Below are 72,089 nucleotides of genomic sequence, written 5' to 3'. Positions count from 1 at the left end.
CATACCTCTCTTGACGAGCACTTTGATGGTATCTTTCCATCAAGTATTGGTGCATCTCATAGGGGTAGAAATCTTCATAGGATTTTTGGAGATCCGCGGTCATAGTGGCCATCATGATGCATGCCACTTTGGTGGCATCCCTTTCATGTGCCCTAAACTCAGCGATCTCTTGAGGAGTATCAACTGTCTCATCAATCTCCTTAAGCTCCTTATCGAGGACATATTCCTTGTCCTCGTAGCGAGTAATCATTCTGATGTTTCTGATCCATTCATTAAAGTTGGATCCATCAAAAGTGACTTTCCCATACAAGTTCATAAGAGAAAAGGAGCCACTAGGATTAGAGCCAGAAGCAGCGTTGTTTGCAGACATCTGATAAGAGAAAAAAGAAGGATTAGTTTACATATAGAGATAGTCCTTAATAAAACACCCAAATGTAGTATTAAGGCTAGGACCCAATCACAATATATTATACTAAGAAGATGTATGCCGTAATCTAAGTAATAACATATTTGAAAGGTAGGTGAATGACGATTCACCAATTTCCACCAAAATTGAAATATTAAAAAATATTTAATTTGTTTTTTTTAGAAACTCCTAGATTCTTTTGAGATTCAATGAACTTTTCAAAGGCATGTTTCAATCTCGAGTGTGCCCTCCAAGTTTTGTGACTGGGATGCCGAGGATCACAAAATGAGGTGTGAAGTAACCATGCAAATTACTTGGTACCCTTAATAAATTACCCCTCAATCGATGTGCCGATTAACCACACACACTACATCGATACTATGATAAATATTAAGTCACCCTTTACCTACCTTGTTAAGTCCAAGTTAGTGTGCCGGTTAACCACACACGTTCCACTAACGACTTAGACAAAGTGTAAAGTGTAATTTCATGGATTAGCACCTTATTCACATTTTTCCTAAAGTAACTAAGATTGGGAATTTAATAAAACATTTAGTTACTTTATAATATTCATCATACTTTTAATGAGAATTTATAAGTCCTTGTCTTACCCTTTCGGCTAACGACCCTCCACCAGTCAAGCAAGCGGTGGGTGAGAGTGGACACCCATTAAGTTGCCATTTTATAGGCAACAACCTTATACCCACCTTATAGACCGGCTTCGTGAATGAGGCGTACTAGCGGTAAGACGACTTTAATCTTATACATATATATATATATATATATATATATATATATATATATATATATATATATATATTATTAACTTATAATATTACAAGTATAAGGGTTGAATTTTAACTTTTAAAATTCTAAGAGTTGGAACTAAAGTTTTTAATATAACTTTGCTTGTTCCAAAACTTGAGGGCAAGTTTTGTAAACTTTCAAAACTTTTCATTTCTTGTAACTTATGAGTTTGATAGGGTAATAAAAATGAAGACTCCATTAAAACACATAATGATCATGAATTAATCTACCACATATGTTACAAATAATTCCTATGATCATCTAAACATCATACGATCAAGAACATGAATATGAACACTTTCATGAATCAAAAATTACACATAAAACTTTGTAATTTTGATAACAAGTTGTTGTAAGTGGATTAGCAAAGACATTACACCATCTAAAACAAGTTTTCAAATACCAAAACAGTTTAGGGTAATGTTTCTAGTCCATTTCCAGCAACTAAAGTCGAAAATTTGCACTATGTGGCTCCTACTCGCCGAGTGCACGAACCTACTTGCCGAGTAGGATGAAGATACACATGAACTCGGCGAGTACCCCCATGGACTCGGCGAGTTCATCAGGCAGACAGCAAGTTTTTCGACTTTTTCCAATATTTTGCATCAAGTATCAAACAAACAAGCCTAGGCTCTGATACCACTTCCTAAGTGTACATGCAACCCTAATAAACCTTGGATCTATGTTTGTCTAAGATACATGCAAATAATTGTTTTTCCAAGGTTCATATCCTAACTAGCATGGCATGGGGAACATGAAACAAATAAAGCTAGTAGAAATACTTACCTTGTAGTTGTAGTTGATTCCTTGGAGTTTTAGATCCTAGCACCAATAGTGTGGATGCCTCAAATGGAAATCACAAATCACCACAAACTTGGAACTTTGAGAGAATAGTCACTACTATCTTGAAATCGTCCCTCTTGCTTTACTTACCTCAACTAGTGTCCACTAGCTTGATTTCAAGAACCAAAGCCTCCTTTATATAGGGTGGTGGATTAGGGTTACATCCATGTAAACCCTAATACCCATGTCTCTTCATTTCCATGAGATCCATGGGTTAACGCCCCATAGAGTATCCATGGACTTTCCATGCAAGCCTAGTCCATTCCAAATAAGCATTAGCCCACACTGTATAAATATAGAAGCCAATATTTAATTAGTAATATCCTTGATCTCTAAATTAATCCTAGATTAACTATAGATCAATACTAATTAAATAATATGATCTTATATTAATATATTAGAACTTATAATATATTAATAAATCATAACTTGTACTAGAAGGACTTCTGGAGTAGAAAGTTAAGATTAAAGAGCAAAAAATAACCTTCTAAGAACCCTTGGAAGGCACAAGAAGATTGGAGATCAAGAGATTAATAGATTGGAGCAAGATTTCACTTCATTCATTTAGTTTGCTTAGATTTAATAATGTCTACCTTAGTTTCGTATGTGATTATCTATTTTTCTTCTGCAATCATGAGCTAAATCAGTAGAATTTTGTTTAGTAATGATGAACCCTAATACTATGTGTTAGTTTCTCTTTTTATGGATTAATTGAAGTTGGTTTAGCTTGTTTTTGATATATCAATGCCTTGTATGTTAAAAGTTTCAAACTTTGTTGCTTAGATTCCAAGTTTGTGTAGTGTAATGAGCAATTTCATTACATTAACTTGAATTCCTAGTTGTTTATGAATCTTAAATTGCTAGAGCTAGTGATTGGTCAAATCCTATACTAGGTAATACCTATAGTTGATTTATTTGTGCTAGAGAGCATTAATTAGATCACAATTTTTTTGGTTATTTGTCTAGATCATAGATAATTAATCTTAGAACTATCATATATAGCCCAATAAACTTCATAATCTATGTAGTGTCCACTTTTGTAAGACCATTGCCTAGTAGTTCATAAAATTGGTGAAAACATTAGAAGATCGGACAAAAATTTCTAATAATATTTATTTTGGTAACTAATTGAAGATAATCCATGTCTTGAAACTAACCATAGGAAAAAGGGTGATTCAAAGCAAAACGGAAGTAATATAGTTATCTCGATTTACAATCATCTTTAGTTATTTGCTTGCTTAAGTTTTAGTTGTTTGAGTAATTAAGTTGATATTGTTGGATTAGGTGTCTAAGCCCATAACTATAATTGGTATGTACTTGACCCGATAGTAGCATGGTTCTTTTGGGTTGCCTTCACCAAAGCAACTTGACTAGATAAATAATGGAGAAAGAGGATAAATGTGATTTATTAATATATTATGAGAATAATATATTAAAAGACAAATCATATTATTTAATTAATATTGGTCAAGAATTAATTTAGAATTAATTTTGTGGTCAAAAGAGGTTATTTGAATTAAGGGGACTGATATTGTAATTATAATATAATTCCAAAATGGGTTGAGGATCTCTTGGATAAGAGGTGGACGAAATCTTATGGAAGCCCATAAGGATTTTCTCCAAGGCTAGGTATTCTAGAAGATTCCTTTGGGCTGCTTATGGCCTAAACAACCGGATTAGGTATTTGGCTGACATCCTAATTCCTCACCTATATAAGGACCCCCTTGGCAACTGATTTTCGGCTACACTAAACCCTAAGGATCTCTAGAGCCAAAATTAGTCTTCCTCCTCTCTCTAATATTCTCCAATTGCTTTTGGTGTTTGTGATCTATTAAGGGCATCACATTTGAGGTGCTAAGTTCTCAAAGGTTCAAGGTTATCAAGCTACAATTGAAAGGTATGTTTCTAACTTGTTTTAGTCATAATATTCGATTTTGTATGCTAGATTTAGGGTTTACAAGCTTTAGATGATTATTGCATGTACAATTAGAAAAACCTAGATCCAAAACTTTATGGTTTGCATGTGCACCATAGGATTGTTTTTTTTTTTGCTCAAAACCCATAAAATATGAACTTGCAAAATCAGATTAAACACCCTAAATTTAGTTGTTTTTCTTAGTTTAACTTTAGTAGTTATTTTATTAATTAAAATACCATTCCCTATGATCGACACCCACCTTACTTTACTATTCTATAATTCGACTAGGTATACTACCTAAGTGCATTAAGTTAGTTAGGTTTAGTTAGTTATATAAATTTAAAACGAGTAGGTATAACCATGCACATTTGGCTTCCATTCCCACCTTGGCTTCCCCCAATCTTCATCACACTTATCTCCACTTAAATACCAAACTTGATGTGACAACACGATATTTCGAGACAATGAAATGTAACACCAGTCAATTATAAGTAAAAATTTAACTTTCCTAAAATCTTATTTGGGTTAAATAAAGTGGTAGGAATCGTATCAAGCTTTTCGTGCATAGAAAGAGCACTAAAATCCGAGTTATAACAAAGAAGTTATGACCAATCTAAGATTCGCAGCAAAAATCGGCAACACTGATAGACGTAAAACGCGAAGTTTCAATACAATAATTTTTAGCCTTAGGTATCTAAATGAAAGTTTTAGATATCCCAAAACCGTAAGCATACATAAAAATAATGCCCAAATCTGACTTCATATGAGGAAGTTATATTTTTCGAAGTTTCAGACATAGCAGTAGACAGCTAAAAACTCGAAATCGAGATCGAGCGGCTTTTTGCCAACATGACCTAAACGAGAATCGAAGATCTCATCAATGGTATTACAACGGAAAAAAGTCTGGCGAAAACAGACATCGGATAAAGGAGTTATGGAATTTTAACAGACTTTTCATGCCCCGGCCTATTAAAAATATAATATTAAAAATAAATTCAAAATTAGCCGACTGAGTCTAAACGAAAGTTGTGGATCGTAGTCTCACCTACTTGTGGATATAAAGAATGTAAAAAACGGAGTTTGTATGAGGAAGATATGAATTTTTGAAGTTTATTAAATAATTAAAATATTTAATTTAATTATAAGTACCGATATTATCCGTAGGAGGAGGAGTCACCGGTCTGATCCGGATTACGCCCAGCGTAATCCGAGGATTCAGACCCTATATAAAGGGTGCGAGGGTTCTGGGATTATTTGCTCATTTCTTCTCTTTCTCGTGCCGAAGCTCTGCGTTTAAACCCTCGGAGCCATCCCGAAGTCCCGGTTGTCATATCCAAGTTTAGAAGGAAGTTTTACACTCCTGAGATTCCCGAGAATCCCGAGAAATCCGCTTTCTCAAGTAGAAGTTATGCTCGGTTTTCGTCTCGCTTTCTTCAATCTATCAAGTGAGTTCATACCCCTACAATTATATTTTTCAAATACGTTATAAATGGTTTTATACACTTTTAGGGGGGGGGGGGGGGAATACAAGTAAACATACGATTAACCTCGTACGAAAAACATCAATCTTTTGCTATACTTGCTGTTAATTAATCAATCATATGGGATTTATAACTAGTATACAAATGGATTTACTACACGTTTAGCAGTTTTACCAAACATATTACTTCAAATGACTTTCTTAAACATTTTTACATGTTTAAAACTCTTTATCAAACTGTCTTACACACTGTAAGTTCCTTTCAAACTCTGTTACAAAGGTGTTTTCAAACAAAGGTTTTCCTTATACTTAAACGGTCTTATCAAACAAAATGCTTTCAATCGATTTATAAACTGACATCAAGTCGATCTTTTCTTAGATATTAATATTTTTCAAAGGTTTACAAAACTTCTTTTATGCTTTTATATTATCAAATGCATGCCCATATATGTATAGTTATATAAGTAATGTTTAAAGGACTTAGGGAGGCTAACTCACTCTATTTCCTTTTCCTCATTGGGATGTGGCTATGGGATATCGGTTATCCGTCCGAATGTCGTCTAAATATTAGTTATATATCATGTGTACATATGTAGACATAAAAGTTTTCCTCAATGAATTCAGTACCTTTGGGTAGCAAAGGCATACTTCAGGTTATACACGTACATTACTAGTAACTATAATAGGTATAGTTAGGAGATACTATTTACCATTCCAAGTACAAGGAATCACACAAGAGTCAGTTCATTCATGAGTCTATACAATACGTTACATGCTACATGAATACGTTTACATAGATGCACTTACATGAATATGTTTACATAGATACGCTTACATGAATCCTCTTATAAGGATACTTTTACCTAGATACTATATGATGAGATACTATTACATATTATACATGTAGATTAGATCTATCTATCCTAGTACAAACGGATACTTTGCAGGGCTAACCATTCCTATAACCTCTGTTAGCTACAGAGGTAAATGCACATCTACGGATGTCTACGGTTGATACCATTATAGGTATACTTTAAGGGGCTAACTATTCCTACACCCAGCTGTTAGCAACAGAGGTAAATGTACATCTTTGGATGACTACAGTTAATATCATTCGGTAATTCCTATGCCGTGTTTATCCGAGTACCAAAGGATAATATTTAAGTTATTAGTTCATTTCCTTTACTTTGTGATACATTCGCACAAACGACAAGGTAGACTAATACTTATATAATTATATTACTACCATTATTTTGTGACACATTTACATAATCAATGAGGTAGACTATAGTTTTATAACACTAGTTAAACAGGGAAAAACCGTCACATTTACAGTGATGCGTACTTTCAAAATAGTTAGGCCTTGGTAGAAGACTACTCTTTATACTAATAGAAATCATAGGGATTTGCTAGGGTGTTCAAACGTTTTCAACTACTTTCTATTAGTTCTTACTTATACATACTTTTTCCTAATGTTTACAAGTTTTTATATTCTAGTTTTACAAATCAAAGACAAATTAATACTTATGAATTCACCAACTTTATTGCTGATACTCGCTTTCAAAATACTTGTATTCTCAGGTTACAAAATAGACAGGTACGACGACCAAGTTTTGTGAAGACGGAGAAATCAAGACTCCTCTTTTATTTTGATTGTTCATTATGTTGTCTTATACTATGAAAGAACACACTTGTAATTAAAATTATACTATTAATGCAATGGATGTTGTTGTTGCTTGTTTACTACTTTGCATTGTTGTGATACATTACATGACGTCCTCAGCCCCAGAACATTTCCGCCGTTCTCGGTTTTGGGGTGTGACAGATTGGTATCAGAGCATTGTTTATAGAGAATTAAGTATATCAACCCATAAAAGATATACTGACTATAAATACAATGGGATTAAAAATACTCTGACCAAGAGTTTATACTTTTAAATAATAAAATACTTGATTGAGTATACGTGCCTGCATTCATACTAAAATCCGTGTCACAATGACAAGAACAAAAGTATTACGATTGTTGAATATCACAGGTAAGCTCGGGGATGTATGGTCATTCCTGGGAATGGCATAGCCTGATCCACTATGCTGGTCCGATGAGTGATTAGCACATGCCCAGGAATGGTTGTGATGTGTCAACAAGTCTAAAAACTTACCAACACTACCACAATGAGAACATTATAACAGAACCTAAGTCTAAAATGCCATAGGAGTATTTTGTGTTACTATAATTAATTAATTGAGAACTAAAAAGGATCTTCATTACTAAGTTGATAGTTGCTAAGTGGATATACTAAGGTTATATGTAACTAGGATGTCATAGACTTAGAATCTGTGAAATTCTGCTTTACCCCGGTTCCTTGTGAATTTGGAGTTGAGGTCACTTATTCGAAGGCCTATCCTGTTTTGATTTCATATAACTGGTATACACTTTACAAATAATGATGTAACTAATGAAGATTATCTAATAATTATCTAGATAGTTCGTCTAATAATTATTTTCTTACCCCAATTCTCGCGTAGATAACATGGCTGGACTCCATCCCCACGGCAACCCATACCTTCCGAACGAAGACAATGCTGGATGATTTGGAGAAGAACCCGAGAATGATCATCCAATCCCTTTGAATGATCACCATGCTGAAGACCTTTTGGATGATGATAACTCCGAACCGGAGGTTAAGAACCTACCCCCGGTAACTCCCATTCTAAATCCTAACCCTCGTCCCAACTTTTCATGGCCCGACGCCTCCTTGGGCAGACTGCATGGAAACATGGAGCAAAGAGCAAGATCAACCTATGCTATTTAATGGAGACCGAAGCTTCTACAACGTAAACGAAGGGAGCTCAACAGACAGAGTTCTATCAATCCTAGTCCGTAAAGTTCCCCGAAACAAAATTCAAGGCAGGACGACTCTCCATAGTATCGAAGAGGTTAATGCCAATGCTAGAATGCATACCATCCGCAACAATCATCTTGAAAACACTCGTGAGAGATCTGAGAGAGACCACGAGACCCTGCTGCAAGCATTAGCTGAAACACGAGCTGAAGTCATAGAGCTACGAGTACGTCAGAGAGTGTACGAAAGACACCTACTTGATAATGGAACGTCAATTGGCTGAACTGAGAGTTCACCAGAGGGATGACCGCCGCCAGTAAGAAATGCTTTATTTTTCCTTCCTTGTTTAAGGAAATCGTTTTCCTGTATATGTCCTATGTAGCATTTTTCTATGTAACTACCTTGTACTGTAAGTACTGTTAGTTAGGCCTTTTGCGGCCAAAACCTTTCTACTCCGGATGTGATGTAATACCTTCTTCAAAATCAATTTTCTCAAACTTATTACGTCATGAACGTCGATTTTTAAAAGTCGGCTAACTCCGGTGTCACTCTTTGTTCAAATACTTTCATCATACTTTCGTTAGGATCTATCTGAAACCCACTCTAGTCAAGTTATTGAACTAGGGCAATTTAGCTCAGGGATCATTCCCAAATCTCTCTCAAAGGTTGGATCATGTTATTTACCAACCGATGGTATTCTGGTTTGAAAATCAAACGTCTTGAGACCATTCTACAAACTTACTTGTACTCTGTACCAGGACTGCATCATAGGGATGTTGGTCAAACCCCTGAGAACATATTTCTACTCTTTACATGAACCATCGAAATACATCTAGGTTCAACCATAATATCTCACGAACTCCTTTTCTTTCTTGTTACAGAATCATTACGCCGAAGAAAAGTAATCAACCCATCAGCCAAACACCAACTCTTCAGATTGATGCAGCTACCTTTCAAGCTGCAGTCTCAGCTATCGTGACAGCTGTTCTGACTCACCTTAATGCTAACAACGCAAATGTTAGCGGGATGGTTTTCAATAATTCCAATCCAAGTAACAACCAAGTACACCCACGAGTAACAAAATACCACGACACCCCGAATCTCAAGCCCAAGAATAACAAACGAAAGTTCTGGGATAAATTTAAAGGAAAATCACCCCAAGGGGCGAACAAAAGATAACAACCTGTGGCAACCTTCGCAGCCACGACATATGTACCTCTTACTACCATCCCTTCCGGTATCCCAATTTCCCATAACCCAGCCAGACAGTATGCTGGAAACCTACCAAAGTGCAATAAGTGTAGCTTCCATCACCTAGGTAGTTGTCGTCTGTTACACTGCAAGACCTACAACAAGAACTGACACACTACCTGCTTGTGCAGGACTCGGATCCAACAAATTACTTCAACCACCAATGTCGAAATTTCTCAGATATGTCATCTATGTGGCGTAATGGGACACTTCAAGAGGGACTGACCAACAAAGAAGAATGACAATGGAACAGGAGGAGTTTGACCTCAGAATGGAAAAAGGGCAATGAGGTACCCGATTATAATAGGGGTTCACTTCTAATCGTCAGTATTAAGTATGATGTTAAACATGTTTAAAACTAGTGCAACTCGAGTCTTATCTTTTGTGAGATCCTGTCAGTATAGGGGATCCTCGTGCTGCATATACTTGCCTTTTGTAGTATACCTTGTTCGCAGCAATAGTCTTGTAGTAAAACTAAAGTACTGTAACTCTGTTAAAAGTTGCACTGTTGTGTTTTGTCTGTAACAACCTTATGATCAAATCTAATACCTTTATTTCCAAGTAAGTCCGATATCATCATACAACTTGACTCAATTCGATCCTCACAATACTAGTTTCGTGCGCACATCTCTTTCTCCGAAATCGCCTTTCTAAGTGAAGCCGTCATTACAGAACTCCGAGGTACTCATGCATAGAGTCCCTCATGCTTCTTATCCTTTCCAAAGAAAACTCAGCAAACCTCCCGGAAGTACCACTCGTACAGTACATCAAGTTCAAACCAAGGACCCTTACGGTTGATCTATCGCTGAAGAATGTATACACAAGGGTGGTATATGATCAAGGTGCTACAGGTTTAGATTTGATGATTCCACTTTAACTTCTTTTCCTCGTTTGGATGTGAGCTTAAAGAAGAATCATTTATTCGACTACCTTTTCAATCTTAATCATATACAACTTGTATACACGAGACTGTGATTGACGAACCATGTATGACTTCTAATATGAACTTCAGGACGGAGACTACCTAAGACTACGAGTCATCATTCTTCCTTGAGAATAAACTTAGAAGAACCTATATTTTCTTCCTTAATTAATAAGTAATCATACTTTCTTTTAGATCTTCACGACATCTAACCCACCCTAAGAATTTTGATGTCATAAATAGTATGAGTTGGTTAAGTCTATGTTGAACCGACATCATGTGCTTTGATAGAGCAGCTCGTCCTAACCTCCCTAAACAACGAAGCTCTAGTTATTTGCTGCAACGAATCAAGTACGAACCTTCTCATCATTTCGTGTATGCAAGCTCAGAAGTGCTTGCGAAAGTAATGGCATACATTCCTTTTACACATCGTCAATACGAGCCAGGAGGTGAAAAACATTCAGAACATTCCAGAAGTACGCAACTCTTCCACCACAGCGACAACTCGAGTTTCGGAATCGACTTAGTTTCAACGACTACCCCGGTAGCCAAATCGCCTTATCGTCTACCTCTAGCGGTGATGCATAGCTTTTTCTAGTCAGCTTAACGAACTTTTCAAGAAGGGATTCATTAGGCCAAGCTTCTTACCATGGGAAGCATCGGTCTAGTTTGTGAAGAGGAAAGACGGATCATCAATGACATCCTTATCTACTCCCAAAGTAAGGAAGAGCAGAGTCAACACCTCCAAGGAGTACAATATTCACAGGCACGAGAACATGCAACGCGCATCTGACCAGGAAGAGTTATCACCCTAGTGAAGGCAAACGAAAGAAACAAAGCCATTCCCCGATAGTGAAAGGTTCGCTGGAAGGCCATGCGAGGATCTGAATTCACTTGGGAACACGAGGATCAAATAAAACTTCTATCCGTAGCATAGTATCAATTCTGGTTAAACACTAATTTCGGGACGAAATTCCCTCTAACGGGGGGATGATGTGACAACCCGATATTTCGAGACAATGAAATGTAACACCTGTCAAAAAAAAGTAAAAATTTAACTTTCTTAAAATATTATTTTGGTTAAATAAAGCGGTAGGAATCGTATCAAGGTTTTCATGCATATAAAGAGCACTAAAATCCGAGTTATAGCGAAGAAGTTATGACCAATCTAAGATTCGCAGCAAAAATCGGCAACACTGATAGACGTAAAACGCGAAGTTTCAATACAATAATTTTTAGCCTTAGGTATCTAAATGAAAGTTTTAGATATCCCAAAACCGTAAGCATACATAAAAATAATGCCCAAATCTGACTTCATATGAGGAAGTTATGATTTTTCGAAATTTCAGACATAGTAGTAGACAGCTAAAAACTCGAAATCGAGATCGAGCATCTTTTTGCCAACATGACCTAAACGAGAATCGAAGATCTCATCAATGGTATTACAACGGTAAAAAGTCTGGCGAAAACAGACATCGGATGAAGGAGTTATGGAATTTTAACGGACTTTTCATGCCCCGGCCTATTAAAAATATAATATTAAAAATAAATTCAAAATTAGCCGACGGAGTCTAAACAAAAGTTGTAGATCGTCCTCAGCCCTAGAATGTTTCCGCCGTTCTCGGTTTTGGGGTGTGACACTTGAGCCTTCTTGTATCTTTTTACATCCAAATCACAATCCTTTGTAAGATGTGGACCACTACAAGTATCACACCCAACTAGTATTGCATGAACTGACCTCCATCTCCATTTTATTTTCCCCTAGTAAAATCCTCTCTTGGGTTGTGGTATTCCCTTGAATGCTTGGCAAATTCTTCAATAAGAGTTTTGTTCGTCGCGGTATTCTTTTTTATCATAGGTCCTTGATAATTTAATAGTTTTATGGTGCTCACATTTATTCCATCAGAGAAAGTTGTAATTTCTAGTTGCATATTTAAGTCATGTTGAGGGAAAATTCATAACATTCCATTTTAGCACTCCCAAGCTTCACATAACGACTCCCCATCATGTTGTTGGAAATTAAAAATATTCTTCTTCAATTTGGCAATCTATGAAGGTGGACTAAATTGTTGAATAAAATCGTTCCTGAAATTTGCCCATGTAATGATAGACCCAGGTGCAAGTGATTCCAACCAATCTTTTGTTGCTCCTTTAAACGCAACTAGAAGCATCTTTAGCAACACTTCATCACGTGTAACATTGGGTACATTGAAGTAGTTTGCAATTTCCAATACCTCGTCAATGTGCTTGTATGAATCCTCATGGTCCTTTTCAAAGAATGTGATGTCCTTTAGCATATTAAGTATCTGTCCCTTAATCTCAAAATTAGTTGCAGCTAGAATTTCGGGTGGTACAACACCCGACCAGTTATCGTCTCTCATTCACCGATTGTACCTTTCCACTGTCATGGTTGTTATTGATGGATTTATGGTGTTACAAGTTCAATTCCATAAGCGGAAAATAATCAAAAACAATTTCAATTAATTAGGGCACATGCAACCTAGTTTGATCTATGTCTTTCAAGTAAAGCAACATACTATGAACCCTGGACTACAAAAATTTTCCTATGAACTAACAAACTCATAAGAACAAGAAATACCAACCTTGAAGATTGTTGTAGTAAACAACCTTGATTTCTTCTTCCAAGCGTTTGGTAGCAAGCGCCACAAGTGTCGCGCCTCTATTGGTTCACACCCAGGGCAAGAAACTAACGATTATGGAGAGAGGAGAAGGGAATTTCGGTTAGATCTTTCTTAGGGTTAGTAGTGCCAAAAATGTGAAGGTCAAGGCTCCTTATATAAGTAAGGTAGCATAGATCCAAAGCTAGGGTTTAAGGGTGGAAACTCTAATCCATTTCCTTGGTGACAAAGCAGCCTACATGCCTCCATCCAAGAGCCTTTGGATGAAATTTCTAGGCCTTCCCTAGAAGATTTCATCTAACCTCTCTTAAGGAGGTTCTAGAGCATTTTCCTCAATTATCAATAAATTGTCAAACAACCCTTACATTATTTAACTAATCAAATTAATCCCAAAATTAATTATGATTAAATTCTGATCATTTATTAATCAAATATTATGATTAATTAATATATTAATCTCATAATATATTAACAAATCATTTATTCTAATTTATTAATCACATAATAAGTTAACCTTCTCTCCAGTATAATCATGCTTAATTTCTAGCTTTGAGGGCTACCCAAAAGGACAGTGCTACTATCAATTCAAGTTAATACCAATTATAGTTAATGGCTTAGACACCTAATCCAACAGTTATGTGCGTCATTGTGTTGTCGGGTTTGCTTTTTTCATCATCCCCTTTGGTATCACTCTCGTTTTCTGGTTCGTATCCTATTCATTTCTTGTTTGGCGTTCTCTCGAAAGTGGATACCTCGTCGGATTTGAAACCACTACTCGATTCGCCTTTCTTTTTGTCCTTTTTGTGGAATTCAGATTCTAGATCGTCAAAGGGTGGCAAAATTTTAAAAGATGGTCCCTGATGGGTTTTGAACACTATAAAAATCTTATGGTGCACATACAACCCTAATGCTTTGGATATAAGTTTTCTAAAGTTATACATGCAATTTTCATTTATCCAAAGCATCAACCCTAACTAGCATATAATTTAGAGATTTACAAAATAAAACAAGTTAGATGAATGCCTCTTGGTTGTAGCTTGTAGAACTTGGTCTTTCATGAGCTTAGTACCTCAAATGTGATACTTCAAATAAGTCACAAACACCAAGATCAGTGGAGGATTATGAGAGAGAGGTTAAGGAGGCACCAAAATTTGGCTAGGGTCTCTTCTTGGAAGTCTTGGCCGATTTTAGGAGTGTTAGGGGTTACATTTATAGTCTGGAATTCCTAGGGTTTCAACTTGTAAACCCTAATTCATTCACTTGGGCCTTTAATCCAATAACTCGTTTGATAGCCTTTTGGACTAACTCTTCATGGACTCTCACATAGATTTAGTCCATCCCCAATCAACATCGATCATTAACCTAAACTATATGTATCACTGATTTACTTAATCAGTCCCAATTAATTTAATCAATCTTTTTTATCACTAAACTAATTCCAAATTAATTCCTGATCAATACCAATTAAATAACATGATTTATCAATTAATATATTTTTCTTATAATATATTAATAAATCACAAATAACCTCTTTCTCAAAAATCCTTCCTATCAAATTGCTCCAGTGAAGGCAACCCAAAAGGACCATGCTACTATCGGGTCAAGTACATACCAATTATAGTTATGGGCTTAGACACCTAATCCAACAATCCCCTCGTCATGAACTACTAAAATAAAACAAATAAAAACTCTTAAAATGAACAAAAACGAATTAAAACAGAAAACTAAAATCGTTTGTTCCCATGTCATGGCAAATAGATCACCATGCCGTGGAATCTGAGAGAAAACTAAATAAAGCATAAAAGTAACTTTTTTTTTGCAGATTTTACCCCACAAAAAAGATCGATTAACTAAAAGCAATCAAATTCAACTAAAATAAATTGTTCCCCGGCAACGGCGCCAAAAACTTGATGTGGTTTATATAATCACTTAGAAGCTTTAATATTTATATCCTAACTATTCAGCTCGGCTAAAACACAATAGACAATGTATTTAGTTGCATGATAGTAAAGTAGACTAGGTAAAGAGTCGATCACAGGGAACTGTGTTCTAATTAAGAAAATAATGCTAATAATTAAACTAAAAGAAATTCTTAAATGGGGGTCTTGTTTGATTTTTCAAGTTCAGAAAAACTTAAATTAAATAACCAAATACTTTAAACATTAAGCAAACAACTAAGAACAATTTTCAATCAAGAGAAAGAGATACTTTTGTTTTGCTTTGAATCCCCCCTTTTTCTATGGTTAATTTCAAACAATGGATTAATTATGTTGGTTACCAAATTAGAGGTTACTAGTTATCTTGATCAGACTAACTAACATATGTCAATTTATGAACTTTAACCGCAATAATCATGCAAATTAAGAACACCAAATTGGTTTTAAGATATATTTGGACTATGAATGACTAGATCTAAGAATTATCTATCTATGATCAAGATAAACAATCAAACAAATATTATGATCAAATAATGCTCTCTAACACATTTAAGCAACTAATGTTAGTGTATATTGTATTCGTGTATATCTTAGCCCAATATTAGTTCTATTATAAACGGCCCAACAGCCCTGTACATAATCTATATATTTCTTGTATTGTACGTTTTCAAGAGGGGATGGGAATCAATTTGATTACCATCTCATAATATGGTATCAGAGATATTCTCCTAAAATTTCTCCTTTCTTCTTCTCTCCTTCCCAAAGCCGTAGTCTTCATCTTCAACCCTAAATCTTGCTTCTCCTTTTGTTATCATCATCATGTCTGAACCTGCAACACCAATACACAAAGTTTTTTGTGTTAACAACATCAAATCTCATATTCCTCTTAACTTTGATCTTGAAAGGCTGAATTATGATGCCTGGCGTGAACTATTCACAACTTACTGTGAAGCATACGATGCTCTCGACCATATTGATGACACGTATGATGATCCCACTCCAAAGCCCACTGATCCTAACTGGAAGAAAGTTGATTCGACTGTTAAAGGATGGATTTACTCAACCCTTTCCCAAAATACCCTTAATATGATTCTGAAACGAGCCACCTACGCTAGACAAGTTTGGCTTACCATCGAACGTCTCTTTCGCGACAATAAAGATTCGAGAGCAATCCAACTTGACACCGAGCTTCGAAATCTCTCCATGGGTGATCTTAGTGTCACTGCCTACTTCACAAAAATCAAGTCTATTGCCGACCTCCTGGAGAATCTCGACCCTCAAGCAAAGGTTCCTGATAAAAATCTTGTCATTTATGCCATTAATGGGTTATCTTCCCGCTTTGATAATGTCGTTGGCATCATCCGTCATCCTATCCCATTCCCATCCTTTGAAGATACCTGCTCAATTTTACTTTCTGAAGAACAACGGATTCTCCTTCATCGACCCCTTCAATCCTCCGCTCATAGTGAACACTCATCTTCCTCATCGCTATTGCACACTACCACCGACAGCAGCCGCCGTCAGGACCGCCACCAAGACCACCGGACCTCCCAAAACCGACGACGCCAACAAGGGTCTAACTCCAATGGACCCTCACGTCCACCACAGCAGTACGGTTGGGTTTACATCCCGCCGCCAGGTTCTTCTCAAATCCCTTGGACTCAACAGCATCGCCCCAGCAATACTCCTTATTGGGCTGCCAACTCACGGCAACAGGCTCCAGGCCTTCTTGGCCCACCTCCTTCATGGCCTCACCTACCTGTTGCACAAGCCCATCTAGCTGCCACTTCCTCTGCACCAGCCCAACACATAAATGCTCCAATAACACCACTGTGGGCCTGGTTTGGGACCGAACAACAGCCCACAGCCCTTCCACAATCATTTAGCTCCATGTCTCTTCAAGAGTCGATCGAATGGATTATGGACACGGGTGTAACGGACCACGTTCATGCCAACCAAGGTATACTCCAATCCTTTCTTGATAAGAATACTTTTCATAATATCCTAGTTGGTGACGGGACCAAAATACCTGTAGTTGCGACAGGCCATACCTTATTTCCTATACAAAACAACCATCGTCCTCTTTATCTAAACAATGTCCTCATTACACCTTCAATCATCAAAAATCTAATTTATGTACGCAGATTCACTCATCAAAATAAATGCTCTATTGAATTTGATGAATTTGGTTTTACTGTCAAGGATTACAGGACCCGTCTACCCCTAATCTGATGTGACAGTGATGGTCCGCTCTACCCGGTTCTACCTCAAACTCGTCAAGCTCTCGTTTCCACAAGCTCTTCCGTTTGGTACCAATGCCTTGGTCATCCTGGCAGCCATGTTTTACAATTTCTTTTATCCAATAAATTGATTCCATGTAACAAAAATGACTTTACTTCTTTGTGTCATGCTTGTCAAACTGGAAAACATGTCAAACTTCCATTTAGTTCTTCTAATTCTATTGTTTCTCATGCATTTGACATTATACACTCTGATGTTTGGACCTCTCCTATTACTAGTATAAGTGGTTTAAAATATTATGTTATCTTTCTTGACCACTACTCTCACTATCTTTGGGTGTACCCATTAAAACAAAAATCTGATGTTTACTCCAAATTTCTTGAATTTTTCACATATATCAAAAACCAATTCAACACCACCATCAAATCCTTCCAATGTGATAATGGGGGGGGGGGGAATACAACAATAAACAATTTCATGATTTCTTTGCCACACATGGAATCAACTTTCGTTTTTCATGCCCTCATACATCCCAACAAAACGGAAAATCTGAATGTATGCTTCGCTCAATCAATAACATCATTCATACTCTACTATTCCAAGCCCATCTACCACCCACCTATTGGGTCGAAGCACTCCACATGGCAACTCATCTCTTAAATATTCTACCTTCCACCTCCATTCAAAATGACACACCCACATACCGACTACTCCAAAAACATCCCACTTATAACCATCTCAAAACTTTTGGATGTCTTTGTTTCCCTCAGATCACCACCTCTCACAAACTATCCCCTAGATCCTTACCATGTGTGTTTCTTGGGTATCCATCTCACCATCGAGGTTTTTGATGTCTCGACCTCAACTCTCGCACCATCATTATATCTCGTCATGTCACCTTTGATGAAAATTTCTTTCCTTTCAAAGCAGTATCACCAAATGACTCTCCATCCTACTCTTTCCTTGACGACACCTCCGATCCTTCACCATACTTCCGCTCTAAATTATTCCCTCACCCAAACACCACTACACCCGACCCTACCCCAACAAACCCCCCCCCCCCCTCTGAACCTCCTCCCCTCTTTCCCTCTACTTCTCAAACCGAGCACCCTCCATCTCCTACTGAATCCTCAGATCATAACACCAATATACCTCCTCCTCGTACACATTCCATGACCACTCGATCCTGTAATGGTATCGCAAAACCCATCCAAAAGTTAAATCTCCACACCTCTTCTCTCTCCCCTGTCCCCTCGTCACATCTACAGGCTATTAAGGACCCTAACTGGCGTCAGACTATGCTTGATGACTACAATGCCCTTATCTCGAACAGGACTTGGACCCTTGTCCCCAGACCCCAAGGGGTTAATATTATCAGGTCTATGTGGCTTTTTCGCCACAAATTTAATGCAGATGGATCTCTCTCTCTCTCTCTCTCTCTCTCGCTACAAAGCAAGACTTGTAGCGAATGGTCGCAGTCAACAACAAGGCATCGACTGCAATGAGACATTCAGCCCGGTTGTCAAACCGGCCACCATACGCACAGTTCTCAGCATTGCTGTCTCAAGACACTGGCCGATTCATCAGCTTGATGTAAAGAATGCATTTCTTCACGGCCACTTACAGGAAACTGTATATATGTTCCAACCTCCGGGCTTCAAAGATACTAAATTTCCTGATCATGTATGTCGTCTTTAGAGATCCCTTTATGGTCTCAAGCAGGCTCCTAAGGCATGGTTCCACCATTTTGCCCATCATGCCACGTCCATTGGTTTTCACCACAGTTGCACTGACCCGTCATTATTCATTCTTCACTCAGCTGGTGCAACCGCATATTTATTACTGTATGTTGACGACATCATACTGACAGCTTCTTCTACATCTCTCTTGCAGCAAATTATTGCCAAACTTAGCAGTGAGTTTTCCATGACAGATCTTGGACCACTTAACTATTTTTTGGGCATCTCTGCTGTCCGATCTTCCACTGGTCTTTTCCTCTCTCAACAGAAGTATGCCTATGAGATTTTGGATCGAGCAAACATGCGAAATTGTAATCCATGTCGGACTCCAGCTGAACCACTCCACAAACTCGACGCGTCCGGCACACCCGTAGCTGACCCTACTTTATTTCGCAGTCTAGCAGGTACACTTCAGTATCTCACTTTCACTAGACCTGACATTACTTTCGCAGTTCAACAAATTTGCTTATACACGCATGATCCCCGCGAGCCCCATCTTCAAGCTCTAAAACAGATTCTTCGCTATGTGCGGGGTACTCTTGACCATGGGCTTCAACTATATGTCTCCCCCACTTCATCTCTCATTGCCTACTCTGACGCGGATTTGGGGGGATGCCCTACAACCAGACGCTCCACATCAGGATACTGTGTATTTCTTGGAGACAACCTTATTTCTTGGTCCTCCAAAAGACAAGGCACCATTTCTAGATCTAGCACGGAGGCCGAGTATCGTGGTGTTGCCAACACTGTTGCTGAAATCTCCTGGCTCCGGAATCTTCTTCTTGAACTTCGTTGTCCTACGCCACAAGCAACCATTGTATATTGTGACAACGTCAGTGCGGTCTACATGTCAACCAACCCAGTTCAACACCAACGAACGAAACACATCGAAATCGACATTCACTTTGCTCGCGACAAAGTAGCTCTCGGCCACATACGTGTTCTTCATGTTCCATCCGCCTCCCAGTATGCTGATATCTTCACCAAAGGTCTACCCACCAATTTATTCAAAGAGTTTCACTCCAGTTTAAACGTCAGTCATTTCCCTCCCGATCAAACTGCAGGGGGATGTTAGTGTATATTGTATTCATGTATATCTTAGCCCAATATTAGTTCTATTATAAACGGCCCAACAGCCCTATACATAATCTATATATTTCCTAGTATTGTATGTTTTCAAGAGGGGATGAGAATCAATTTGATTACCATCTCATAATAACTAACTTTATGTGACATCCCCATTTTCACGGCCAGAAAAGACCGATTTTGTTTATGCTTTATAAAAATCAGAGTACTTCTTTTCATAAAAATGTTGTGGAATTTGTTCCCAGAAAAATACGATAAATACGTTATCAAAACATTTTCGAAGAAACGTATTTTATTCATTTTAAAACGTTTGGGATGTCATTGTCAATACAGGAACATAAGCATAAACGGAACTTACATTTATTTACACTAGTGATCTACATCTCTTTAACCTCTCGGTGTAATGTCACTTCATATTGACACCTGTGATATAAATAAACTGAGTGGGTCAGGTTGGGAAACCTGGTGAGTACATAGGGTTTTCAACCCACAATAATATAATTATTATATTTAAACTATTAAACAATCAACCCAATTACCCATCCCCATTATCTTCTTTATTCTTAAGGATCTTCCCTAAGAATCAGCTATTCCTCGTTCATTTATTCCTAAGGAGTATCCTAAGGAATAGGTACAAATTCCATCGTTGTAAATGACGCATCTGTTAAGCACAACTGCTAGTTTTGTCACTAGGGCGTAGCTGCCAAAATTGTGACATTCTCTATGGGGCGCATCTGCCGAAATAGTCCTTTAGGCGTATCTGCCGGGTTTATGAGGTTCTCTATTAGGCACTTCTGCCGGTAGAGTCCTTTAGGCGCATCTGCCGGGGTTCATTGATAGTATCGTTTTCGAGAGTCCACTCGCAATACATACCAATGGGTTTTTTAGAGTACACTAGTGAACACGTCGTTCACAACACCTACAGATTGCGAGCCTGCTAGTGTTCCACTGGACTGTCTAGAATAGTTTGTGGTTGTCATCCATACTCTCCTGAATGACGGGGCCATCATTTGGGAAAAGGCTTCTCACATCGTCCACCTCTCACCCTCACCTCACGGTCTATTTCACCTCTCAACTCATCATCCAACTGATATTTCATCTATTACATCTACCCATGTCTTATCCCAACATTTTTGTAGATATAAAATACTTATACAGTTTAAATCATTTAAAACGTGTATAAGATCATTCATCCAGCATAGATAGCAAGTATTCAGATAATATGCACTCATAGCACATAATTTATATAAAATACTTTATATCTATGTGTAAGCTGAAAGGGACCATGCACTCACCTGAAAGGTGGTGACTCAGCACTCGGACAGCGCTTCGATACTCTCAAAACAACTTTCCTTCAATAAAACCTAGTACCAATACCACTAGGGTTTAGTCTAACGATAACCGTGACAAATTAATAGTCTGACTATTATTATTATTATTATTATTATTATTATTATTATTATTATTATTATATAAGCGTTAAATAACACTCAATATAACTCATAATAATAGCCCAAATAATTATTTTAAGGACCTAATAACATTACTATAATTATTTGAAAGCTATATTAAAAGTTGCGTAAGCGCAACTCACTTACAGCGGATTTTAAAAAAACCGGGCCTTGCTCGGAGCAGCGTTTCGAAACCGAAAGACACTTTTTCTCGGGACTCCGGGAGCCTCGGGGCTTCCTTTGGGTGCTAGGGGGTTTTCCTAGGGTTTAGGAGGGTTTAGGGGAGTTAGAGAGAGAAAGAAACTAGAGAGAGAATGATTTTTGTGTGAAAAATGAAGCTGCCTCGGCCCCCTTTTATAGCCTGCGAGGCCTCGGTTACGCTGGGCGTAATTCCGAGGTACGTTGGGCATACTCTCTCATCGTACAACACGTGTTGCGGCTTCGGTGGGGCGACGTGGCTTCTTCTGGACCGAGGGAATACAACTGTACGCGGGGCACAATTCTTTCCGACACGGGGCGTACTCCGGACGCTAGGCGTCTCTTTGCTACGCTGGGCCTAACCCTCGCACCAGGTGTCACCATCCGAAGCGAGTTCATCCGACGGCTGGGAGTTCGGCCACATCATCATTTCATGCATCAGCTTCACAAGTTCATGCTTCAACTTTAAAAATTCGTAACTTTCGCGTACGAGCTCCGTTTTTGACGTTCTTTATAACCACGCGATGGTGGGAACGTATTCTACAACTTTCGTTTAGACTCCGTCGGCTAATTTTGACTTTATTTTAAAAGTTTTATTATTAACAGGCCAGGACAGGATTGGTCCGTTAAATTCTCATAACTTCTTCATCCGACGTCCGTTTTCGCCCATCTTTTTCTTGTTACACTACACTTAACGAGATCTTCGATTCTCGTTTATGTCGTGTCGGCTAAAACCACTCGATCTAATATTCGAATTTCAGGTTGTACACTGTTAAGCTGAAACTTCGAAAAATCATAACTTCCTCATACGAAGTCAGATTTGGACGTTCTTTTATCGACGCTCTTAGTTTAACATATTCTACGACTTTTTTTTAGATTGCTAAGGCTAAATCTCGCTCTATCGTAAATTCACTATTTACGCTTCCCGGTGTTGTGCCGGTTCCGTTGCGAAACTTCTATGGGTCATAACTTCCTTGTAACATATAATACAACTTGGTTATGATTATTTGTTCTAAATAATATTTTGCCAAAAAGTCATTTTCGACCTTTATTGCCTCTAATTTGACTAGCCCGGATCTACGGGCGTTACAATTATCTCCCCCTTAGGATGATTACGTCCCGGAATCATCAACGAAACAGGGCTCGTATAATGACTCCGTACGTCATCTCTTCATCTTAGGTAATAACTGTAACTTCTATGTTGCTTCGAACGAGTATCTAACTCTTAGACTCCTTGACTGCAGGCGGTGCTCGGTCTTGCACCTGCTCGTTAGACTTTCAATCATGACCTTCATGTCACAACCTCATTCTTTATCAGAGACTCCTTCTTCTTCTTAAAAAATATAGGATAAGTTAATCTGATTACTACAATTGACCGATGGGTCATATTCTAATGACCTATCATCGTATGTAGCAACGCTTAGACTCAGGTCTCTTAGAGTCAAATTCTGGAATAGAATATGCCTTCCTTCATGGTCTAATGTGATATAATCACATTTTAACATGTAGCGTTTCTAGCTACCAACTTCTTTAACAATGAGCGCGATACTTCTATTGATCGCTTTAATTTCAATCGTTTGGTTTAAGTCGGACGCTACATCAAACTTGGTTCTCTGAAACACGTAACCAACTCATCGTAGTCGGACTCAATGTGATATGACCACTAGGGTCGGGATAACAAAAATATTCTTAGTCATTACCGAAACAATGGTAACGACATACTTGAATAAAACGAAATCAATTACTAGCTTCTTGGTAACCTTGTGACTTTCCCTGATCCAAGTGTGTGTCATGTGCTTCTGGTAGTATAGGCCTCTACTACCATTCACACCTACTCATACTCGTCCTAAGTATTGTCTCGCAGTTTTCCAAGTCATTATCACAAAAAAAAACAATTTTTAACACATATAAATGTGTCCAAACAATCATAAAAATTTCCCTAGACTCTACTAGGACTTCTTCCAGGCGTATGTTCAATCATTAATTGTACTTCAACTCGGTTGGCGGTGGAAACTCCATACGATGGGACAACTTCAGGAATTACACCAATCGTTCCATCATCCCACCGATCGAAGGTGTACTTTGGACGCACCGTACTCTTCTAAACACACTGTTATTTGACCATACATATTCTAAAGGAAAGATACCACTCTTACGATATCTTCTGGTAGATGTCATTTACTATCATAAGTCTTTTCATTTCCACCATTTACACAATTTGCTACCAGCCTTCACCATGACGTTACATTCACGGAAGCATGCGTTCAGTGCATCAAGACGAGAATATAGATCGAGAAGATTTAGACGTGTAATCCTCCTTATTACTCCGAAAAGTTACATGTCAGTTCTAATATCGTAATTAAACGTTTAGAAACCTGAGCACATAAAATTTCCAGATCCGGTCGGCAACAGACCATAGATCCGATTATACATTTAGCATCATAAATCATTTAGCACGTAAAAGCAATTTAGGCATCATTCCTAAAATAAGCTAGTGCTTGTGTCTATTCAGGTGTATTACCTAAATCTATTAGACACACTCCTCACAATCATTGCTTAGCATTCTAAGTTTAAGTCTAGAAATAAATTCCATATTCCTAGTTCGCTTAAACTAATGCTCTGATACCAACTGTGACATCCCCATTTTCACGCCCAGAAAAGACCGATTTTGTTTATGCTTTATAAAAATCAGAGTACTTCTTTTCATAAAAATGTTGCGGAATTTGTTCCCAGAAAAATACGATAAATACGTTATCAAAACATTTTCGAAGAAACGTATTTTATTCATTTTAAAACGTTTGGGATGTCATTGTCAATACAGGAACATAAGCATAAACGGAACTTACATTTATTTACACTAGTGATCTACATCTCTTTAACCTCTCAGTGTAATGTCATTTCATATCGACACCTGTGATATAAATAAACTGAGTGGGTCAGGTTGGGAAACCTGGTGAATACATAGGGTTTTCAACCCACAAAGATATAATTATTATATTTAAACAATTAAACAATCAACCCAATTACTCATCCCCATTATCTTCTTTATTCTTAAGGATCTTCCCTAAGAATCAGCTATTCCTCGTTCATTTATTCCTAAGGAGTATCCTAAGGAATAGGTACAAATTCCATCGTTGTAAATGACGCATCTGTTAAGCACAACTGCTAGTTTTGTCACTAGGGCGTAGCTGCCAAAATTGTGACATTCTCTATGGGGCGCATCTGCCGAAATAGTCCTTTAGGCGCATCTGCCGGGTTTATGAGGTTCTCTATTAGGCGCTTTTGCCGGTAGAGTCCTTTAGGCGCATCTGTCGGGGTTCATTGATAGTATCGTTTTCGAGAGTCCACTCGCAATACATACCAATGGGTTTTTTAGAGTACACCGGTGAACACGTCGTTCACAACACCTACAGGTTGCGAGCCTGCTAGTGTTCCACTGGACTGTCTAGAATAGTCTGTGGTTGTCATCCATACTCTGCTGAATGATGGGGCCATCATTTGGGAAAAGGCTTCTCACATCGTCCACCTCTCACCCTCACCTCACGGTCTATTTCACCTCTCAACTCATCATCCAACTCATATTTCATCTATTACATCTACCCATGTCTAATCCCAACATTTTTGTAGATATAAAATACTTATACAATTTAAATCATTTAAAACGTGTATAAATTCGTTCATCCAGCATAGATAGCAAGTATTCAGATAATATGCACACATAGCACGTAATTTATGTAAAATACTTCATATCTATGTGTAAGCTGAAAGAGACCATGCACTCACCTGAAAGGTGGTGACTCAGCACTCGGACAGCGCTTCGATACTCTCAAAACAACTTTCCTTCGATAAAACCTAGTACCAATACCACTAGGGTTTAGTCTAACGATAACCGCGACAAATTAATAGTCTGACTATTATTATTATTATATATGCGTTAAATAACACTCAATATAACTCATAATAATAGCCCAAATAATTATTTTATGGACCTAATAATATTACTACAATTATTTGAAAGCTATATTAAAAGATGCGTAAGCGCAACTTACTTACAACGGATTTTAAAGAAAACCGGGCTTTGCTCGGAGCAGCGTTTCGAAACCGAAAGACACTTTTGCTCGGGACTCCGGGAGCCTCGGGGCTTCCTTCGGGTGCTAGGGGGTTTTCCTAGGGTTTAGGGAGTTAGAGAGAGAAAGAAACTAGAGAGAGAATGATTTTTATGTGAAAAATGAAGCTGCCTCGGCCCCCTTTTATAGCCTGCGAGGCCTCGGTTACGCTGGGTGTAATTCCGAGGTACATTGGGCGTACTCTCACATCGTATAACACGTGTTGCGGCTTCGGTGGGGCGACGTGTCTTCTTCTGGACCGAGGGAATACAACTGTACGCGGGGCGCAATTCTTTCCGACGCGGGGCGTACTCTGGACACTAGGCCTCTCTTCGCTACACTAGGCGTAACCCTCGCACCAGGTGTCACCATCCGAAGCGAGTTCATCCGATGGCTGGGAGTTTGGCCACGTCATCATTTCATGCATCAGCTTCGCAAGTTCATGCATCAGCTTCGCAAGTTCATGCTTCAACTTTAAAAATTTGTAACTTTCGCGTACGAGCTCTGTTTTTGACATTCTTTATATCCACACGAAGGTGGGAACGTACTCTACAACTTTCGTTTAGACTCCGTCGGCTAATTTTGACTTTATTTTAAAAGTTTTATTATTAACAGGCCAGGACAGGATTGGTCCGTTAAATTCTCATAACTTCTTCATCCGACATCCGTTTTCGCCAATCTTTTTCTCGTTACACTACTATTAACGAGATCTTCGATTCTCGTTTAGGTCGTGTCGGCTAAAAACCGCACGATCTAATATTTGAATTTCAGGTTGTACAATGTTAAGCCGAAACTTCGAAAAATCATAACTTCCTCATACGAAGTCAGATTTGGGCGTTCTTTTATCGACGCTCTTAGTTTAACATATTCTACAACTTTCATTTAGATTGCTAAGGCTAAATCTTGCTCTATCGTAAATTCACTATTTACGCTGCCCGGTGTCGTGCCGGTTCCGTTGCGAAACTTCGACGGGTCATAACTTCTTTGTTATAACTCGGATTTCGGCGTTCTTTATGATGGGTTTTGGTCATAAGACATCCTATGTGCTCATACAAACCCTAATGCTCGGATCTAGGTTTCTCTATTGTACATGCTTTAAATCCAAGACTATAAACCCTAATTCTAGCATATGGAAATCAATATTAACATATAATTAGGTTTAATATATTACCTTGACTGTTATGTAGCAATAACAATCCCAATTCCTCCTTGAATTGACTTTGGAAGGCTTAGAGTCACAAGTGTCACTCCTCTAATGGCTCACAAACACCATAAGCAAGAGGATGAAGAGGATAGAGGTTAGAGGCTGCCCAAAAACATGTTCTAACCCTAGAAAAGAAGTTCCCCACGTTTTTTAGCCTTAAGGGTTCTATATATAGTGAGGCTATTAGGGTTATCTAACAAGGAAACCCTAATTTGGTTGCTTAAGCCCTAAGCAACCCATAGACTCCTTTAATCAAGCCCTTGGACGATTTCCTTATGGGCTTCCCATAAGAATTCATCCACCTATTGATTTAAGACAATACCTGGCCCAAATTGCAATTATCTTATAATTACAATTCCAGTCCTTTAAGTTTAATTAATTTCTTTTAGTCACAAAACTAATTACCAATTAATTATTGACTAATATTAATTAAACAATATGATTTCTCCTTTAATATATTATTCCCATAATATATTAATAAATCATATTTAATCCTTTCTCTCCATAATTCATCCTATCAAGTTGCTTTGGTGAAGGCAACCCAAAAGGATCATGCACCATCGGGTCAATTACATACCAAAATAGTTATGGACTTGGACACTAATCCAACAGTCTCCCACTTGGATAAGTCTAATAACTATTATGCGTATGACTTCAGATCCTGATCTGCAATCGTAGCTTTCCAAAGCCGCTGTCAACTCTGATCATATCAGATACGCGTGTCCTTAGATAAGGGATCATATATTCCTCCATTCTAGATATCGTATGAGACATGATTTCAAATCATTCTCTTTGTACTATATCTCGATTCCCGATTTATGATGACTGACTAATTGAACAAATCAAATTAGCCCTAGCCCGGCCGAGCATTTACGTTTGTCATCACTAAATCATTGAGGGGCCCAAAGATATCGCTTTTATCCTACTTTGGATAAAAGGAACGAATAAACTTTGATACAATGCTTGCTTGCACTTACTCACCGAATCACACACAACAATATGTTTTATAACACCAGGTTACTGGTGCGTTTACATATTATCAATGTGCAACCGATTTGCAAGATGCAACTCACACATCTCGGTTTCAAGAATATAAGATGTTATCGTCTCACCAATCAATTCATGGAGTGATCCAAGTGAGCATGGGTTTAATCCAATGCTCAAATCATATTCATAAGCACTCATGAACGTTGCAACAAACATTTGCTTATGTCTAATACTCTTTTAGACAATCCACACACCAATTCACGACAGTCTTTATTCATATCTACTTCCAACATATGAACGACTGTGGCCCGTTCGAATAATTCGATTATTCTTAATAAATTCAATTATTCTGGAAGTCAAAACATGCAAATGTGAAACACAAGAATAATACTAATCCCATATGGCCTCAAACCTGTGAGTATAAATTAAACTCCTTTTATTTATCACCATATCGATTACTCATTATTTGTCGTTTCGGGTAATCAACTTCTTACTTGAATTACTACACTTGTCCCATGCTCTTAGCATGCACACAATGTTTACCAATGGTTCTTACCTTTTGTGAAATAGATCAAATTGAACACATTTCCAATCATTCTCATTTCACAACTCCAAATCCTTTTTCATAAGTGTAAGAATATCAAATTCTTGCTAGTTATAGAATATGCTAGATTCTAACACTTTATGCATGATCCTTTCGTAATGTCACTGCACCAAAGTCACAAAGACAATTTCCAATGATATTACAAAGTCCTCTATCGGAGATTGTTACAAGACAATTCCTTAGATATGATGTCTCTCACTCAAAGTACATTCCTTTGAACATCCTTTTGCATAAAAGTTTCTAATCTAGTCATAGATTTTCAATATTCATTCCCAATATGGACACGCTTCCATATTTTCCATATGAAAACTCATTCTTAAAAGAATCTTATCTATTCATAATAAAGTCGATATGGTCCATCCAATATGGAAACTTTTCCATAATTTCCAATACTATACTTCCAACTACTCACAAGCGACCAATCCTCGTCGAACTTTGGATTGTCCTTTGATAGTTGTTTAATTATTTTAGTCAAAACCAATTCTAGTCCCTTTTCCCTCTAAATGCGCTCGACATTTGGAAAATTTTAGAATGGTCAAATATCAAAGCATTTGCAATCGATCCTATACCCGAAGCGTATGGGACACGACACATAATGTTTTATTTGCTATGTTCTCAAAATTCGAATTGTGAAGAGGAATGTCGTAATCATAATCGAAATTTTAAGAACACACTATGTACCTTTGACTAAATTTATTAACATTTCTCAACCTAATCCTTTAGATTTGAAATGAAGCATAATATTCTCTCCCTTAATTATAGCAAAACAACTTTATAACCCTTACTACTTTGCAAGGTATAACTCTTGTTTTCTATAATTAATATTGCCAACTTGCAATACGTGCCTTAATAATCATACAATCATAACATTTATTCTCCCACTTTCATGATGATTATTATAAAACATAACACTTATGCTCCCACTAGCTTCGACATGTCTTTAGAAACAGCTTAACTTTCAGAAAAACAATGCTTATTGAATTTCTTAAGTTCATGTTTCTAATACTTAGTGCTTTGATAATCTTTTATCAAAGCTTTTTGAACTTATACACCTTTGCCTTAGATAGTTCATATGTGTGTGTAAACAATTGCCAAACCTCACAATTCAAATTATGGAAAGGGATACCATAACCATAATCGAATTCGAGAATGCAATTTTACAATCACTATCTTCTTAAAATCTTTCTTAGTAAAAGCATTTCCTCACAATCGATTGGAACGGCACAGAAACAAAATAATGTCAACACGATAGGTTGTAAACCTCAACTCGTGTGCTAGTGATGATCGATTAAGGTTTATTTGATTTGTTCTTGAAACCTTTCAAGACCATTAAGACTCCCACTGACTCCTTGACATATAAGATTCTCTTGTCAATAACCATTTCTTGACAAACAAATATTCAAGAGTTAGTGTATCTTTTATTGAAACAAAACACTTCATAACTTTGGTCCTAGTTGGTCTTTGTCTTATCCAAGACATCACAACTTTCCACAATTGATGAATGTTATAAACCTTACTTTTTCACTCGATGTCACAATCTTAACTTTAAGACTTGTTATTGGAACGAAGTATGATTGACTTATTGATTTAACCATTTCTTCAATTCTTGATTCCTCTTCTTAGACATACAATTGTACTAAGACTCATTTAGAGGATCAATTGAGATATGGTTCTTAATCATTAAGACCTATCATAAAGCATAAAAGGTACTCTCCCTTCTTCTTAGAATGGAGAAACTTTTATCTTTCCGCCTACTTGATTCTTCTTATTCGTTCTGCTATTGATCTAAACCCTTTAATCAATTTAGAATTACACTTAATCTTGTAAGTATAATCATTTTTACTAAACCTTTAGTGAATCATGACAAATATCATAGTTACTTTTATGGTGGACTTGATCAACACGCAACTTTGTGTGCTCGATCTCCTAGTCCTTCACTTGACACTTTGTCAATGAATTAGTCTAATTTCCAAATATGAAATTTCTCATTCATCGTGCAACCAAGTTGCATGACTCCAAGTTTCTGTCCAATTGAAACTTGGGCGATGAGAAACTCTCCCTATTTGGTAAATTTTCGACATTTCCATAACTAAGAATCAAATCCATTATTGCTAATGATAGAAACATTTTAACATCAATTTTTCATACACGCCATTGCAAGGATAATATAAAAATCAAAATTTATTTTATTGCAGAAAAATTTGTCCTTACAATGCAATTCATTGAAAAACTTATGCTAATACATCTTTCTTAGCAATCTAACTCTAACTTTAAGTAGTAGCTTAAGAATCTAATCTTCGAGAAATGCGATCGAAATCCATTCCCTCATGGTTAGATTCTGCTCACTTCTTCCTTTAAGCTTCCTTTCTTTTCTTCGATCCTACAAAACATCAATTGTAATCTTATCACTTTATGTATTAAGAATCTAGAATAGAAGCTTAAAAGAGCTAGTTAATGGATTTTACCTATATTAGAGCCATACGTTTCGACTCTCCCATCTCTTAGATCTCTTAGGTTAATGGGGCAACTTCATCTCCAATGCCCTTTCTCTTGGCAATAAAAGCAAATCGACTCTTTTGGAACAACACATGGAACTACTTCAGACATTGACTTTCTCTTATGATCAAACCTTTTGATCAAAGCATGTCTTTCGTTGCCATTGTCTATATCCATAGAGGTCTTGAAGGCAGATTCACCAATCAACTTTGCTTTTCTATTGCGCCAAACCATTGCTGATTCAGCAGCAATAAGCATATAGGTGAGATCTATAAGGGTAATGTCACGGTTCATCATATAGTACTCTCTTACGAACTCACTATATGAGTTAGGAAGTGACTGAAGAACCCAATCAACAGCCATTTCCTCACAGACAACGGATCCCAACATTCTTAACCTATCAATGTGTGACTTCATCCCTAGGACGTGTGCACACACCGGCTTACCTTCTTTATGTTTACTTGCCAAAAGGGGTCGAGTGATCTTGAACTTTTCAAGCCTTTGAACTTGTGGGTTAGGGAGAATAATTGAAGGAGGAGGAGGAAGTGAAGTATGATCTCTTGTTCCTCGATCGAATTGTGGAATATCATCTTCATGTGGAATGCTTGTTCCACGGGATTTGAGAAGACCATAGTTGTCAAACTTTGACATCTACAAAACGGGAGAAAACGAATTCAAGTTAGTTGATTGATTGAGTCCTTAGTAAATCACCCAAATGAGATACTAAGGCTAGGACCCAACACAATATTCTACAACTCGGGAGAGGGATGCCGTAACCCAAATTGCAGAACATTTGAAGGTAAGTGAATGACGATTCACTAATTTCCACCATGAAAAACGAAAAAGAAATTTAAGTTTTAAATCTATGAAAACTCCTAGATCCTTTGAGATTCATTGAACATTTTAATGGCATGTTTAAATCTCGATATGCCCCTCTTGTTTGTGACTGGGATGCCGAGGATCACAAAGCAGGTGTGAATAACCATGCAAACTTACATGGTGCCCTCACATGTTACAGTCACCTATTCGATGTGCCGGTAAACCACACACGCTCCACCGAACTATGACAAACATTGAGTCACCCTTTGCTACCTTTGCTTAGAACCATTTAGTGTGCCGGTAAACCACACACGCTCTACTAACGTCTTCGCAAGGGCACAAAGTGTAATTTCATGGAATTGCATCAATTCACTTTTGCCTAAGTAACTAAGATTGGGAATTTTATAAAACATTTAGTTACTTTTGTAATTCATTATACTTATAATGGAAGGGTTCGTCCTATCCTACCCGTTCGGCTAACGACCCTCCACTAGTCAAGAGTGCGGTGGGTAAGAGTGGATACCCATTCAATCGTCATTTTATAGGCAATTTCCTTAAACACCCCTTATAGACTAGCTTCGTGAATGAGGCCTACTAACGGTAAGACTGACTTTTTACTCATACATATATATAATGTTAGACTTTTAATGTTATATATAGTATAGGGTGTATTTTACACTTTTAAAATATTAGGTGGTTAAATTTAACAATTATACTTTTAATTCAATTAAATTGTAAACCAAAACTTTTATGGATTTATTAAACTTCTTTTAATTATACACCTTAATTAATTAATAAAACCATAAGGGTGTGATTTGAACTTTTTCAAAACTGTACTAGAGTTTTAGAATTTAACATTCCTAATTAAACTTTTAATCAACTTTTAAATTCCAAAACTTGAGGGCAATTTTTGAAACATTTCAAACATTAGGGTTTAGAATTTAAATATACATCAAAATTAAACTATTTAATCAAAATTTAAATTCCAAAACTTGAGGGCAAGTTTTGAAACCTTTTTCAAAACATCTAGGGTTTTAACTATTTAAATTTCAAAACAACAAAACTTTTGGGTTCAAATTTAAACTATAAAACCTAAGGGGAAAATATGAAACTTTTCATAACAAGAAGGATCAAATAAAAAATAATCTAAATTAACAATTAGTCACATGATTATCCATATTTGATTTATTTAATGATTTCTTGCAAAACAATTTATCAATTTAGTCAAAATAATTAATCAATTATCACATAAGGAAACAATTATCTTATTAATTGATAAATATCTTCAATTAGATCAAGAATATAGTCAAATATATCATAAAATCGGATTTATATTGATCTAATATGATAAGGTAACTATCCCAAAGCAAAAACAGCAAGAAATCCCGAGATATACTCCATCTGACGAGTTGACTCGTCGAGTCAGGCTTGGACTCGTCGAGTCTGCATGGACTAGGCGAGTTCAGCTATGGACTCGGCGAGTCCAGCCTCCAGAACACCAAAAATCGAATTTTTCAGATATACAATGCATCAATACAATTGAAACCAGTCTAGGCTCTGATACCACTGATGGGTTTTGGTCATAAGACATCCTATGTGCTCATACAAACCCTAATTCTTGGATCTAGGTTTCTCTATTGTACATGCTTTGAATCCTAGACTATAAACCCTAATTCTAGCATATGGAAATCAATATTAACATATAATTGGGTTTAATATATTACCTTGATTGTTATGTAGCAATAACAATCCCAATTCCTCCTTGAATTGACTTTGGAAGGCTTAGAGTCACAAGTGTCACTCCTCTAATGGCTCACAAACACCATAAGCAAGAGGATGAAGAGGAGAGAGGTTAGAGGCTGCCCAAAAACATGTTCTAACCCTAGAAAAGAAGTTCCCCACGTTTTTTAGCCTTAAGGGTTCTATAAATAGTGAGGCTATTAGGGTTATCTAACAAGGAAACCCTAATTTGGTTGCTTAAGCCCTAAGCAACCCATAGACTCCTTTAATCAAGCCCTTGGACGATTTCCTTATGGGCTTCCCATAATAATTCGTCCACCTATTGATTTAAGACAATACCTGGCCCAAATTGCAATTATCTTATAATTACAATTCCAGTCCCTTAAGTTTAATTAATCTCTTTTAGTCACAAAACTAATTACCAATTAATTATTGACTAATATTAATTAAACAATATGATTTCTCCTTTAATATATTATTCCCATAATATATTAATAAATCATATTTAATCCTTTATCTCCATAATTCATCCTATCAAGTTGCTTTGGTGAAGGCAACCCAAAAGGACCATGCACCATCGGGTCAAGTACATACCAAAATAGTTATGGACTTAGACACTAATCCAACACTTTATATGTACGAAAACCTTGTAACATATACTACAACTTGGTTACGATTATTTGTTCTAAATAATATTTTGCCAACAAGTCATTTTCGACCCTTATTGCCTCTAATTTGACTAGCCCGGATCTACGGACGTTACACTTTACTACCTTTACTAGGATATGGTCAATCTCTAGCTCTATCAACTTAATGATCATAAACAACTATGTAAACAAGTTCATGCAATCAATGGTTGTTTAACTACACAAAACTCAAGGGAAATGCAATAAAGATTGAAAATTTAACATGCTAGGATTGATCTACCAAACACTTGTAAAAACCAACATCACTAATCCATAAAAGTAGAAATCAACACATAGTATTAGGGTTCATCTAATCTAAACGAAAGTAAAGGGTTATAGCCCATGATTACAACAGAAAACGACATAATCATATAGTAAACTGGGTTAAATATCATAAACTCTAGGTAAACCTAATGCTTAATGATGATTCTTCACTTCAATCTGTAGCGCCCACAGATTCAGACTAGTCAATTTAGAGACGATAAATGTCAAAAATGACTTATTTATAGAGTATTATTTAGAATGAATAATCTTAACTAAGTTTTATTATATGTCACAAGGTTTTCGTACATATAAAGAATGCCGAAATCCGAGTTATAACGAAGAAGTTATGACCTGTCGAAGTTTCGCGACAAAACCGGCACGACACTGGGGATCATAAAAAATGAGTTTAGGATAAAGTACTTTTTAGCCTTAGGGGTCTAAATGAAAGTTGTAGAGTACGTCTTCACCTATGCGTAGATATAAAGAACGTCAAAAAAACAGAGCTCGTATGCAAAATTTATGACCTTCCGAAGATGCAACTGTCGAGAGCATGACACATATCAGAAACCCTAATTTGACTGGACTCACGACGTGAGGAGTCAAAAGGACACTAATCGAGCCTAGAAAACACCTGGGAAGTCTACAGGATGACTCTTGGAAGCTCACGACGTGAGCATGTCATTCTCATGACGTGAGTAGTTGTCCAGACACGTTTCGGAGCTATAAACGTAGATGGCGAAGCTACGAGGTGATACAGACATGGCTCACGATGTGAGCATTGATTCTCACAACGGGAGAGACCAAAAATCATCCTATAAATAGCCATTTCACCCTAAGCTTCCTTACACCAAATTTTCTCTCTCCCTCTCTCTCTCTCTCTCTCTCTCGTTTGCTGAAACCGTTCTGCGTCCCGAGCTCGACAATCACGAACCACAGACCATTTCTAGTTAGATTCTATCAAGTCATGCTACTAAGGTGAGTGCATAGTCCCTTTCATCTTACACATAGATATGAAGTATTTAATATAAATTATGTGTTATGTGTACATATTATCTGTATACTTGCGATCTATGATGGATGAACAATTTCATATATGTTTTAATTGATTTAAATTGTATATGTATTTTATATCTACAAATATGTTGGGTAAAACATGGGTAGATGAATTAGATGATGTGTGATGAAATAAAAATTAATGAGAAGTCTCGAAGTTTAAGATGATCTAGTCATCTAGTAAAGTATAGACAACGACCACAGACTATTCTAGACAGTCCAGTGGAACATTATTAGGCTCGTAACATGTAGGTGTTTTTCGAGAGTATGGATTAGACTTAGTCAATTGTCCTTAGTCTGAGAGTATGGATTAAGACATAGTTATTTGTTATAAATCCAGGAGTATGGATTAAGACATAGTTATTTGTTATTAATCTGTGAGTATGGATTAAGACATAGTTATTTGTTATTAATTCGGGAGTATGGATTAAGACATAGTTATTTGTTATTAATCCGGGAGTATGGATTAAGACATAGTTATTTGTTATTAATTTGAGAGTATGGATTAAGACATAGTTATTTGTTATTAATTTGGGAGTATGGATTAAGACATAGTTATTTGTTATAAACCTTGGAGTATGGATTAAGACATAGTTATTTGTTATTAATCCGGGAGTATGGATTAAGTAAAGAGGTAAATTTTAGATCCAGGAGTATAGATCGTGTCTTTATGAGGATTGATGGGGTGGGGTAAAGTTTCTTATTTATGGTGGAATTGTATATTTTGTGAGTTCTAATATATATATATATATATATATATATATATATATATATATATATATATATATATATATATATATATATATAACATTGTGGGATTGAAATCCCTATGTACTCACCAGGTTTCTCAACATGACCCACTCAGTTTATTTATATCACAGGTATCGATACAGAGCTACTTTACACTGAGAAATTAAAAGAGATGTACATCACTAGTGTAAATAAATATAAAGTCTGTTTATGCTTATGTTTCAGTATGTACGATGACATCCCAAAGTTTTAATATGAACAAAATACATTTCTTCATAAATGCTTTGATAATATATTTATCATGTTTTTCTGAGAACAAATTCCACAATATATTTCTGTAAAAATATACTCTGATTTTCAAATAAAGCATAAACAAATCGGACTTTTCTAACTGTGAAGTTGGGGATGTCACACAATCTCTCTAAAACTTGTTCTCTAATTGAATTCTGCCTTCCAATGGTTTTAGGTCACTTCTGGCCGAAGAAAGTCGCAGCTTTTCGGAATAGATCTCTAAAATTCGACCTAAAAGTCGTAATTTATAGTTGTCATAAACTGATGTCCACGTTGTGGCCAATAGTTTTCTACGACGCGGGAGTCACTTTTGATCCGTATGCGCCAAGTTATTCATGCAAATTCAAAGAAGCTTCTATGTTGGACACGTTACCACGTCATTGCATATAAGAGACCATAACATGGGATCTTCTTTTAGCCCGTTTTCTTCTCTTCTTTCTCATTGAATGCATTCTTCAACCTCCAAGTTCCCAGCTTTGTCCAATTTTAGTCTTTTTCCTTGAGATCCGTTTTTGCTACAAAGTTGAATTTATACGTTATAAGTATCAAATATTGTGTTTTTTGTGTTCTGGACTAAAGCTTTTCGACTGAAATAAAAAATTCAATAAGTAGAGGTGAAGAAACGAATAACTAACTCATAAAATCTCAAACTCATCGGAATCCTATGTCATTTTTATTTGCATACTTAGTCCAATAAATGAAGATATTTCGGCATGCATTTTGAAATCTCATATGTAGTGGGCATTGAGTCCGAAACACAATACAAATGACTTGGGTCAGATAACTCCACTCTAGAATGCATCATTTCGAAGGTGGTCATTTTGCAAAATAAATAAATAAATAAAAATCTAGTTTCTTAAAATTGCATTGAACATTTGGTTATTACTCAATTTCTTTTTTATTTTGTATATAGTTATCATTTGCTTTCATATATTTCTTACCACTCATGTGATATCTTAATCAAGACAATGAATTTTAATTGTTTTCTTTTGAATTTTGAACTTTCGGGCACAAACTCTACCAAAACTAAAGTTGTTAAGGATGTTTGGTTATAATATTTAAAGTATTAAATGTTATTACGAATTTTCTTTAATCTACATATTTTGTTTGGTTGCTTTGGTCCTACATCAACTGTCATATGCATTGCAACTTGTATGTTATGAGAAAAAGAACATGTGACGTTATACGGCTTATGTCATTACGTGGGTTAGTAGCAGTGTTTTTAAAGTCATATATTATATTATTATAAAGTAACTTTTACTTTTTATGTTAAATTATTAATATTATTAAGAAATCAAATATCCTTGTTTCTATAGTTTTCCTATACATTTATAATTTTTCTATACATCTAAAATTATGAAACTTATTATATTTAATAAAATTAATAAACTTTTATTATATTTGTCATCATCTAAAAATGTTAGGAAGATGTATAGAAAAAAAACTAATAAGATATTTAATTTTTCTTATTATAATGATTTGTATATTATTCGTTGGAGATAATGTTTCTAATTTTGGTAGTGGTAAACTACAGGAATTAGCAACGTTTTGTTTTAATTTTGATTACTAATATATAAATATTAAATTAATGTTTTATTAGTACCGAAAAGCTGTTTTGGCACAAGCGTTGTGGACGAAGCTACCATATGGTCCATACAAGTTTTGGTTTCTTGAATTGACATTATTTTTATTTTTATAATTTTTAAACTCAATCGGTATCTTCTAGTCCAACTATGTTATGGTTTTGTTGAACACCAACTAAAACTAATAACATTGTACAAAATTTGTATAAAATATGAACATCAAATTAGAGGAAAGTCACATAGTAGGAGAGGGAAAACTATATATCAATCTTGACTCAACATCTAATTAGAAAAATAAAATCATTTTATGATCCATACAATTTTTGACACTCCTTTACTATAATAATACAAATTTTGTAAAAAAAATTATATTGGAAAAACTAATTAAAGCTAAAAACATATATAAATGTTGCCAAAAACATTGTACACGCATATGTGTATGCATGTACATATTACATATGTATAAGTGAGAGGCTTACAACTTTAGAGTTATAATCTTACTCAATCTTAAATCGACATCAAATTAGAAAAATAACATCATTTTATTTGTTTTAGGTGTTGTTTGTTTTTTCTAAGGAAAATGTCTGCAGTCTGCGGACCATATATGTAGACCTCTGCAGTAGAAGAGATGAATCAGACGTCTTCAATCTATATAAACTTGTTTTTTAAAACTTCAAAGTGATTTTTCTAATATTTTATGACTTTGTTATAGATAACTAATAAATCTAGATCATTTTTTATGTATTATTGTATAAAAAGTAAAAATAAAAAGGTACGAATTAATATACAAATTTGATAAAAAAAAAAAAAAACCAATAATTTTGCTCGCAAAGTTATACCTAAACATTCTAATTAGGAATCAAAGAAATTTTCTCCCTAATAAATAAATATATTTTTGCCATATGTCATATTCTCATTTATTTTGCCACATGTAATTTTATGGTTATTTTAAATTAATGTTTATTCCACATGTCATTTTATGGCTTTTTCATTTTATTAAATTCTAGGTAGTATTTAAATACAATAATAAATGCATATCAATTTCATTAATAAACTTTCCTTCTAATTCCAAAATTATTAAATTAAATATTCATTAATTTTCTTTATTTATTTATCTAAATTATTTGTTTAAATTTAAAAGAGAAAAAAACACTTTAATTTTTATAATTCAATATTTTTTTCACTTTTCTTATAAATTCATACTTCTTAAATGTTTAGAATTTTATATTTAATTTTTCTTTAAAATAAACTCATGTAATATATGGGTGTCACACCTAGTTGATACATAAATGGATGGAAATAAACTTAGATTTTTTCAATGAAATCAATTAAAAACGCACCATTAATAGTTTTTTAAGAAATTAACGATACTGTATTAAATAATGTATATAAAATTTTGCACAAAAAATATAAGAATATATTATGATTTTTTTCATATTTATATAAACAACTTCAACGACCATTATTATAATAAATCTTTATTTATAAATTTATCAAAAATATCACTTTGTATCGTTGAACCGTTTTTAAAGTATTGTAACTTTTTTTTTTTTTCAAATTGTTTATCATTAATAAAGTTGAAATAAATCTAAATTAAAAAAACTAAAAAATAAAGATATATATGTTTTTTAGGTTAGAAGATGTCTGAAGATGTTAGAAAACTTTGGTCCTCATCTGTGCCAAGAATAGTGCGCCCAGACATTTTTAGCTTTGCAATCTTAGAAAAAAAAAAACAAACAGTCTGTGAGGGTTAATGTATGTACGTGGTCTGCGCGGCGCATACGTAAAATACTTAAAAACAAAAATCAAAAAACATTACTCCATTAAAAAATTATAAAAACTTACAAACAAAAGACAAAAGGTCCAAGCAATAAAAGTCACCCTTTGGTTATGGTCCGTTTCCAGGTGGTGGAATTCACTGATATGGTCTTTGGGTTATTTACAAATTTGGTACTAGCTTTAGTGCTTGTTGGTGCATTGGGCCTCTCTGGTATAAATACAGTAGAGGTGATTTTTATTAATAAAATTAGATGTGAGACCCGTTTACTACATAGGTTTATTAAAAATAAAAATTTAATATTAATATTTAAACATTAAATTTAATATCAATATCAATTTTAGAGCTCTCATTAATTATGACATTTATTACATTATAAATATATCAATTATTTTTCAACGAAATATTTATTTCTCTTACTATTAAAAATAAAAGTTTATTAAAAATAAAAATTTAATATCAATATTTAAACATTAAATTTAATATCAATATCAATTTTAGAGCTCTCATTAATTATGACATTTATTACATTATAAATATATCAATTATTTTTCAAGGAAATATTTATTTCTCTTACTATTGTAACTGAAATAAATTGTGATATGTAAGCAAATCAGAAAACTACATGTGGAATTAAATAAATTCTAAAAATCTATTAAAATGTCATGTGTCCAAATTAATGAGGACATGACATGTGGCAGAAAATGAGTTTTATTTATTAGTATAGATTTTGCCTTTTAAAAAAAATAATAATAAATAAAAATAAAAGTCACCCTTATTTGGTCCGGACTGAAAAACACAATTCATTTGAGCACATAAACTGATATAAATTTTGCTCACACAATTAATAATATTTTATTCTAAATCTAGTTTATATTTACATATGAAATGTTTATCATTTTCTCATTATCGATGTAAAAATTAAGAGAAATTAAATATCATTTTACTTTTGTTCCTACAAATTGTCCTACCCAATTAAATGATGACATGTGTCATATTAATATATTAAAATATTATTAAATGAGCATTAAATGTTACACATATCACTATTTCATTGAGTATGAGGATGTATAGGAACAAAAAGTAGGAGGATATTTAATTTCTCAAAAATTAAAAATAAACATATTTTATAGAGAAATATATCATTAATATAAGTTACTATTTATTTAACGATATAAAATATATTTAAAATAACAAATTAGATTTAAGGTTTTTATAGATTTCCAAGATAGAGAGGATAAATTTGTTAAATTTAATAAAAGCTTTTGCAAAAGTTAAAATCTAGAGGGAATTTTCATAATAGGGTTTTAATAAAAATGACCAAAAGGGATGTGAGCTTCTTTGATATAACCAACCTTTTAGTCATTTGAAAAAATAAAAAAAATAATATCCTATTTGGTTTATTTCGGAAAAACGTTATATCTATGAAAAGATTGAGATAGATAGAAATGTTCATGAAAGATAAATATAAAGAATGACCTAAATGGTTGAAAAATCAAATATTATTGGACAATCAAAATAGTCATTCTGGAAATGGGTATAGAATTTCGTTTAAAAAGGTCTGGTGCAAATAAAAAAAAAATTACACATTATAAATTTAATTAAATTTGAAACTGCCATTCCAGAAATTATTGTTGTTTTGACAAATGCCTAAAAGTTGTATTGTTTTCCGGAATTTTCAATAAGATCATTTTTGTATATATCCAAAGAAAAAAAAAAGTAGAATGCGACATGACATAGCAAAAGTAATATGTTTTTAAGGAATAACCATTAGACATAAACACGTTTTATTCGTTTTGAACATAAACACATGTTCTGATGTTCATGAACCACACATAGAGATCGAATATTTTTTCATTTGAGTTACAACATATATGCCATTAGAGCCACAATGGTTCCTTCCATCATAAAGAATGTCGCATTCTTCTTATCTTTATACAATCTTCAACTATCATCCTTAAAAAAAGAAAAACTCAAGACCCTTATATCGAAAACAAAATTCTTTGCTTTTCATGTCCAAAAATTGTGTGATTAACGCAAAATTATAAGAGACAGAAAACACGTACAACATCTTCTCAAGAAGATCAAACCTATAAAACATAGTCAGTCCAGTCGCTTACAAAACTTTTTTTCCTTTTTTTTTACCTAAAAAATTGTTTATGGAGCCATCAAGCTTTCGATTGTGTGTGTTAATGATTTTGCCCAATCTTCTTTGAGTAATAATGTTTGAAGCGTGTGCATAACGTCGTAGTCCGGATCGAGCTTCCTTTGCCATCCCTTCAAAAATTAGCAGAGAACCCAGTAAGAAACTGTCATTTTTACTTTATAACATGACATGACAGAACAGGTTGTATTGTCAATATCTCTTCAAATGGAAAAAATTGTAATTTTTTGTACTTTCGTTTTTTACAATTACAACATTGTACTTTCAATTTATTTTATCTTAGTAGGACATTATACATTAAAGGGTTAATCTTATAAAAAAAAACCTTATATTTTATGTTTTTTCCGGATTAAACCTCAACTTTATTTTTTTACCTTGTATTTTTTTCTCTGAAAAAACCCTCAACTGTTTCTTTATTTTTTTTCCAACAAAAACCCTCAAGCTTCTAGCTGCTTCCAAATAAACCCTCAAGTTTTTAGTTTTTCTCGAAAAAAAAATGCACATTTTACAATTTTTTTGGAAAAAAAACAACTAAAAGAGCCAAATCGGAAAAAAAAAATGAAAAAATACAAGGTCTTTTTCAGGCAAAAAGTTAATTCGATGTTTAATCCGGAAAAACACAAAATATAAAGTCTTTTATAAGATTAACCCTACTTTAAAAACCTAAATGGTTTATTATTTTTTATGGAAAAAATAACATTTTTTGAATCTTGGAAAGGTAAAAATTTTAATGAAACTTGATGTCTCTAAGAAAGATAAATGTTAGTGTATACAAATGCAAATTTTAAAAAATAAGGATTATTGCTTAATGAAATTTATGATTTTATAATTTAATATTTATATGTTCAAGGGAAAAAAACAAAAAGGGTTACCTCAAGAACGAGAGTTGTAACCATGACAGTGCAGACATTTCCATCAACATTGACTCTATGGCGCCTCACTTGCTCCAACACTTGATGCATGCAATCAGCGAGATGGACAATATCGCCCTCAGGTGTCCCCCAATAATCAAAAGATTCTGTCACTTCCTGTTAATTATAACCAAAATAAATGAGAGGACAGATTTGTAAATAGTTAATCGGTAATTTTACATGATTATTACCCCTAATCACAACACATAACATTTTTTAACACATCATATTGCCCCCTCCCAGCAAGGGCCGAAATTGCATAACTATCAAAGTGTAGGGAGCAAATATACAAATATACAAAACTCATGTGGCCAATCTGTGAAAACAAAAAAAAACGTAGACACAGACTATATTTGTAATTTTTTTAATATGTGGACCATTTCTATAAAAAAATAATGCATAAGGACCTTTTCTGTAAACTACAGAAACATACAAAAATATTAAATATAGGGACTGTTTTTGTATAAGAAAAACCTCACAGGGACCTTTTCTATACATTACAAAATTACAAGGACTAAATATGCCAAAGTCCAAAACCATTATGGCAAAACTTTAAAACAAAAAACCTTTGTAGCAAAACTTTAAAACTAAGAAAATGTACTATCCATAAGCCAATAATAGTAATATGTAGCTTGAAACTAAAAAAAAAATGTACTTTATTAATTACACATAACAGCTATTCCTTTCCTAATAATAAGAAGAGTAAATTACTGAAATCGTCCCTATAATTTGGTCAAAATTACATGTTTGGTCCCTAAATTATTTTTGTACACGGATCGTCCCTGTGGTTTGGTCAAAATTAGGCATTTGGTCTCTAACTTTATGAATGTAAGGGACAAAAAACGCAACAAAATCAAACCATATGAACAATCTGAGTGCAAAAGAGAAGTTAGGGACCAAACGTCTAATTTTGACGAAACCATAAAGATGATTTCAGTAATTTACTCTAATAAGAATATGATATCTAAGATTTGCAAGCATTTCAGAAAAAAATGTGAAATATTTTTACCTTGATGAAGGCATGTGGATCAGGACAATTTTGTTGTTTTGAAAGCTTCAATGTGCATTCGGCTGCAGTGCGTCCATCTCTACGAGCAACAGCTTAAAAAATTCCAATAAATTGACTCGATCACTCTTTGACAGCTCAGCAGTCATGCCTACATCAAGGAATATCACATGAGGCTTTGATTTGAAGATCCCTTTTCTTAATGATTTGCTTCGTACAAGGATGTTTCCAGGATGCATGTCAGCATGAATGAAGTTATCAACCTACACACACAAACAAAATCAATAAACTTCTTCATTCCGAATAAAAATATCCAATTTAATTTAATTTAGAAGTGAATTGACTTTTCCAACCATTTGTTATAATGGGAAAAGAAACACTTTCCAAGAATGAGTTATTTTGAACAAAATGTTACAAGTGAAATGTCTTTTTTTTTTTTTTTTTTTTTTTTTTTTTTTTTTTTGCATTTATGTACCAAAAACTCATATGAAAATTTTCATTCCTCTAAAGATTGTTGTTTGTCTGTAGTTTCCCACGAAGGATGATTTATTTCCACAAAAGCCAAATATGTCCCCATATGTTCTTTATAAGAAGATGATACCCAATTTAAAGTGACAATCATATAAAATTAAATGTAAGAAATAACAACTTAATTTCATGGATTTGTTTAAATTATAACATCCTACTTTTATCTCTTCCTTTTACAAAATCTACCCAATTATGATAATGTCATCTAAACACAAAGTATTTATAAAAGAAAGAAATGGCAATAGAATGCTACTATAATACATGATTAAAAGAAAGCAACAAAATACAATAAATCCTTATCATAAATCAAAGAGATTAAAGATATTACCAGAAGCATTTTCAAAAGTGCATGAGTCCCAATATGAGCAAGAGAACTCTTAAGCCTAACTTGTCCTTCAAGATCATCAACATAACGAGTCACACTTTCTCCATGTTCAAAAGTTTCCACCAAAACAGCAGGATGAACAAGTGGATACACAGGTTTTGGAAAAGAAACATCTTTCCAACTCCTAAAATTATATATAAATCTACTCAAATGAGCAGCTTCCCTTGCAAGATCAACTTGTGACATCATAAAAACAGCAAATTGTTGAACACTTTCATCCAATCTCAACCAATTAAGTGTTGGAATAAACTTTGACATCTTTTCAACCACATTTATAATCTCAAAATCTCTTCTGATCGATTCACCAACCCCTGGATGTCTTACTTTAACTGTAACTAACAAAGGCTTGATACGTTTCTTCTGGTGTTTATACTTTAAAGAAGCTCTATGGATTTGTGCAATACTTCCTGATGCAACTGGGATTTCCTCAAAATCATCAAAAATTTCAGAAATTTTACGCCTAAATGCTTTTTCAACTATCTTTTTTGTGTATGAAAAACTATGTTCACGAGCTTTGCTATGAAGCTTAGATAGCTCATTGCATAAATCTGTTGGAAAAAGATCAGGTCTTGTAGCTGCCCATTGACCCCATTTTATAAAAGCGGGGCCCGCTATTTCCAATGTCCTTCTTACAAGGTAAATCCATTTTTGTCTACTTGAAACCCCAAAATGGTCTGCAAATGGAGCCATTGCCATACTTGGTGAAAACAAGATTGCTAGATAAATAGCTCTAAAGAGTAGGATTAAACCCTCGAACAATGAAAGTAAAGATGAAATCAAAATTGCGTGTCCGTTTTCAGCATGTGTGTAAAGGGTGTTTCTTGGATGAAGCTGATCAAGATTTGATGACCCTTTATCTGCAAATGCTATGTTTTTATATGTTAAGGCGAATATTCCAGGAAGAACAATATATGAACAGGTTAATGCCAAGGTAAATGCTTGAGCGATTTTGTTTATGGAGGAAATTTGTGAATCTTGATATGAATTCTTGGAAAGCCTTTTCCATGCGATTTGGGCATGATGTGTTATCGTGTTATTGGATGGGATAATGGAATAGTTTCGGGAGAAAGTGTTCTTGGTGGAAACAAACCCTCTATTAGAGAGATTGTTATGAGTGTATATTCTGTGTTTGAAGTTGTGAAAACCATATTTAATGATTGATCCATGCTTTCCATCTCCTGAATAAATCCCTCGGTTGCTTTTTAGGATTAATTATGCTGCTCTTTTAATATTTTTTATCACCAAGAACCTGTATTTACAATGATCGAGTTGATTTTACCAATACTGGATAAATAAAGAACAAGATTAAAAGAAAGAGCTACGGATTTGCAGAATGAAAACTCATTCAATGTAATCATCCGCTAGTTTTCTAGGCTTAAGATAGTTACTATACTATATTATTACAAAGTGATAAACATTCTAAATATCATACTTGGCTTTTTATTATGAACTGCCTAATTATAGTACTTGTGAAAATGCGATAAAATAATATATACTGCAAGAAGGTTTAACAGAATGTTCATATATGAATAAAAAAGAACCAATAGTTAACAGATTGTGCATATCTCAATCACAAATGACCAATCATAATCGGATTTTTTTTCCTAATTTACTATATTTTGCAAACTATGTTATGCATTTTCAAACAAAAAAGGATTTTGTTGGTTGGGAAAAGGCAAGTATGATGGTTGAAACGGTAAACAACTCTATAGTTATATTGATTGATGTTTCAAGGTTAACTAATCCACCCCAAAACCTTTCAAGTCTCGATAGCAAACTCTCACAAGTGTTAAGCGTAAAAACTTATATCATAATTTCCCCACGCAGATGCTTACAACAAATATACACGTGAAATTCCATCGGTAACTCATTCAATGAACAGAGAGAACAAACCGAAACCCTAATTATATGCAAGCATATAAGGAATTTGAGATAGAAAACAAAAGGAAGAAGAAGAATAAGAAGAAACGAATTAGAACCTTGACATAGAAAGAAGAGAGATATGCTCGATTAGGGATCAAATGTAATTTTCGCAGGAGCTGAATCGCGAGCATTTTCTACAGATACAAACCGTGATTCGACCGCTAAGGGTCATCAGAATGAGATTTGAATTCTATATGCGTTCGCCACCGTATATGATTATCGTCGTCAAAGCTTGATTCAATTGAAAACTATGACGGCGTTTGAGGGAGAGGATCGGAGGAAGAAGGTTGGAGGGTGACCTTTTCTTTGTTAAGGAAACACGCGCTTCCCGAGTTATTGGTGTCTTGTTTGTAAAGAAAATCCCGTGGAGAACAATGCATGTACGTGCATAGATGTGATGTGTCAAGTTACAACTCCTTAAAACATGTTGTCCATTTTATGTTATGCCCTTAATTCTCTGTATTCTACTTCTGCCATGCGCTTTGGATTTGTATAACTTTTTTTTAGAAAATAACAAATTGCAAATTAAAAGAAAGTTCATCAAGATTTTTTTTTTTATTTTAGAGTAATTTTTTGCAAAATGCTTACATGACAATTTCTTGTTGCGTGGGATTGTTATATGTTATTATTTAATATAGCCAAAATTAGACTGAAAAAGCTTCGATTTTGGATAAAAAAAACCCCTCTGAAACTGTAACTTTTCAGATAAAATATATAATATAATGGGAATGTTCAAATAATGTGTTTAAATTTATATGATTATATGCAAGATCCATCCAAATTTTGTAATTTATGTTTTTTTAATGGTTGATTAGTGATTAAAAGTTAACACCACCAAGTTAATAGAATTCACTAACGCCGGAATTAAAACTTTTGGTCTTCAATCTAAGATGCAAAACTTCTACCAAGTGGGCTAGTACCACATCGACAATTGTAACTTATATATGTTGATGGATCTACACTTCCAACTTAAGCAGATAAATATTCGGTACCTAGTATGTGCATTAACCTAAAGAAGAACAATGGTCATTTCAAACATATTTTATAAGGATGAGTATAACCGGATACCCGCCTATTTTAGTTGGAATCGGAACCGCTCCTGGAACCGACAGTTCTTGAGTTTTTGGTATTGGAATCGAAACGCCTACACCGGTTCCTAGAAAATAAGAACCACCCCCGGAACCGCTGGATCCGAGTACCCGGCTTCTTGAGTATTAAAGCTTGTTATTTTATACCTACCATGTAAATTATGTAAATTAACCTATACAAACAATATAAGTACACGATATAAAACCAAAATATTTACAAGAAATTGATCTTTTAAATAACAATCTACTAAAACATTTCCCACTTTTAAATAGCACAATAGCAAGAGGCAAAACATCAACAATAAAAACATCAAACTACAAACTATAACCAACAACAATAAAAACAATAAACTACAAACTATTAAGTAAAAATATCAACAATAAAAACAGCAAAAACAACAATAGGAATAGCAAAAAAACAACAAAAACAGCAACAACAAAACAACACCACAAATCAGCGACAACACATAACAGCAAAAACAACAACAACAACAATCAGCACCGGCAAAAGCAGCAAACAACAACAGCAAAAACAACAACAACAACAACAACAACAAAAATTACTTATTCTCTCATAATAGATCTTCCAAAATGTGATTGATTTCTGAAATAAAATTAAGCATAAAAATTCAAACTAGAATAACAATATTACACAAGAAACATAAAATAAAATAATAAATAAGTGTGTACAATTGATTTGTAACACCTGCTCCAGGTATCATTTAATTTTCCAAGTTTTGGGGGTTTCACGCTACGACTCGACGAGTAGAGATCATTTATGAGGACGCGGGATTTAGATCCTACTCGATGAGTCGGAAGGCCCCGACTTGACGAGTAGGCGCTGTAAAGGAAAACGCTAATTTTTAGGGTTTGCACCCTATATAAAGGACTTAATCTGCCTCTTGTGGCCTCCCTTACCACTTCATTACCCAGAGAAGAAACCCAAGCCGTTATTTGTTGTTTCCTTGTGCTTGTGAGTCCAAAAGAGTGTTTTTGGTGCATTTTGTTGAAGAAGTTTGAAGGTAGAGAATCTTGGAACGGGAAGGATCTTGTAGATCCATCATCTACAACGTTTGGGCATCCATTTCAAGGTAACAAGTTGTTACCTTGACCATCCTAGCATTAGATCCCTTTTTCTTGGGTTTAAGGCCATTTTTAGTACATTTGTGAAGCATTCCGAATGTTGGGTAAGATCTGGAGTTGTAACTTCAGATCTTGGCCCCTCTAAGTCCTTAGAGTCATAAAGTCACTGAATTTATCAAGCATTGGCCCTTCTCTTTGGCTAAAATCCCTCCCTTAGCTTGGTTTTGGCATTTAGGAGCTTGCATGCACGTAAAGTTTGCAACTTTACATGGAAACTATGCCTTAAGAGGCTAGTTCTACAATTTGGAGCTTTGGGGTAGCTTAAAAACGTACGAATACAAGAAGAACTGAAGGGACTCGTCGAGTCCCTTAGCCAACTCAATAAGTCGGGTAGGGTTTACCCATTTTCGAGATTTCGAAGTGATTTCTGTGGAGGATTGGAGTTTTCGGCCTACATGAGTTTGCAGTCTTCTGGACATTGAGGAACTCGACGAGTTGCACAGGTAACTCGGTGATTTAACGAGTTACTCAGGTAACTCGGCGATTTAACGAGTTACTCAGGTAACTCGACGAGTTACTGGATGCACTCAACAAGTCGAGGTCAACATGGACTATCTGTGACAACCCGAAATTTCCATTTGTACAAACATTATCTATTTAGTAGAAGCTAGTCCAGTTTCAGTGATTTTCAGGCTTTTCCGAACAAGTTTGTGTACATTAGGGTTTACATTTCAGGAGATATTAGGAGAGTGGATGCTCCTGGATTGGTGAAACTTGAACATTCCAAGTTTCATAATGTCATAGTCCAATCTCCGGAATAAAAATATTTTCTGCCAAAATATTCCAGGACTATAAATAGTTTTCTGAATTAAATTAATTCATTATTCACAAATCCAACTAGAGAAAATCCCTTTTCTCTCTGACGAATCTTCGGGTTTTCATCCCAGATTGTGAGTCTATTTTCCTAGATGTGTTTCATTACTTGTTATATGCTTTATAACATCAATTACATGTCTAAACAACAAGATCCGGGAGTTTACCCCCCAAGAACGTTCTTGGGGAGTAAACTCCAAAATGGAGCTTTAAGGCTTCCTAGTCCCATTTCCTTGATAGACAACTAGTTGGAGACTTATTGTATGATCTTTAGAGACTAGAAAGCAATCAAGAAACACAAGTAATAGGAGTTTACGGCCAAGGACTTTTCTTGGGCCGTAAACCCCTTTTCAAGGGCTTAAAGTGCCCTAAACCACCCTTAAAGCTTAAGGACATTAACCCTCAAATGCTTGTACCTATTTTGGACATCAAAACACTTCAAAATCATGGAGTTATAGGAGTTTACGGCCAAGAATACTCTTGGGCCGTAAACCCCTTTTTCTAGGGTAAAATGCACCACAAACACCCCTAAGGCCTTAAGACAATTACCCTTGAATACATAGGACTTGAATGGGGAATAAACTACATCAAAATCATCCCTAAAAGGGAGTTTACGGCTAAGGAACATCACTTGGGCCGTAAACTCCAAGTGAAGGCACAAATGTGTGCCTCTTGTCCCCTTTAGCCTTAGATAAAAACATGGAAGCTATCCTACATGTGCAAGTGCCTCAAATGAATTAAAAACCAACACCCCATAGGAGTTTACGGCCGTAAACTCAAGGGGATATGGTCATTAGGCCGTAAACTCCCCTATGGAGCATTCTAGGGCCTTAAACTACTTCAAGGTTAATTCCAACAAAGCTAGGCTAATTCTAGGATCAAGATAACACCTTAAAACACCCAAAACCACCAAGTGAGGAGTTCACGGCCATAAACCCATGAGTTTACGGCCGTAAACTCCAAAGGTGGGGTTTGTTGGGTGGTGAACTCTTATACAAGGCCATTTGATGCTTCAAACCCTTTTGCCTGGTCCCGTAGCAACCTAGATGCAACCATTGGGACTTTTAACACTTATAAAAAGTGTTTACATGTTCCTAAGTGTCTTAACTTATATGTTAAGTTATTATTTGGCTAATTAGTTATATATATGCTTATTATATGATAACTAGGCTCGTGCGTGTAAACAAGTCTCCTTTTGCCACCTAGCACGGTATCCGACACTGCAATTCGTACAGCTCACCACAAGTGAGTTCATACCCCTTTAATCAACCTTTTAAATGATTTTAAATGTTTTAAATATTTTATGGGGGATACAAGTCAAATACTTATAGTTATTGCTTCAATCACATGTGATTGCATTTAATCACATGTGATTAATAACTAGGAAACCAATGATTTTTACCACTGTTCAAACTATTTATCAAACTGCTTTACTTTGAAATGTTTTACAAACTCTTTTACTATCCAAACTTATTTACAAACTGTGATTCAAACAAATGTTTCTTATACTTAAACTGTTTTATCAACTTATGTCTTCAAATTGTTTTATAGATTGACATCAAGTCGATCTCTCTTGAAATTATATTTATGTTTAAAATGTCTTATGAAAACTTATTTATGCCTTTATATATATTTAATTGCATGCCCATATATGTATAGATGTATAAATAATGTTTAAAGGGCTTAGGAAGGCCATCCGCCCTATTTCCTTTTTCTCGATTTGGATGTGGTCTGGTGGGATTTCGGGTGACCATCCGAAGGTCGTTTCAATATTACTTATATATCATATATACATATATAGACATAAAAGTACTTCCATATACATACTTATCAGTACATCAATAGTTAGTTACCATCGGGGTAACACAGGAACATATACAACTATACTAGAAACATGTACATATACAGCTATACTAGAAACATGAACATATACAGCTATACTAGAAACATGAACATATACATCTATACTAGAAACAAGACATATACATCTATACTAGAAGGAGAACATATACATTTATACTAGAGCGAGAAACATTACATATACATGAATACGTTAACAATTGTGATCCACTGTGTCGGAGCATGCCTTAAATGTCATGGCCCGAGTTGTAGCCAGAATTCTCTTGGAGGGAGAGCGTGAGTTTGCGTATAGATCTATACTGGATTGACTATCCTACACCTTGCTGCTAGCTACAGCCGGACCTGCAGGTCTGCGGGTGCCAAACATCATTTCTTTATTACGACCATTCATTATGTCGTTATTACCAGTCGATAGCATGGTGCAATTTCTCACATTATACCTTAATATAAATCCGGTTTAAGGTAGTTAGTACAACAGTAGTTCCTATTATACAAAACTACAGTACTACAATGATTTACCCATTACATATTTTAGTGATAGCCTCACTTGAGCATTAATGTACAAACTATATTTTATTAAATGATAGTTACACTTGGGAAATTACACACTTTTACAACAAACGAGTATACAAAACAGTTAAGCCTTGGTAGAATAGAAAATATAGGATTTTCTAAGAGATTCAAACCTTTACAAATACTTACTTACATTTTTACAAACTTATACATTGAGACAGGTTCAAACGTTTTTGACAACAAACATTGACACTAATATACTTATGAACTCACCAGTTTAATGCTGATAAACTCTTTCAAAATAACTTGTATTCTCAGGTCATCAGTAGACAGGTACCGAGGCCAGCTTTTGAGAAGGTGGAGCGTATTCAAGACTCATCTTATTATTTTGACTTACATTATTTTGGTGTCTATAACTGTATAGAACACTCTTGTATTAAAATTATATATTTAATGCAATGGATGTTGTTGTTTGCTTATTTACATTTACTGTGTTGTGATACTTTACATGACGTCCTCCGCCCCAGAACGTTTCCGCCGTTCTTGGTTTTGGGGTGTGACAGATTGGTATCAGAGCATTGTTTATAGTGAATCAAGTATATCAACCCATAAAAGATATACTAAACTATAAACCCAAAAGGGATTAGAACACTTTGACCAAGAGTCTATACTTTAAATACTAAAATATTTAATTAAGTATACTAGTCTGCATTCATACTAAAATCAGTGTCACAATGACAAGAACAAAAGTATTACGATTGTTAAATATCACAAGTGAGCTCGGGGATGTATGGTCAGTCCTGGGAATGACATAGCCTGATCAACTATGCTGGTCCTAGGAGTGATTAGCATATGCCCTAGAATGGTTGTGATATGTTAACAAGTCTAAAAACTTACCAACAATACCACAAGAAGATCAGTAAAACTTAAACTTAAAATACAATAGGTGTATTTTTGTACTACTAGTTACATGTATACTATATTCTTATACCTCTCTTCTCGCGTAGATTTAAATGGCTGGATTCCATCACGGCGACCCGTACTTTCCAAATGAAGGCAACGCCGGGTGGATCGATGAAGAGCCCGAAGATGAGCATCCAATCCCTTTGGATGATCACCTCGCAGAAGGCTTTTCTGATGGATCCGACTCCGAGCCTGAAGTCAACAACCTACCGCTTGTAGGTCAAGCCCCGAACAACAACCCTCGACCAGCTTTTCCAGGTCCTACTCCTATGTGGGCAACCAACTTGAATCGCTGGAGTGATGAGCAGGGTCAACCCTTACCATACTTTGGGGACCGAACCTTTTACAACATCAGCGATGGTGGCTCTACTGACAGAGCTCTGCTGGTCATTATCCGCAGAATAGCTCGTAATGTCGAGCAAGGTCGAGCAGCCATCAACCGGGTCATGGAGATTGATGCCAATTCAGGTGTCAACACAGTCCGCATCCACCGTCTTGAAGAAGACATGGAACGGACCCGGAGAACCAACGAAACCCTACAGCAACAGCTGGCTGCCTCCCTAGCAGAGGTCTTGGAACTTCGAGCTCGTCAGAGAGCCCAGGACCGACACCTTCAAGAGGTGTTTCGTCAAGTGTCCGACCTCAGGGCTCGCCCGAGGAATTCCCATCACCATTAGATGATGTCTAGTACATCTCTGTCTTTTGATTAGGGATTAGCCTTTAAACATCTGTGCTCTAAGTAGCTCTTGTCTGTAAAATATTCCTAACTTTCAGTACTCTAATTAGGAATCTAAGAACTGTCAAACTTATCCTTTTGGTATGATGTAAGACCTACTGTAGGTCGATTTTCCTTGAACTTATTACATCAGTAATACCCGTACTATTGAAATCTATCTAATATGTGGGAAAAATTTGTACACTTGTGTATTCCTACTAATATTTCTTATTGCGATTTCAAACACTCATTCAACTGTTGGGCTATGGTTAGTTAGTCCATGTGTCACTCTCACGTTGCTTACAAATTGATTCTTACCATCTTTCTTATCTTTATAAACTTATAGCTGAAAGATGCCTCCTCGCAAATCTCCCAGGAATAGGAATAATCCTGCACCTCCACCGCCTCCGGTCATCGATGTTGCAGCTCTGAATGCTACCGTAGCTGCAGTAGTGGCAACTGCCATGGCTCAGTATCACTCATCCGATGCCAGCAGAGGTGGAACCCCTGTTGAATCTATTCCGATCGAAATCCCTGTGCGCTCGAGAGAGTGCACCTACAAGGATTTCACAAATTGCAAGCCGAAGCCTTTCTATGGCACCGGCGGAGTCATTGCCCTCTCGCAATGGTTCGAGAAGACTGAATCAGTCTTCGAAATCTGTTCATGCCCTGCTGCGTGCAAAGTGAAATATGCCGCATGCACCTTTGAGGGAAAAGCCCTAACGTGGTGGAACGGCCACGTTAAAGCCCTAACACTCGTCGTGGCTAACGACATTGGTTGGGAAACGATGAAGGACCTCATGACTGAGGAATACTGCCCGAGGGGCGAAGTCCAGAAGTTGGAATATGAACTCTGGAACCTGACCATGAAGGGCACCAATGTGATCGCTTACACTGCCCGATTTAGCGAACTGGTGGCCCTCTGCCCCAATATGGTTCCCACTGAGGGGAAAAAGATCGAACGGTACATATGGGGGCTAATGCCTCCGTACCAGGGGAACGTCTTAGCATCAAACCCTGCTACCTTCGACAGTGCCAAGCGTTTGGCACAAAGACTCATTGACCATGGAGTCAAAACCCCTGCAACCACAACAACCCTAGCCATCCCAGAACCCTCCAAACCCGCTGGCACTAAGCGGAAATTCTGGGATGAGAAGAAGAAACAGTGAGCTGCCAAGAGACAGCAAATCGTGGAAGTGCATGCCGCGGTAACCCCTGCTGCTGTTACTGCTCCGGGGAAGCAGTATGCTGGAAGTTTGCCGAAGTGCAACAAATGCAACTTCCACCACAACGGCGCCTGCCGTGAAATGCAGTGTTTTAACTGCAACAGAAAAGGACACACCGTCCGTTTCTGTAAGTTCCCGGCACAACCGATCTCCCAAGTTCCTGGCTCAGGCGCGAGCCCAACTTGCTATGGATGTGGCGAAACAGGCCACTTTAAAAGGGACTGCCCCAAAGCGAGGAATGCTGGAGGAGCAGGGAGGGTACTAGCTATAGGCCACGGGGAAGCAGTTGCTGACCCGACAGTGGTGACTGGTACGTTCCTCCTTGATAACTCCTATGCATGCATTCTGTTCGATAGTGGAGCGGAGCGAAGCTTCGTAAACCACAAATTTGCTCGCATGCTTAAGCAAAAACCACACGCACTTAATGAACAATTCACAGTAGAAATGGCCAATGGGAAAACTGAAAGTACAAATAACATATACTTAGGTTGTACCCTAACTTTAGATAACCATTCATTCCCAATCGACCTTATGCCGGTCTCAATAAAAATTTTCGACGTTATTATCGGCATGGATTGGTTAAGTCTTCATCGCGCCGACATCATGTGCTACGAGAAAGCAGTCCGTTTAAACCTCCCGTCTAATGAAACTCTTATAGTCTACGGCGACAAACCTGGTGCGAGTCTTCGCATTATATCGAGTATTCAAGCATAGAAATACCTGCGCAAAGAATACCACGCATTCCTTGCTCACGTCGTCGACACGAATCTAGAAACGAAAGAACTAAAGAACATCCCAGTAGTGAGCGACTTCCCCGACATTTTCCCAGAAGAACTACCTGGATTACTTCCGCAACGACAAGTCGAGTTCAGAATCGAATTAGTCCCAGGAGCTACCCCAGTAGCCAAGTCGCCCTACCGTTTAGCACCAGCTAAGATGCAGGAACTCTCTGGTCAACTTAACGAACTGCTCAGCAAGGGCTTTATAAGACCGAGTTTCTCACCTTGGGGAGCACCGGTCTTGTTCGTTAAGAAGAAAGACGGATCATTCCATATGTGTATTGACTACAGAGAACTCAACAAATTGACGATCAAGAATCGTTATCCACTGCCACGCATAGATGATCTATTCGACCAACTGCAAGGGGCGAGCTATTTTTCCAAGATTGATCTGAGATCCGGATATCACCAGTTACGAGTGCTAGAGGAGGATGTGCCGAAGACAGCCTTCCGAACTCGTTACGGACACTACGAGCTCGTGGTGATGCCATTCGGATTGACCAATGCGCCCGCATTCTTCATGGATTTGATGAATAGAGTATACCGACCTTACTTAGATCAGTTCATTATCGTTTTCAGTGACGACATCCTGATCTACTCCCGAAGTAAGAAAGAACACGGCAATCATCTGCGACAAGTCCTAGAAACTTTAAGAAAGGAGAAACTTTATGCGAAGTTCTCAAAATGTGAATTTTGGATTCGAAGAGTCGAATTCTTGGGACACGTGGTAAGCGAAGAGGGAATCCACGTGGACCCATCCAAAATTAAAGCCATTGAGAACTGGTCAGCTCCCAAAACGCCTACAGAAATTCGTCAATTTCTAGGTCTCGTTAGCTACTACCGCAGGTTCATTCAGAACTTCTCCCGAATAGCGAAACCTCTTACGACCCTGACCCAGAAAGGCGTGGCCTTTGATTGGGAAGAGAAACAAGAAAGAGCGTTCCAAACGCTCAAACGAGCCTTGTGCACCGCACCAATACTATCCCTTCCCAAAGGGATAGAAGACTTCGTAGTCTATTGCGATGCATCAAATCAAGGACTCGGATTGTTCTGATGCAGCGAGGTAAGGTCATCGCCTATGTCTCGAGACAGTTGAAGACACACGAGGTTAACTACACGACACATGATCTTGAACTAGGAGCAGTAGTGTTTGCTCTGAAGATCTGGAGACATTACTTGTATGGAACGAAGAGCACTATCTTTACCGACCACAAGAGTTTACAACATATCTTCGATCAGAAGGAGCTCAACATGAGACAACGACGGTGGGTCGAGCTACTCAGTGATTACGAATGCGATATTCGTTATCATCCGGGTAAAGCCAACGTAGTAGCAGACGCCCTAAGTCGGAAGGAATACTCTGGTCGCAAAGTCAAGTCATTATCGATAACCATCCATTCACACCTGACTAAGCAAATTCAGGCGGCTCAACTTGAGGCCATGAAACCTGAAAATGTGTCGAGTGAATCCCTTAGAGGAATGGACAAGAATTTAGAAGCCAAGGGTGACGGAGCTTTATATTTCATGAACCGGATCTGGACACCGAAACACAGTGGTTTCCGAGACTTCGTCATGACCGAGGCGCACAACACTCGATATTCCGTCCACCCAGGTTCAGATAAGATGTATCTGGATCTTAAAAAGCTATACTGGTGGCCTAATATGAAAGTAGAGATTGCTACCTTCGTAAGTAAATGTCTTACTTGCACAAAGGTTAAGGTCGAGTACCAGAAGCCCTCTGGTTTACTGCAACAACCAGAGATTCCAGAATGGAAGTGGGAGCGTGAGTGTATCACTATGGATTTCATAACCAAGTTGCCCAAGACAACGGGTGGAATTGACACCATATGGGTCATCGTTGATAGATTGACCAAGTCTGCACACTTCCTACCTATCAAAGAAACCGACAAGATGGAGAAACTTACGAGAACATACATTAGGGAAATTGTACGGCTACATGGTGTACCTATGTCCATTATCTCCGATAGAGATAGTAGGTTCACCTTAAGATTTTGGCAATCACTACAACATTCCCTAGGAACAAGGCTGGACATGAGCACAGCCTACCATCCACAGACCGACGGACAGAGTGAGAGGACCATCCAAACACTGGAAGATATGTTGCGAGCCTGTGTGATTGATTTTGGGAAAGCATGGGATATTCATTTACCCCTTGTCGAATTTTCCTATAATAACAGTTATCACACGAGCATCAAGGCTACTCCATTCGAAGCTCTCTACGGCCGAAGGTGCAGATGCCCTCTATGCTGGGCTGAGGTGGGTGATACCCAATTAGATCGGGGGCAAGCTTCCGACAGTACTCTCACCGGTCCGGAAATCATTCGGGAAACGACGGAGAAAATCGTTCAGATCCGTGAATGATTGAAAGCCTCTAGAGACCGACAGAAGAGCTACGCTGATAAACGAAGAAAACCTTTAGAATTTCAGGTGGGAGACCGAGTCCTTCTCAAAGTCTCACCCTGGAAAGGCTTGATACGCTTCGGCAAGCGTGGGAAGCTAAATCTGAGGTACATAGGGCCTTTCGAGATTCTTGCGAGAGTCGGCCCCGTAGCTTACAAACTCGACCTACCCAACACACTTCGTAACGTACATTCTACATTCCACGTATCTAACTTGAAAAAGTGTCTGTCCGACGAGACTCTCGTAATCCCACTCGACGAGATCGAGATCAACGAGAGCCTCAACTTCGTGGAAGAACCCGTAGAGATCATGGACCGTGAGGTCAAGCAGACGAAACAAAGCCGTATCCCAATCGTGAAGGTTCGTTGGAACGCCAAGCGAGGACCGGAATTCACTTGGGAACGCGAGGATCAGATGAAGCTGAAATACCCTCATCTTTTCGCTTAATTGTTGTAACTTCATATTTGCTTAAATTCTAATTTCGGGACGAAATTCCTTCTAACGGGGGGATGATGTGACAACCCGAAATTTCCATTTGTACGAACATTATCTATTCAGTAGAAGCTAGTCCAGTTTCAGTGATTTTCAGGCTTTTCCGAACAAGTTTGTGTACATTAGGGTTTACATTTCAGGAGATATTAGGAGAGTGGATGCTCCTGGATTGGTGAAACTTGAACATTCCAAGTTTCATAATGTCATAGTCCAATCTCCGGAATAAAAATATTTTCAGCCAAAATATTCCAGGACTATAAATAGTTTTTTGAATTAAATTAATTCATTATTCACAAATCCAACTAGAGAAAAGCCCTTTTCTCTCTGACGGATCTTCGGGTTTTCATCCCAGATTGTGAGTCTATTTTCCTAGATGTGTTTCATTACTTGTTATATGCTTTATAACATCAATTACATGTCTAAACAACAAGATTCGGGAGTTTACCGCCCAAGAACGTTCTTGGGGAGTAAACTCCAAAATGGAGCTTTAAGGCTTCCTAGTCCCATTTCCTTGATAGACAACTAGTTGGAGACTTATTGTATGATCTTTAGAGACTAGAAAGCAATCAAGAAACAAAAGTAATAGGAGTTTACGGCCAAGGACTTTTCTTGGGCCGTAAACCCCTTTTCAAGGGCTTAAAGTGCCCTAAACCACCCCTAAAGCTTAAGCACATTAAACCTCAAATGCTTGTACCTATTTTGGACATCAAAACACTTCAAAATCATGGAGTTATAGGAGTTTACGGCCAAGAATATCTCTTGGGCCGTAAACCCCTTTTTCTAGGGTAAAATGCACCAGAAACACCCCTAAGGCCTTAAGACAATTACCCATGAATACATAGGACTTGAATGGGGAATAAACTACATCAAAATCATCCCTAAAAGGGAGTTTACGGCCAAGGAACATCACTTAGGCCGTAAACTCCAAGTGAAGGCACAAATGTGTGCCTCTTGTCCCCTTTAGCCTTAGATAAAAACATGGAAGCTATCCTACATGTGCAAGTGCCTCAAATGAATTAAAAACCAACATCCCATAGGAGTTTACGGCCGTAAACTAAAGGGGATATGGTCATTAGGCCGTAAACTCCCCAATGGAGCATTCTAGGGCCTTAAACTACTTCAAGGTTAATTCCAACAAAGCTAGGCTAATTCTAGGATCAAGATAACACCTTAAAACACCCAAAACCACCAAGTGAGGAGTTCACGGACATAAACCCATGAGTTTACGGCCGTAAACTCCAAAGGTGGGGTTTGTTGGGTGGTGAACTCTTATACAAGGCCATTTGATGCTTCAAACCCTTTTGCCTGGTCCCGTAGCAACTTAGATGCAACCATTGGGACTTTTAACACTTATAAAAAGTGTTTACATGTTCCTAAGTGTCTTAACTTATATGTTAAGTTATTATTTGGCTAATTAGTTATATATATGCTTATTATATGATAACTAGGCTCGTGCGTGTAAACAAGTCTCCTTTTGCCACCTAGCACGGTATCCGACACTGCAATTCGTACAGCTCACCACAAGTGAGTTCATACCCCTTTAATCAACCTTTGAAATGATTTTAAATGTTTTAAATACTTTATGGGGGGATACAAGTCAAATACTTATAGTTATTGCTTCAATCACATGTGATTGCATTTAATCACATGTAATTAATAACTAGGAAACCAATGATTTTTACCACTGTTCAAACTGTTTATCAAACTGCTTTACTTTGAAATGTTTTACAAACTCTTTTACTATCCAAACTTATTTACAAACTGTGATTCAAACAAATGTTTCTTATACTTAAACTGTTTTATCAACTTATGCCTTCAAATTGTTTTATAGATTGACATCAAGTCGATCTTCTCTTGAAATTATATTTATGTTTAAAATGTCTTATGAAAACTTATTTATGCCTTTATATATATTTAATTGCATGCCCATATATGTATAGATGTATAAATAATGTTTAAAGGGCATAGGAAGGCCGTCCGCCCTATTTCCTTTTTCTCGATTTGGATGTGGTCTGGTGAGATTTCGGGTGACCATCCGAAGGTCGTTTCAATATTACTTATATATCATATATACATATATAGACATAAAAGTACTTCCGTATACATACTTATCAGTACATCAATAGTTAGTTACCATCGGGGTAACACAGGAACATATACAACTATACTAGAAACATGTACATATACAGCTATACTAGAAACATGAACATATACAGCTATACTAGAAACATGAACATATACAGCTATACTAGAAACATGAACATATACATATATACTAGAAACAGGACATATACATCTATACTAGAAGGAGAACATATACATTTATACTAGAGCGAGAAACATTACATATACATGAATACGTTAACAATTGTGATCCACTGTGTCGGAGCATGCCTTAAATGTCATGGCCCGAGTTGTAGCCAGAATTCTCTTGGAGGGAGAGCGTGAGTTTGCGTATAGATCTATACTGGATTGACTATCCTACACCTTGCTGCTAGCTACAGCCGGACCTGCAGGTCTGCGGGTGCCAAACGTCATTTCTTTATTACGACCATTCATTATGTCGTTATTACAAGTCGATAGCATGGTGCAATTTATCACATTATACCTTAATATAAATCCGGTTTAAGGTAGTTAGTACAGCAGTAGTTCCTATTATACAAAACTACAGTACTACAATGATTTACCCATTACATATTTTAGTGATAACCTCACTTGAGCATTAATGTACAAACTATATTTTATTAAATGATAGTTACACTTGGGAAATTACACACTTTTACAACAAACGAGTATACAAAACAGTTAAGCCTTGGTAGAAGGTTTCTTTAATAGAAAATATAGGATTTTCTTATAGATTCAAACCTTTACAAATACTTTCAAATACTTACTTACATTTTTACAAACTTATACATTGAGACAGGTTCAAACGTTTTTGACAACAAACATTGACACTAATATACTTATGAACTCACCAGCTTAATGCTGATAAACTCTTTCAAAATAACTTGTATTCTCAGGTCATCAGTAGACAGGTACCGAGGCCAGCTTTTGAGAAGGTGGAGCGTATTCAAGACTCATCTTATTATTTTGACTTACATTATTTTGGTGTCTATAACTGTACAGAACACTCTTGTATTAAAATTATATATTTAATGCAATGGATGTTGTTGTTTGCTTATTTACATTTACTGTGTTGTGATACTTTACATGACGTCCTCCGCCCCAGAACGTTTTCGCCGTTCTTGGTTTTGGGGTGTGACACTATCGACCTTGACTTTTTCCAGTGTTGACTAGGGTTGACTTTGAGGATAATTATAGTATTTTGGGATTATGACAAGTTAATCACATGACGATTATAGGCAGTTGAGCTGGAGCAGTGTGTGGGATTTATCTGATCTTAGCTTGTTAGTTCAACATTCAAGAGAGGTGAGTCTCCTCACCATACCAATGGCTATAAGGCACCAAGGCCGACCCATTCTATGATATGTGGTACAATAGTTGATGTAGAGATATGTGGTATGTTAGTTGGATACATGTTAAGTGGTATGCTAGTTTTATATGTGATACTTGTAGGGAAGACCATGGGGGGCATGACACTTGGATGTAAGACCATGTGGGGGAGCCCATGGCACTCGGATGTAAGACCATATGGGGGAGCCCATGGCTTTCCAACTAAAGACCATGGGGGGAGCCTATGGCACTTAGGTGTAAGACAAGGGGAGCCAATGGTATCCTGGAGTAAGACCCTGGGAGGAGCCCACGACATCCTTATATGTTGTATACATGGCTTATATGGTTTATGTAGCTTTTATAGCTAACATGGATTATGTATTTATGTGGATTGTGTGGGGTATGCTCTGGGGAACTCACTAAGCATTAACTTACAGTTTGTTGATTTGTTTCAGGTACTTCTGAGCCTAAGGGCAAGGGAAAAGCTTGATGGCGCGATGTGCACTCTCCGGTATTTGTTTTGATGGGACACTCTGATGTTTTGAATAAAATGTTAATGTTATGAATTTTGAAAATAGCGGTTAATGTTACTACATATTTTATCGGAATTTTTGGCTAAATAAAAATGAAAATTTTATTTGAAAATTTTGGGTAGCAACAAGTTGGTATTAGAGCCTTGGTTTGAGGGATTCGAGCACACTCTCGAGTATGTCAAGACTCAAACTAAGGAAATGGTAAAATTGTTTTAAAAAATAACAGTTAAGAACTTTTTAGAATGAGAAAAAGGAGAGTGCAATGCGCACGATCGGCCGAGCCAAGTAAGTAGTTGCCCCAGTATGTTAGCCATGTTATAACGATATGTGAGTTATGATAATCGTATGAATCTTGCTATGTGTATGCTTTCAAAATTGTATACGGTTAGGGTCGTATAGCCTCAGAATGATTGATTTGGCCTTATTTCTTGTTCCTTGTCTGGTTGTGGTCTTAGGGTAGAATCTATTATTTGAAAGTCTATTAGATCCTATTTTGTGTATAATTTGCATGCATAAGGCAACCTAGTATGATTGATTTCTGTTTTGATAAGGATGGAGGAAATCTTAGGTTAGCCTAGGATTTGAGCTATGCGGTAGTCTATGAGATATGATTTGTTTTGGGACGAATTAGAGTTACTAGGTAGAGCCTTGGGGAAGGTACAGGTAGGTGTGCAAGGTAGTATTGGGCCCGTACTACTGAAAGCATAGGACATGTACCCGAACCAATGTTAGACCTAAAAGCTTTAAGGAGGATGGGTGTGGGAGGATTCCCTTTATGGACATCCTGATCGTTATGTTTATGGTATTGTAGAGAAGTAAGGTGGTGACACGATTTTGAGCATGGGGATCCGGATTAGGATCTGGATCCGAGGCTGGGTCAGGTGACACTACCGAGCCCATCGACGAGAGGCTGCGTTAGCTTATTACAGCAGAGGTTATGTGCGGCTCTGATTCTAGTACTACCTAAAGGACTGGATGATTTGGTAGTGTACTGTGATGCATCAATCTTCAGGTTAGGCGTTGTATTGATGCAGAGAGGGCATGTGATCGCGTACGCTTCGAGGCAGTTAAAGCCTCACAAGGCGAACTACCCCACTCACTACCTGGAATTGGGGGCAGTGATGTTTGCAATCGAGATTTGGAGGCACTACTTGTATGGAGTACGGTGCACCATTTATACTGATCACAAGAGTTTGAAGTATTTGATGGATCAGCATAACCTCAACATGCGACAGAGGAGGTGGTTAGATGCGCTGAAAGATTATGAATGTGAGATCTTATACCATCCAGGGAAGGCCAACGTGGTGGCTGATTCCTTGAGTCGCAAGGTGGTGGCTCCCCCAATTGGGAACGTTTGCTTGAGGATGGCGGTGATCTCTCCACTGCTAGATATGATCAAGAAAGCTCAAGTGGAGGGTTTGAAGAAAGAGAACTAGAAGATAGAGCGGATTCGGGGGGATTTCCCTTGTTTGGATGGGATGGTCAAGGTCTCTTGACACAGTGTGGCCAGGTTTGGGTATCGATCACCGGGGGAGTGAGACAACAGATATTAAAGGAGGCACACAATTCCAAGTTTTCTTTACATCCGGGAGATACAAAAATGTATAGAGATTTGAAACTGAGTTATTGGTGACCCTGCATGAAGCGGGAGATCGCTTGGTTCGTAGAGCGGTGTTTAACCTGCCGGAAGGTCAAGGCCGAGAATCAGCGGCCTTATGGCATGATTCAACCACTACCCATTCCCATATGGAAGTAGGAAGAGATCATTATGGACTTCATCATGAAGTTACCAAGGACAGCGAGGGGTGTGGATGCCATATGGGTTATGATGGATAGGATGACGAAGAGTGACCACTTCATTCTGATCTCCGAGAGCATCTCCGCTGAGAAATTGGCGTATATTTATGTGCGAGAGGTGGTGGCTAGACACGGGGTGCCAGTGTCAGTAGTGTATGACAGAGATGTTCGATTTTCATCTAGATTCTAGAAGAAGTTCCATGAGGAACTGGGTACTCAGTTACATTTCAGCAAGGCCTAGCACCCCCAGATAGATGGAAAACGTAAGAGGACGATCCAGACACTTTAGGATATGTTTCAGGCATGTATGTTGGTTTTTGGAGGGGGTTGGGACACATACCTCCCATTTTCAGAATTTTCTTATAACACTAGTTATCATGCCAGTATCGACCGACCACCGTTCAAGATGTTATATAGTCGGAGGTGTAGGACCCCTGTTTGTTGGGGTGAGGTAGGGTACCGAGTTATGGGGAGCACCAAAGTGGTGCTCAAGACTACAGAGTTGATTCAGCAGGTGCGCGACCGGATGCAAGTCGCGCAAATCGATCAGAAAAGCTATGCCGACCAGCGATGATTAGATCTCGAGTTCTAGGTGGGTGACTTTGTTTTGATAAAAGTATCACCATGGAATGGTGTTATTAGGTTCCGAAAGAGGGGAAAGTTAGGGCCCCTATATATTGGCCCGTTCAGGATTTCGGCCCAGGTGGGCACAGTGGCTTACCGTTTGGATCTGTCGGACGAGCTTAGCCAAATCCACAACACCTTCAGGTGTCTCAGCTCCGGAAGTCTATCACAGATGAGGCCACGGTCGTTTCTTTTGACAACATTCAGGTGGACGAGATCCTGAACTACATTGAGAGGCCTGTCGCGATTTCTGATAGGAAGACCAAGGTTCTTCGGAACAAGGAAGTGAAGCTAGTGAAGGTACAATGGCAGCACCGGAAGGGATCCAAGTGGACATGGGAGCCGGAAGAGGGGATGCGAGATCACTACTCGAACTTATTCGCATCAGCAGACTTCGAGGACGAAGTCTAATTCAAGTGGGGGAGATTTGTAACACCTGTTCCAGGTATCATTTAATTTTCCAAGTTTTTGGGGTTTTACGTAAGGACTCGACGAGTTGGGAAGCTCTAACTCGTCGAGTAGAGATCATTTATGAGGGCGCGGGATTTAGATCCTACTTGATAAGTAGGCGCTGTAAAGGAAAACCCTAATTTTTAGGGTTTGCACCCTATATAAAGGACTTAATCCGATTCTTGTGGCCTCCCTTACAACTTCATTAACAAGAGAAGAAACCTTAGCCGTTATTTGTTGTTTCCTTGTGCTTGTGAGTCCAAAAGAGTGTTTTTGATGTATTTTGTTGAAGAAGTTCGGGAAGGAGCTTGTAGATCCATCATCTACAACGTTTGGGAATCCATTTGAAGGTAACAAGTTGTTACCTTGACCATTCTAGCATTAGATCCCCCTTTTCTTGGGTTTAAGGCCATTTTTAGTACATTTGTGAAGCATTTCGGGTGTTGGGTAAGATCTGGAGTTGTAACTTCAGATTTGGACCCCTCTAAAGTCCTTAGAGTCCTAAAGTCACTAAATTTATCAAGCATTGCCCTTTCTCTTAGGCTAAAACCCATCCCTTAGCTTGGTTTTGGCAGTTAAGAGCTTGCATGCACATAAAGTTTGCAACTTTACGTGGAAACTATGCGTTAGGAGGCTAGATCTGTAATTTGGAGCTTTGGGGTAGATTAAAAACGTCCGTATACAAGAAGAACTGAAGAGACTCGTCGATTCCCTTAGCCAACTCGACGATCGGGTAGGGTTTACCCATTTTCGAGATTCCGAAGTGATTTCTGTAGAGGATTGGAGTTTTCGGCCTACATGAGTTTGCGATATTTTGGACATTGAGGAACTCGACGAGTTACACAGGTAACTTAGCGAGTTGATGAGTTATCCAGGTAACTCGGCGAGTTGCTGGATGCACTCAACGTGTCAAGGTCAACATGGACTGTTGACCTTGACTTTGTCCAGGGTTGACTTTGAGGATAATTATAGTATTTCAGGATTGTGACAAGTTAATCACATGATGATTATGATGGGTTTTGAGCATTCTAACACTTCCTAAGTGTACATGCAACCCTAATAACCTTGAATCTATGTTTTCACTATATACATGTAAATTTCTTTTTCAAGGTTATTTCCTAACTAGCATGGCATGGGGATTACATAAAAATATAAAACTAGTAGAAATACATACCTTGTTTTGCTTGGATTCCTTCAAGACTTTGTGAGCCTAGCACCCCAAATGTTGTGCCTCAAATGCTTCACACAACACCACAAAACTTGGAATAACTTGAGAGAATACTTCTAGCACTCAAAAATCGGTTATGCCCTCTCTAGTAACACTAGGTCACCATTTTGCTAGCCAAAGGGTCCCTTTTATAGTGGTGTCATAATTAGGGTTTCATCATGAGGACCCATAATTGTCAAGACTCTTCATTTCTCATGACCCATGGGTTTGTAACTCCCATGGACTATCCATGGAGCTCCAAATGGTTATATCCATAACCCATAAACCATGGATCATTAATCCACCATAAAAGAATTGATGATTGTCATAATCAACCCTTATATATTTAATTAGTCTCACTTTGATCACCAAATTAATACTAGATTAATACTTGATCAATACTAATTAAATAATATTATTATTAATATATTAGAACTTATAATATATTAATAATCATAAGTGCCTTATTCTCTCATTTAGTCTATCCAAGTATTGCAATGCTATGCAACCCAAATGGACCATGCCGGGTCGGGTCAAGTACATACCAAATAAAGTTATGGACTTAGACATTATATCCAACAGATTATAGGCAGTTGAGTTGGAAAAGCACATGGGATTTATCTGATCTTAGTTGTCAGTTTAGCATTCACGAGAGGTGAGTCTCCTCACCATACCAATGGGTCTAAGGCACCAAGGCTGGCCCATTCTGTGATAAGTGGTACAATGGTTGATGTAGAGATATGTGGTACGTTAGTTGGATACATGCTAAGTGGTATGCTAGTTTTATATGTGATAATTGTAGGGAAGACCATGGGGGGAGCCCATAACGCTTGGATGTAAGACCATGTGGGGGAGCCCATGGCTGTTCAGGTAAAGACCATGGGGGAGCCTATGTCACTCGGATGTAAGACCATGTGGGGGAGCCCATGACTTTCCAACTAAAGACCATGGGGAGGAGCCCATGGCACTTAGGAGTAAGACCATGAGGGGGAGCCCATGACATCCTAGAGTAAGACCCTTGGAGGAGCCCACCGCATCCTTATATGTTGTATGCAAGGCTTATATGGTTTATGTAGCTTTTATAACTAATATGGATTATGTATTTATGTGGATTCTGTGGGGGTATGCTCTAAGGAACTCACTAAGAATTAACTTACAGTTTGTTGATTTGTTTCAGGTACGTCTGAGCCTAAGGGCAAGGGAAAGGCTTGATGGCGATGCGTGCACTCTCCGGTATTTGTTTTGATGGGACACTCTGATGTTTTGAATAAAATGTTAATGTTATAAATTTTGAAAACAATGGTTAATGTTACTACATATTTTATGAGAATGTTTGGCGAATTAGAAATGAAAATTTTATTTAAAAATTTTTGGTCGTTACATGATTAAAAATGTTAAGCTTGTGATTTTTAGATTCTAATTAAGCTTCCAATATCTTAAATCTACATGGTGTTTTTTTTTTTTCGAAACATTATATTTGTTCAAATAACACTCGTAATTTGTGCAAGACTTGAAGAAAGCATTAAAAAAAAATCCTCAAAACATACACCAGTTTTAATCCAATTTCCTTGTATCACACAAAACTATTTAAAAAAGAATAAAAAAGATTGGGATGATTTTTATATGTTATGTTTGATCTTAATAAAGCCATTGTTGAACCAAGTGCACTATGATTAGACTCCATTCAGAACCCTTTTTCGTCTCTTATTATTATTATTACCATTACCTTCTTTCTTTCTTACCATTGTTGCTTCACAAACTAACAAACAATCCATTAATCTCATATATTATCTTATATTACCTTATTGACGTATGCTTATTCTATGATTTTGTTTATTCAAGAATTGACAAGTAGTGTTATAAAAATACTTGGGCCTGGGTCTTTGGAGATCAAATTTACTCCATCATCCTTGTCATCACCCCTGGAATTTGACCAACTCCATTGGTAATGCAGGCCACCTTCACAACATTGCGAGCTGGTACTTTGCATTTGTTTGACACTACACATATCAACAAGGCATGTAAAAATGACATGTGCGCAATAAGGGAAAATTCGGAAACCAAAAATGGAACAAAAAGATGAATGTTTAGAAAATACAAAAAAAAAAAAAACAATTTCCTCATCACTGTCGTCGGAGAGAATTTACTTACGTTAAAATTACAAAAAAAAAAAAAAAAAAAAAAACTTTTCTTTTTGAGAAACGGGAAAATGATGAGGATTACTTCAATTACATACCAAGAAAAACACCATCCTCCCAGGAATATTGGGAAGTCAGCCTAACCATCAGCTTCAACATCTCTAAACGCAAAAACAAAGTGTGTAACAATTGGTAAAAATTAGTCATAGTTCGGCGGTCAACCACAAAGAACCGCTAGACATCAATGACCAATTATGTGTAACTTTATGTTTATAATGTATATTAAATATATGATATTTATAATTTCTTTTAGAACATCCCAAACTGTTTAAAACGTCTATCGTTGAAGATTGAATCAAAAACCAACAAAAATTAAATCTATTTGTGGCGTAAAAATAAAATTTTTGCATTAAATATATTTGAGAGTTATGGATAAAATGTTTGAGTAGATTATGTTCTTCTGACTTCGTGGAATAAAAAACGTCTGAAACGGAGGTCGTATGAAAAAGTTACGTCTCTTTAAAGTTACAAAAACAAGTATTTATCTGATTTTTCTAAAACAAACCGTGCACTGCTTCGTTTGGAATAGCTACAGGTCTCATAAATTATTTCTGAGCACGTTTTTAAATAAGGTTATGATATATTATTTTATTATATATTTTTAACCTTGACCAAAATCAGATTCGTAAAATTTATCGAATCTGATTCTTTTAATCGCAAAACTTCAAACGTAAATTCACAGAGTTTGGTACATCGGAATTGAATTCCGTATGCGTTTTTGAAATCACCACGATTAGGACTGTCATCAGAAACTTTTAGAAAAATTTATTGATGTCCAGATTTATTGACACGAGAATCAAGAAACGAAATTACCTTACAAAATAAATTGCACATGTTTTATTCCTATATATATATATATATATATATATATATATATATATATATATATATATATATATATATATATATATATATATATATATATATAGAAAAGTCAGTCATTAACTATTACAATAATTTCTATTACAATAATTTATCAAAATACTTCAATTGGAAGCTATACAACATACACACTCACACAAGCAATCGCATACACAATTTATAGATTTGGAAGTACAAAGAAATCAACCAAAGTCTTCCCAAAATCTCTGGAAGATAATCAAAAGGTAACCAACAATCATTCTTCATTCCACACACTCAATCTCTCAAATCCTTTCTCTCTCTCTCTCTCTCTCTCTCTCTCTCGCCCTTTATTTCACCGAGAAGGCAATGGAAGAAAGAAAGAAAGAGTTGTTGCCCTTCGGATTGCAACCACCAGATGCCACCTTTGTACCACCTGTATACAACCACTAAACCACCATGGATGCCCACTGTTGCCGCTGTTTCTTCCTTCTGCGATTATACCATTGAATCAGAAAGAGGAAAGACACCAAGGGAATGCAGTCGAGAGGAGCACCGAAGCAGTCTTATTGCCACCACCGCAACTCCCTTCCTCCCTCTTTTCCTCCTCCTGCCGAGTAACACCATCACAAACACTCCTAAACATCCATTCCCTTTTGATAACATTGTTATATGATTATAACAAAGATAAATTACAAGGGTTCTCAGAGAAAAGCGTAAAGACTACAAGGAATAAAGCGGATATAAATACTAGCTAGACAGAAACCTTAATGGGCTATAGACAAAACGGCCCATAAACAAGCGGGCTAATAATATATAGATTAACATCCCCCCTCAAACTCACAATGCCGCAACAATAAGCATTGAGAGTTTGTCACATAAGAACCGAAACCGAGAAGCCGATAAAGCCTTCGTACAAATATCCGCAAGCTGCAAGGTTGATGAAACAAATGGAAGCCAAATGGTCCCAAGCTGCAGGTGATGACGAGTAAAATTAGAATCGATCTCAATGTGCTTCGTCCGCTCATGAAAAACAGAATTCTTTGCAATTTGTATCGTACTTTTATTATCACAATGCAAGGCAGTAGGTGAAGAAATGTAAACTCCCATATCCGCAAGCAGCCACCGTAACCAGATAAGCTCGCATGTAGTTACAGCCATAGCCCGATATTCAGCCTCCATGGAAGATCTAAAGACAACATCTTGTTTCTTGTTCTTCCATGAAATAAGAGACTCTCCAAGAAATACACAAAATCCAGTGGTAGACTTACGATCATGGCTAATACCATCGCAATCAGCATCACTATTGGCACATAACTCAAGAGAATACGTCGAGGGAAACAAGAGAGTCTGAAACTGAGTGCCACGAAGATATCTCAGAATACGAAGAACAGATCCCCAATGAACAGAGGTAGGTGCAGTAACAAACTGACTGACAACATGAATAGCATGAGCAATATCTGGACGAGTGACTGTGAGATAAACCAAACTTCCCACCATAGTGCGATAAAGATTCGGATCAGACAAAGGAACACCATCAATAGGAGAGTATCATGCATTGGTTTCAAGAGGGGTATCAACAGTCGGACTGTCAAAAAGTCTCGCCCGTGTAAACAAGTCAGATATATATTTAGTCTGGGAAAGAAGGTACCCTTTCTTAGACTCAGCGACCTCAATACCCAAGAAATAACGCAGCAAGCCCAAATCCTTCATAGCAAATCGACGAGCTAGATCATGCTTCAAAGACTCAATACCACCATGGTCATCACCTTTAATAATCATGTCATCCACATATAAGGAAAGAAGAATCCGTCCTACACTCGAGCATCTAACAAATAGAGCAGAATCGTGATTACTCAGGACAAATCCAAGAGAGGTAATCACTGTGGATAATTTCTCAAACCAAGCACGAGGGTCTTGCTTGAGCCCATACAAA

At 36.7% G+C, this 72,089-nt stretch overlaps 1 non-coding gene and 1 pseudogene across 1 annotated transcript; one reads left to right on the top strand and one right to left on the bottom strand.

Moving 5' to 3' along the window:
- Positions 1 to 12,405: 12,405 nt before the first annotated feature.
- On the top strand, positions 12,406 to 12,512 carry LOC145080720 (small nucleolar RNA R71). The gene has a single exon (XR_013695309.1). It is a non-coding gene; the product is annotated as a small nucleolar RNA R71 (small nucleolar RNA).
- A 29,766-nt stretch (positions 12,513 to 42,278) lies between these two features.
- On the bottom strand, positions 42,279 to 71,653 carry LOC145066686 (uncharacterized; annotated as a pseudogene).
- Positions 71,654 to 72,089: the final 436 nt, after the last annotated feature.

Source organism: Lactuca serriola, chromosome 1, assembly GCF_051521515.1.
Source record: "Lactuca serriola cultivar US96UC23 chromosome 1, Lser_US96UC23_V15, whole genome shotgun sequence".
NCBI classification, from domain to species: Eukaryota; Viridiplantae; Streptophyta; class Magnoliopsida; order Asterales; family Asteraceae; genus Lactuca; species Lactuca serriola.
Note: the sequence above shows the minus strand (reverse complement) of the source record. Positions and strands in the feature narration are given on the sequence as shown.